The 72,089-nt window shown below is 42.7% G+C and overlaps 3 protein-coding genes across 4 annotated transcripts; 2 read left to right on the forward strand and 1 right to left on the reverse strand.

Moving 5' to 3' along the window:
* Nucleotides 1–8,438: 8,438 nt before the first annotated feature.
* Nucleotides 8,439–21,050, forward strand: cndp1 (carnosine dipeptidase 1). Its single transcript, XM_072692589.1, has 12 exons — nt 8,439–8,528; nt 11,782–11,889; nt 12,166–12,309; nt 13,196–13,358; nt 13,519–13,607; nt 15,426–15,623; nt 15,787–15,871; nt 15,968–16,128; nt 16,330–16,494; nt 17,187–17,328; nt 18,863–19,010; nt 20,801–21,050. The coding sequence occupies exons 2-12, from the start codon at nt 11,782–11,784 to the stop codon at nt 20,871–20,873; spliced, it is 1,476 nt and encodes a 491-aa protein (XP_072548690.1). The 5' UTR covers nt 8,439–8,528; the 3' UTR covers nt 20,874–21,050.
* An 11,091-nt stretch (nt 21,051–32,141) lies between these two features.
* LOC140570225 (uncharacterized) lies at nt 32,142–45,895 on the reverse strand. 2 transcript variants are annotated; one of them, XM_072692600.1, is made up of 5 exons: nt 45,585–45,895; nt 42,970–43,110; nt 40,671–42,515; nt 39,907–39,910; nt 32,142–33,779 (listed from the first exon to the last, which is right to left on the reverse strand). In XM_072692600.1, the coding sequence occupies exons 3-5, from the start codon at nt 42,403–42,405 to the stop codon at nt 32,315–32,317; spliced, it is 3,204 nt and encodes a 1,067-aa protein (XP_072548701.1). In that variant the 5' UTR covers nt 42,406–42,515; nt 42,970–43,110; nt 45,585–45,895; the 3' UTR covers nt 32,142–32,314. The 2 variants fall into 2 exon arrangements, with proteins under 2 accessions (XP_072548701.1, XP_072548700.1); XM_072692599.1 differs by lacking the exons at nt 39,907–39,910; nt 40,671–42,515; nt 42,970–43,110; nt 45,585–45,895 and having other exon boundaries at nt 32,142–32,524; nt 32,687–34,269.
* A 1,867-nt stretch (nt 45,896–47,762) lies between these two features.
* LOC140570209 (uncharacterized) lies at nt 47,763–54,451 on the forward strand. The gene is made up of 2 exons (XM_072692598.1): nt 47,763–48,073; nt 50,058–54,451. The coding sequence occupies exon 2, from the start codon at nt 50,168–50,170 to the stop codon at nt 51,905–51,907; it is 1,740 nt and encodes a 579-aa protein (XP_072548699.1). The 5' UTR covers nt 47,763–48,073; nt 50,058–50,167; the 3' UTR covers nt 51,908–54,451.
* Nucleotides 54,452–72,089: the final 17,638 nt, after the last annotated feature.

Raw genomic sequence — 72,089 nt, forward strand, 5'->3', positions numbered from 1 at the left:
TCGTTTACAGCATTTTAGATTGAAAGTTAAGGGTAAAAATAAGTTAGAGTTAGGGTTAAGGGTAAGGGTAGGTGTAATCTTAAGGTTAGGGTTGTAGGGTGAAGGTTAGGGTTAGGGTTAGGTGTAGAGTCACATTCAATAGACAGTCGTTTACATTCAGCTTAGAGTTCAGTTGTATTTAATACAGATTTATGTGAAGATCAGATGAAGGTAATTGAAGGTTAATTGAAGGTTAGATGAAGGTTAATTGAAGGTTAGATGAAGGTTAGATGAAGGTTAATTGAAGGTCGGATGAGCGTCTACAGCAGACCATCCCAGTACAGTCGAACCTGATGAATAAAAGAGTAAATTAGCCTCTACAGAGACTCACTCCTGCAGATTTCAGCACACCATTACTGTTAGTTCACTCAGTTTAACAGAGGAAACAGTGGATGTGGGCATGCAGAAGGGATTAGCGATGCGATGCTTTATGACTCTTCAGTTCATGGGATGGGACTATGTGACGGGACTAGCTCGTATTAACTGCTGAACTCTCTATTCAGCTGCAGCCTCAGGTGTGAAACCCGGGTTTAGGTGTGAGGACGTTACACGGTTTCCTGAACTGTGGCTTTTCTCCTTTTCCTCTTTTCTGACCACTTCCTCTGCAGACTAAATAAGCTGTGTATTAACGTCTGACAGACCTGCGCTGTTTCACTTCTCCTCTCTGTGCCCCTACCTTACCCTTACAGTGAGATTAAGGTTGCTTTATTCCTGAATGTGTTTAATCACAGAGATCCAGAGCGAAAGCTGTAAGAAGGTTTTTCAGGAGTCAGGATACATGACCAAGCTGGAGCACCTGCATGACTAAGCTGCAGCACCAGCATAACCAACATGGCCAAGCTGGCCCTCCACAATCAGCACCAAGCTGGTCCAGAGATATAACAACCATAACCAAGCTGGTCCACCAGCATAACCAACAACACCAAGCTGGTCCACCTGCACAACCAACAACACCAAGTTGGTCCACCTGCACAACCAACAAGATCAAGCCTTGTCCACCACAATCAACACCAAGCTGGTCCAGAGATATAACGACCATAACCAAGCTGGTCCGCCTGCACAACCAACAACACCAAGCTGGTCCACCTGCACAACCAACAACACCAAGCTGGTCCACCACAATCAGCACCTAGGAGTCAGGATACATGACCAAGCTGGTCCGCCTGCATGACTAAGCTGGTCCACCAGCATGACCAACAACACCAAGCTGGTCCACCTCCACAACCAACAACACCAAGCTGGTCCACCTGCACAACCAACAACACCAAGCTGGTCCACCACAATCAGCACCAAGCTGGTCCACCTGCACAACCAACAAGATCAAGCCTTGTCCACCACAATCAGCACCAAGCTGGTCCAGAGATATAACAACCATAACCAAGCTGGTCCACCTGCACACCCAACATGACCAAGCTGGTCACCTTACCCTTACAGTGAGATTAAGGTTGCTCCATTGCTGAATGTGTGTTTAATCACAGAGATCCAGAGCGACAGCTGTAGGAAGCTTTATCAGGAGTCAGGATACATGACCAAGCTGGTCCGCCTGCATGACCAACAACACCAAGCTGGTCCACCTGCACAACCAACAACACCAAGCTGGTCCACCTGCACAACCAACATGACTAAGCTGATCCACCACAATCAACACCAAGCCTGGTCCACCAGCATAACCAACACCACCAGTGATTTTGGTGATCCTGAGTCTGACTCTAGTTTTCCAGCCTCATAACAGCTTCTCTGACTTTCACTGGCACAGCTCTTCTCCTCATGTTGAACAATAGCCACTACAGGCCCCCAGAGTGATTGAAAGAAAGCAAGCCCAGAAGCAAGCCTAGATGTCGTACACCTGCAGTAAGGAAGCAATGGAGCACACCTGAGTAAAGTATCATGGTGTCCTGCAATGAGGGGGTCTGTGTAGAACAGTGCTGTAACTTTAACATGGTGCTAGCTAACTGCTGGAGAACCTCAGAGCTGAGATGTTTTTGCTAGTCTGTGTGTATCGGTTTACCTAAAAACCCCCTTAATACCAAACAGTGAGGCAGCACCTGACGCAACCCTAATAACAGAGTTATGAAAGCAAGGGGTTATGAAAGAGCTTTAGCACCAACCGCTGACAGGCAGATTCCGTCCTTTTGCAAACTGGATTAGTGTGAGGAGCTGCTGGATTAGGGGTCAGAAATAGAAAGAGGAGAGTGTGTAGAAAGGCTGTATCTGGGGGGAGTCGGGCCGGGGCGGGAATATGACCGCACTGGTCAGAAAATCTAAAACTGGAACAGCCCTAAAATCCTCACACTCTCAGCTCTTACAGCTCTCACAGCTCCCCTTCATACAGCTACAGTCCCCCACAAACCCACACAAACCCCATCCAGTGACCCAGTACATTCAGTGTACAAACAGCGCCGCCTTGTGACCCAGCATTACAGTGCAGGAGTGCTCATCACATTTTCAGCCTTGAGACATGACCCTGCAGGTGAACAGGTATTCTGAAATGTAATAATAATAAATTTGCATAATTAATCAGTAAATCTACCTTTATTTTTACTCTGGAATATAAGTAAATGAGTATGACCCTCATGTTCAATGTAGCTGAGCATTTGCAGTAAACAGGAATGAACAACAACAACAACAACAACAATAATAATCATTATCATCATTACTATCATCATCATATTTAATCAACTTACATTAAAATCAACATAAGTAAATGAACTATTTAAAAACATTTAAAGAAAACAGAATAAGCCTTTGGCTGCTCACTGGGGTCAGTTTTCATGTTTTCTTATGTTGTGGATTTCTTGTCTTTTTTCTAAATACTGATTATGTAAAGCTGTGTTGTTACAACAACAGTTGAAAAAACTATACAAATACATTTGACTTGATTTGATTTGATAATAGAAGAACATTGGCAAATTATATGACAACATGAAAATATTTAATTAGTAAGAGAGGAATAAAATTAAATGACATAAATAAAATCAGAATTAGCAGATATAAGAATATAGACAATAAAAATACAAAAATACAAAATTATGTCAACTTTTAACAAATTCAAAAAGAAACAAATTGCTGAAAGTAAGATTTTAAAACAACCAATACAATTACGTACAACAATTACGTTTAAAACATAAGAAAATATGATAAAATATAGATTAAAAATGAAGATAAAATTAAGCTAAACTAATTAAAATAAGCGAATAAAATAATCAGAATACTACTACTAAAAAAAGAATATAATATATGCATAAGAATTATTTAAATAAGCAAACAAATAAATAATTGAATAAAATAAGTAAAAAAGTAAAATAATAAAAGAAGAAATCTAAGCAGTGGGTAAAGTCAGCTTCAAAAGTAGCAGAAAAACAGCCTGTGGAGATATAGATCATCCCTCTTCACCTTCAGCTGTGTACAAAAGTGAAGACCTGCCATCATCAGCATACTGAACATCCTCATCAGCTTGATTTACTGTAGCAATAAAAACCTCCTCATATAATAATACACTGACCACCAGAGCTTTAAGTATTTGGTCAGTAACACAATTAATGCTGTCTCTGTACACCACCTCATAAGGTTCAGACTTTTATGATAACCACCATCATTCCAGAGAACACAGTTCTTCCACTGCTCAGAATCAGAATCAGAATCAGAATCTCTTTATTTCACCAAGTATGTTACCCATACAAGGAATTTGTCTTGGTGAGAGCAACACGCATGACAAGTAACAAAGAAACACAGAACACAGTCTTAAACTAAAGGAAAATGACACTAAACAATAAATAGGGTAGGGGATAAATTAAAAAAAGTAGAAAGTACTAAAGGTAATAAAGAGCTGAAAAATATATTTACAGAAAAGAAAAGAACATCTGTACAGGTGTGCAAATAGTCATAGTGCAAAATAGGCAGAGTGCAAATAACTGTTCAGTCCGGTTTGGTACAGTTCAGTTGTAAGTTTAGAGGTTTACAGTGGGAGGTGACCACTGTGATTGAGGAGCGCTACAGCTCTGGGGAAGAAGCTGTTAGCATGGCGTGTTGTGCTGGTTTTGATGGACCGCAGTCTTCTACCCGAGGGGAGTGTCTGGAAGAGGAGGTGTCCAGGATGTGAGGGGTCAGATGTAATCTTGCCAGCCCGCTTCCTCATCCTGCTGGAGTAGATCTGCTGAAGTGATGGCAGGTTACATCCTATGATCCTCTCTGCTGTCCTGATGATGCGCTGGAGTTTGGTTCTTTCTTGTGAGGTGGAGGAACCAAACCAGATAGTTATGGAGGCTGTGATAATGGACTCGATGATCGCTGTGTAGAACTGGATCATCAGGGTCTGTGGCAGGTTGAATTTCTTGAGCTGTCTCAAGAAGTACATTCTTTGTTGAGCTTTCTTGATGATGGAGATGGTGTTTTTCTCCCATTTCAAGTCTCTGGAAATGGTGGTGCCCAGGAACTTGAGTGACTCCACCATTGATACTGCAGTGTTGTTGATGTGGAGGGGGGGAAGGGTGGGTGGATTGCGTCGGAAGTCCACCACCATCTCTACAGTCTTTTCTGTGTTTAGCAGCAGGTGGTTGTTGCTGCACCAGGACACCAGCTGCTCAATTTCCTTTCTGTAAGCAGACTCATCACCGTTGGCTATGAGGCCCACCAGAGTGGAGTCATCTGCAAATTTCAGGATCTTTACAGCTGGATCTTTGGAGACACAGTCATTAGTGTAGAGGCTGAAGAGAAGGGGTGAAAGAACACAACCCTGAGGGACTCCAGTACTGAGTGTCCGGAGGTCTGAATTGTGCTTCCCCAGCCGCACCTGCTGTCTCCTGTCTGTCAGAAAATCCACGATCCACCGACACATGGAGTCTGGCACTGACAGCTGGGAGAGCTTGGCCTGAAGAAGCTGCGGCACAACAGTGTTGAAGGCCGAGCTAAAGTCCACAAACAAAACCCTAGCATAGTTTCCATGGCTGTCGAGATGATAAAGTGGAGGATAAGTGCAGGGTCAGGTTGACCACATCATCGACAGACCTGTTTGCTCGGTACGCAAACTGCAGGGGGTCCAGCAGGGGATCTGTGATGGATTTCAGGTGGGCTAGGATCAGGCGTTCAAAGACCTTCATGACTACAGAGGTCAGGGCGACAGGCCTGTAATCATTCAGTCCGGTGATGGTGGATTTCTTGGGAACTGGAATGATGGTGGAGGTTTTGAAGCAGGCTGGAACAGAGCAGAGTTCCAGTGATCTGTTAAAAATGTCTGTAAACACTGGAGCTAGTTGGTCACAGCAGTGTTTTAGGGTGGATGGAGAGACTGAGTCGGGCCCGGGGGCTTTCCTCACCTTCTGTCTGCTGAAGAGCCTGTGAACATCCTGCCGGTTGATGCAGAGATGAGCAGGAGGCAGAGGTGAGAGGGCCAGTGTGGGGGTGGAGGTGGAGGGGGGTGATGGGTGGTAGACGGTCTGATTGTCTTTTGTGAGTTCAAATCTGCAGTAGAACTCATTCAGGTCGTTGGTGAGGTGTCGGTCGTTCAGGAGGAGGGGGGTCTTTCTCACCTTGTGACCAGTGAGAAGCTGTAGGCCTTTCCAGGCTGAAGATGGGTCGTTAGCAGTGATGTGTCTGTTCAGCTGCTCTGAGTACTTGCTCTTCGCAGCTCTAATCCCTTTCTCCAGTCTGTATTTGGCCTCCTTAAAGACAGTTCTATCTCCACTCCTGAACCCTTCCTCCTTTTCCCTCCGAAGCTGTTTGAGTTCAGCAGTAAACCAGGGTTTGTTGTTACTGTATCTCACCTGTGATTTAGTTGAGATACAGCTGTCTTCACAGAAACTGATGTATGACGTCACAGTGTCTGTGTATTCGTCCAGTCCGTCTGTCGCCTCCTCAAACACAGCCCAGTCTGTGGATTCGAAGCAGCCCTGCAGCTTCTCAATGTCTCCACTGGTCCACCTCTTCACTGTTGTGATGACCGGCTTGTTGGTTTTGAGTTTCTGCCGGTAGGTTGGGATGAGGTGAACGAGGCTGTGATCGGAGAGCCCGACAGCTGCGCGCGTGACCGCGCGATAGGCATTCTTGATACAGGTGTAGCACTTGTCCAGTGTGTTGCCTTCTCGTGTTGGACACGCGATGTGTTGTCTGTATTTGGGCATCTCCTTCGTGAGGTTCGCACTGTTAAAATCCCCCAGAATGATGAGGAGTGAGTCCGGGAACTCCCGCTCCACCTTCGTGATCTGTTCCGCCAGCTGTTTCAGCGCGTCGCTCGTGCACGCGCTTGGCGCAATGTAGGTGCCGGCTAGGATGAACACTAGGATGCTCCACAGCTCCTCAATGCTGGGGGGCTTTATACCCCTCTAGCCCACGCCTGGCATTAGGCAGCATGGTGCTGCCTACCAGGAAGTCCTATTCTCCTGGCAGTACAGCTCAGCTGCTGCTGGTTTGTTGGTGCTTCATTTTTGTCTTCATTAAGTGAAAAGCTGCTGGGTTGGGTTGAGGTCAAGCTCTGGGGTTGATGAGCTCCATCTGGGTTGTACACAGCCTAGATGGGTCTCACTAACAACACACATACAAACCAACTCAGAGCCCATGCCCACATGGAACCCACCTTCCCACTTTCCATCATTGTGTGCTTTATGACTGGTTAGAGTTCTATACACATCCGAACTACTAGAACTACCAGAACTACCAGAACCCCAGTGACCCAGTTCCACTGCCAGCCATACAAACCCATACCTTAACAGTGCCTTCACCATGTTTGACAGATGATGTGGAAAGCCTCTGGCTAGTGAAGCATCAGGCTTTTAGATGTTCTCTATCTGTCTTGTCTGACCTCTCTGTTCTTGAGGGGTACCAGTGGTTTGATCATGGAGTAAACCCTCTCGATCCACACTCATGAAGACGTCTCCTGATTGTGGACTTTGACAGTGATACTCCGACCTCCTCCAGAGCATTCTTGACTTGACAGGAGTTTGTGAAGAGGGTTTTCTTCACCATGGACAGAATTCTGTGATCATCTACTGTACTTGTCTTTGTGATCTTTCAGGCGTTTTGGTGTGGCTGATCTCTCCAGTGTACTCCTTCTTTTTAAGAATGAGCAGAGTGATCTTGCCACTGTCGTCGTTTCTGCTGTCTTTGACGGGCGTGTTTTGGGCTTGTCGGTCTGATGCTGGCCTCCTTTACTTGAATCAACTCTTCTTAACTTGTTATGGACTAATGAGGGCCATTAAACTGCTTATCAGTCAACTGTCCAATTACTTCAGTGTCTGTGAAAATGAAAAATGGCAGTAATTCCTAAATGGTTTGCATAACCTCTTAAATTACAGCTGAAAGTGCGGACCTTAGCCAGTTCATTTAAAATCCACTGAGGAAACCTGTGTCACTGTCCAAATACATATGGACATGACTGTGGATGAAAGCATAGTGTGATGAAATCAAAAGATTTAGGATGATAATTTATCTTCATCCTGATAATGACTCAAATTCAATTAATTAAAGTTCAAACAACACCCCCTTTACACACACACACACACACACACACTCGGACAGGACAGGCAGCAGGGGTGATTGCTCAGTGAGTGTGTGTGACAGTAATGGCAGTAGGCAGTAGTGTTCTGCTGGCTGTTAGGGCAGTAATTAGGTTCCCTGCTGAGAGAAGAATGAAAGGGTAGAGTCTGACCTGCTGATCCAGGCCGAGGCCGAGGCCTCAGAGTGAAGCCCCTGCTTTCCTCCACTGTAGAGCCGCTGCTACCAGGTCAGGGATATCACCAGACTACCCTTATTTAAGGTTTTTATTAATGGTTTGAACTAATTAATGATGTCATAAACACCTTATTATTCTTTCCTAATCAGGTCTAACACATTAATTAAAGGTCCTCAGGGATCTGCTGCCCTCCTAACAGTGCTCCATACTGTAGATATGCAGCTAGCTCCATGCTCATGAGCTTCCATTACTTCCCTGACCAGCGCCCCAAGCTTTACAAGTACCATGACCATTAAGGAACCGGCTCCTGAAGCTGGACCTGAGCTGGATGTCTTAGCAGGGCTGTTAGCTTTATTAGCCTCAAAGCTCCAGTGGAGAACTACAGAAGCTAAACTTCAGACCCCGAACACACCAAACACCTCTCAGCTGACTGACTACACTGGGCTGAAGCAGGTGGGAGACTCCTAAACCAAAACCAGTACTTTATTACTGGTCTGCTGTCCCTGCACACACACATACACACACACACACACACACACACACACACACCTGTAGTTAGCTGGTGCAGTGGTTGCTAACAGTCCCTGTGTGTGTATGTTGGAATGTGGCTGACCCTGACCTCTCTCCCCCGCTGCTCTAACACAGTGTGTGTCCTGGGTGTTTGATCAACTCTTGCCTCAGAGTTTGGACTTGTCAGCGAAAACAGAAATCACTCTGGGCCGTAATCTGCCGGACCGCAGGAGGCCCGGAGTATTTAACACTGCAGGACCCGCTTTCAGATTCGCTCACTTCCAGCTCCACTCTAACCCTGCAGCTGCTCGACACGGTAAGATCTGACCACTTTCAGCTCACTGCTTTAAATACTAACGTTATTAAATTCAGCTGTTATTCAGTATTTCAATTATTCAGTATCCACTATGAATTATTCAGTATCCACTATAAATTATTCAGTATCTATTATTAATGATTCAGTATCCACTATGAATTATTCAGTATCCACTATAAATTATTCAGTATCTATTATTAATGATTCAGTATCCACTATGAATTATTCAGTATTCACTATCGATTATTCAGTATCCACTATCGATTATTCAGTATCCACTATGAATTATTCACTATCCACTATAAATTATTCAGTATCTACTGTGAATTATTCAGTATGTATTGTGAATTATTCAGTATCCACTACAAATTATTCAGTATCCACTATGAATTATTCAGTATCCACTATGAATTACTTAGTATCTACTATGACTTATTCAGTATCTACTATGAATTATTCAGTGTGTATTATCAATTATTCAGTATCTACTATGAATTATTCAGTATCCACTAAGAATTATTCAGGATAAACTTTTAATTATTCAGTATTCACTATGAATTATTCAGTATCCACAATGAATTATTCAGTTTCCACTATAAATTATTCAGTATCTACTGTGAATTATTAAGTATCCACTATGAATTATTCAGTATCCACTATGAATTATTCAGGATAAACTTTTAATTATTCAGTATCCACTATGAATTATTCAGTATCCACAATGAATTATTCAGTTTTCACTATAAATTATTCAGTATCTACTGTGAATTATTAAGTATCCGCTATGAATTATTCAGTATCCACTATGAATTATTCAGGATAAACTTTTAATTATTCAGTATCCACTATGAATTATTCAGTATAAACTTTTAGTTATTCAGTATCCACTATGAATTATTCAGGATAAACTTTTAATTATTCAGTATCCACTATGAATTATTCAGTATAAACTTTTAGTTATTCAGTATCCACTATGAATTATTCAGGATAAACTTTTAGTTATTCAGTATCCACTATGAATTATTCAGGATAAACTTTTAGTTATTCAGTATCCACTATGAATTATTCAGTATCCACTATGAATTATTCAGGATAAACTTTAAATTATTCAGTATTCACTATGAATTATTCAGTATCCACAATGAATTATTCAGTTTCCACTATAAATTATTCAGTATCTACTGTGAATTATTAAGTATCCACTATGAATTATTCAGTATCCACTATGAATTATTCAGGATAAACTTTTAATTATTCAGTATCCACTATGAATTATTCAGTATCTACTATGAATTATTCAGGATAAACTTTTAATTATTCAGTATCCACTATGAATTATTCAGTATCCACAATGAATTATTCAGTTTTCAATATAAATTATTCAGTATCTACTGTGAATTATTAAGTATCCGCTATGAATTATTCAGTATCCACTATGAATTATTCAGGATAAACTTTTAATTATTCAGTATCCACTATGAATTATTCAGGATAAACTTTTAATTATTCAGTATCCACTATGAATTATTCAGTATCTACTATGAATTATTCAGTATCCTTTATTAATTATTCAGTTTACACTATAAATTATTCAGTATGTATTGTGAATTATTCAGTAGTCAAGTCAAGTCAAGTCAAATTTATTTGTATAGCGCTTTTTACAACTGTTGTCGTCACAAAGCAGCTTTACATAATTAGTACTTAATAAAGGACAGAGACAGAGAAGAAATAACATGAAGCGTCAAAGACCCCCGTGAGCAAGCCAACGGCGACAGTGGCAAGGAAAAACTCCCTCAGAGCTGGAGGAAGAAACCTTGGGAAGAACCAAGACTCACAAGGGGGACCCATCCTCCTCTGATCAGACTGTTTTAAACATTAATGATAAAAATTACCAAAACAGATACAACAGAAAGTTGATAGTGGTGATATTAATAGTGTCAGAGAGGCACGAGTCCATCTAGGATTAATAGTGTCAGACAGGCACGAGTCCATTTAGGGACTCAGTATTCAGTATCCACTGTGAATTATTCAGTATCTATTATGAATTATACAGTCTACTAAGAATTATTCAGTATCCACTATGAATTATTCAGTATCTACTATTAATTATTCAGTATCCACTATGAATTATTCAGTTTCTACTATGAGTTATTCAGTGTGTATTATAAATTATTCAGTATCTACTATGAATTATTCAGTATCCACTATGAATTATTCAGGATAGACTTTTAATTATTCAGTATCCACTATGAATTATTCAGGATAAACCTTTAATTATTCAGTATCCACTATGAATTATTCAGTATTTACTATGAATTATTCAGTTTCCACTATAAATTATTCAGGATCTACTGTGAATTATTCAGTATCCATTATGAATTATTCAGTATCTACTATTAATTATTCAGTATCCACTATGAATTATTCAGTTTCTACTATGAATTATTCAGTTTCTACTATGAGTTATTCAGTGTGTATTATGAATTATACAGTCTACTATGAGTTATTCAGTATCTACTATGAATTATTCAGTTTCTACTATGAGTTATTCAGTGTGTATTATAAATTATTCAGTATCCACTATGAATTATTCAGTATCCACTATGAATTATTCAGAATAAACTTTTAATTATTCAGTATCCACTATGAATTATTCAGGATAAACTTTTAGTTATTCAGTATCCACTATGAATTATTCAGTATGTATTGTGAATTATTTAGTGTCTACTATGAATTATTCAGTATGCACTATGAATTATTCAGGATAAACTTTTAATTATTCAGTATCCACTATGAATTATTTAGTTTCCACTATAAATTATTCAGTATCTACTGTAAATGATTCAGTATCCACTATGAATTATTCAGTATCCACTATGAAATATTCAGGATAAACTTTTAATTATTCAGTATCTACTGTGAATGATTCAGTATCCACTATGAATTATTCAGTATCCACTATGAATTATTTAGTTTCCACTATAAATTATTCAGTATCTACTGTGAATGATTCAGTATCCACTATGAATTATTCATTATCCACTATAAATTATTCAGGATAAACTTTTAATTATTCAGTATCTACTGTGAATGATTCGGTATCCACTATGAATTATTTATTATCCACTATGAATTATTCAGTTTCCACTGTGAATTATTCAGTATGTATTATGCATTACACAGAGTCTGAATATGAATGAATCAGTATGCTGTGTATGTGAAATGTGGTGATGTTGTGGAATCTCGTCTGCAGATGAACAGTGCTGCTGTGATGCTCCTGCTATTAGGCGCAGCGGTTCATTCGTTCAGACTGGACCAGCTGATAAAGTATGTGGACACTCATGAAGAGGACTATGTTCAGGTACTACAGTTATCACCACACTGTAACAGTCACTCAGACTATGGAAAATGTTTGCTGAGCTGTTAAATCTCGTTAAATTATTTATTGATTAAGCGATCACTGTGGATTTCCATCTGTTTAAAGCAACACTGGCATAAATAGATTACTTCCTAAGGTACTTAAGGTAAAGACTGCTGCACTGGAGCTACAAAGCTAACGTAGCTAACAAGCAAAGGGGATTTATGAGGCTATAGAGTGTGTGTACTTGTGAGGAAAAAAGTGTGTTGTTGGTTTGAGGCTCTGCGGGAGTGGGTCGCTGTAGAGAGTGACTCCAGTGACGTAACCAAGCGGGCGGAGCTTCACAGTATGATGGAGATGGTGGCAGAGAAACTGAGGAAGATGAAAGGAGAGGTGCAGCTGGTGGACATTGGCTCACAGCAGGTAATACACACACACAAGCCTACAGCACTTTAGCCCCTCCCATTCTGCCTACAGCTGTTTAGCCCCACCCATTCAGCATACAGCACTTTAGCCCATTCAATTCTGACTACAGCACTTTAGCGCATCCTGTTCAGCCTACAGCAGTTTAGCCCCTACCATTCAGCCTATACCAGTCTAGTCCCGCCCATTCAGTCTACACCAGTTTAGCCCCACCCATTTAGCCTAAAGCAGTTTAGCCCCTACCATTCAGCCTATACCAGTCTAGCCCCACCCATTCAGTCTACACCAGTTTAGCCCCTACCATTCAGCCTATACCAGTCTAGCCCCACCCATTCAGTCTACACCAGTTTGGCCCCACCCATTCAGCCTACACCACTTTAGTCCCACCCATTTAGCTTACAGCATTTTAGCCCCTCCCATTCAGCCTACAGCTGTTTAGCCCCACCCATTCAGCATACAGCACTTTAACCCCTCCCATTCAGTCTACACCAGTTTAGCCCCACCCATTTAGCCTAAAGCAGTTTAGCCCCTACCATTCAGCCTATACCAGTCTAGCCCCACCCATTCAGTCTACACCAGTTTAGCCCCACCCATTCAGCCTACACCACTTTAGTCCCACCCATTTAGCTTACAGCACTTTAGCCCCTCTCATTCTGCCTACAGCAGTTTAGCCCCACCCATTCAGCCTAAAGCAGTTTAGCCCCACCCATTCAGCCTACACCACTTTAGTCCCACCCATTTAGCTTACAGCACTTTAGCCCCTCTCATTCTGCCTACAGCAGTTTAGCCCCACCCATTCAGCCTACAGCAGTTTAGCCCCACCCATTCAGCCTACAGCAGTTAAGCTCCTCCCATCTTTAGTATTCACACTTTTTTTCTTGTCCAGATGTCGGACGGTAGCTCTCTAGCCTTGCCTAAAGTGGTCACAGCGCAGTTCAGCAGTGATGTGAACAAGCCCACGGTGTGTGTGTACGGACATGTGGACGTTCAGCCGGCGAAGAAAGAGGACGGATGGGCGACTGAACCGTACAACCTTACCGAAATTAACGGTCAGTTTAACGTCCAGTCTTTCTACCGAACATGAACTAAATGCAGTGTCCAGTTTTTCCTCTGTTCTTTCAGAACCACACCATCAACCCACACTAATGAATTCATTCCTCACAGCTGTACTCTAATACTGTCCTGCTCGCTGCTCGCCTCTCCCTGTAGGGAACCTGTACGGCAGGGGGGCGTCGGATAATAAAGCTCCGGTTCTGGCCTGGATCCACGCAGTGGAGGCCTATAAAGCTCTGAACATGGTGAGACCCAGAAGCACAACAGACACCTGCCCAGGCACCTGCACTGCACCTCACTCAGGAACCTCAGCACTTCATCCTGTCAACATTTTTCAGTGTTTTTATTATTAATGTTAAACCGTCAGTATCTGACTCGATTACGGACTGATTCTGAATCTTATTTTGATTCTGAGCCTTTTTCTTCTTCTGACTCAGAACTCTAATTCAAGATATTATTCTGATTTTTATTAGTAATTATTTTGACTCTCATGCTGATTTCTGACTCTGATGCTCTTACTCATTCCACCTCTGATACTGACTAAATCTGACTCTCTCTCTCTCTCTGAAACAGCTTCCTGCCTCTGATACTCTGACTCCAGTCCTAGTTTTGACCCTGATCTTCCTGATTTAGAGTCTAGTTTTCATTCTGGTTTTGACTCTGATTTTGACTCTGAATCTGATTCTTATTCTGGTTCTGACTCTGAATCTGATTCTCATTCTGGTTCTGACTCTGATTTTGACTCTGAATTTGATTCTTATTCTGACTCTGATTTTGACTCTGAATCTGATTCTCATTCTGGTTCTGACTCTGATTCTCATTCTGACTCTGATTTTAACTCTGAATCTGATTCTCATTCTGGTTCTGACTCTGATTTTAACTCTGAATCTGATTCTTATTCTGACTCTGATTTTAACTCTGAATCTGATTCTCATTCTGGTTCTGACTCTGATTTTAACTCTGAATCTGATTCTCATTCTGGTTTTGACTCTGATTTTGACTCTGAATCTGATTCTGATGCACCTTTTTTTCTGACTCTGATACTCTTACTCATTCCACCTCTGATACTGACTAAATCTGACTCTCTCTCTCTCTTTGAAACAGCTTCCTGCCTCTGATACTCTGACTCCAGTCCTAGTTTTGACCCTGATCTTCCTGATTTAGAGTCTAGTTTTCATTCTGGTTTTGACTCTGATTTTGACTCTGAATCTGATTCTTATTCTGGTTCTGACTCTGATTGTGACTCTGAATCTGATTCTCATTCTGGTTCTGACTCTGATTTTGACTCTGAATTTGATTCTTATTCTGACTCTGATTTTGACTCTGAATCTGATTCTCATTCTGATTCTGACTCTGATTCTCATTCTGGTTCTGACTCTGAATCTGATTCTCATTCTGATTCTGACTCTGATTTTAACTCTGAATCTGATTCTCATTCTGGTTCTGACTCTGATTTTAACTCTGAATCTGATTCTCATTCTGGTTCTGACTCTGATTTTGACTCTGAATCTGATTCTCATTCTGATTCTGACTCTGATTTTGACTCTGAATCTGATTCTCATTCTGATTCTGTCTCTGAATCTGATTCTCATTCTGATTCTGACTCTGATTTTAACTCTGAATCTGATTCTCATTCTGATTCTGATTTTAACTCTGAATCTGATTCTCATTCTGGTTCTGACTCTGATTTTGACTCTAAATCTGATTCTCATTCTGATTCTGACTCTGATTTTAACTTTTTATGATTTGGAGATGTTAGAGCGGTTAGAGCGCTGGGCTGTTGATGACAGGGTTGTGGGTTTGATACCCGGGCTCAGCAAGCTGCACCCTTGAGCAAGGCCCTTCACCCTCTCTGCTCCCCGGGTGCTGGAGTTGGCTGCCCACCGCTCTGGATGAGTGTGTGTACTCACTGCCCCTAGTGCACGAGTGTGTGTGTGTGTTCACTACCATAGATGGGTGAAATGTAGGGGACACATTTCGCTGTACAGAGCACAGTGACAGGTCCTTGCACCTTTTTTTCTGACTCGGAGTCAGACTGTGATGCTCTGCTGTGTGGTCCTCAGGATCTTCCGGTGAATGTGAAGTTTATAATAGAGGGGATGGAGGAGACAGGCTCTAATGGACTGGACGCCATGATTGAGTCCCAGAAGGACTCGTTCTTCTCGGATGTGGATTACATCATCATCTCAGACTGCGGCTGGCTCAGTAAACGACCCGCTCTCACCTACGGCACCCGGGGCAACTGCTACTTCTTCGCTGAGGTAGGTTCTGACCCTGTTCAGACCTGCAGCAATGCTTTGCCTCTCGTCGCCCACACTGCTGGTTGCTTGTTACTCCTGGGTGTTTCTGAACTTGAGCTGACTTGTTGTTGCCATGGTTTCAGAAAAGACTCCCATATACTGACTTACATTAAATGATCCACAGGTGGAGGGGCCGAAGCAGGACTTACACTCCGGAGTGTACGGGGGAACAGTGATAGAGCCCATGACGGACATGATCGGGATTTTGGGTGTGTTTAGTGTTACTATCTCACTGATATTCATTTAATTAATGAAAACTGATGGTGTAAACCAGTACCCCCCCCTTCCCCACCTTCTCCTCTCAGACACGCTGATCAGCCCCAGCGGGACCATCCTGATCCCCGGTATCAGAGACGCAGTGGCTCATTTCTCTGATGAAGAGTGGAAGATGTATCAGGACATTGAGTTTGATGTGGAGAGCTACAAGGCCAAGATCGGAGTGGAGCAGCTCATGTACAACAACAAGGTAGAGAGACATTCACAGCTATTATAGTGTGCTAGACCCCATTGACCCCCCCCCCCCCAACTCAGCACATATATCCTTTCAACTCTGCTCCACCCCACTCAAACACGCCCATCTATTCAGCCCTGCCCCCTACAGTGTAAGCAGGCAGACTGGGACAGACAGTACTACTGTAAAAATGCACCATCTGCTTTCTGCCTGCAGGTGGAGCTGTTGGCCCATCGCTGGCGTCACCCCACTGTCTCCATCCATGGCATTGAGGGGGCTTTCTCCGCCCCCGGGTCAAAAACAGTCATACCTGCTAAAGTCACGGCCAAGTTCTCCATCCGCCAGGTACCGGACATGGACCCTGCAGTGGTGGAGAAGCAGGTGAGCACAGACCACTACTGCTACTAAAAATAATACTACACAATAACGTAACTTAATATTAATATACTGTAATAATAATAATAACAATGTAATAATACTACTAAACCTACTAATACTACTATTCAATCATATAACTGAACATTAATATAATGTAATAATAATAATTGGGCTGCTTGTTTTATGTTCTTAAAGGTTATATAAGAACATAAAACAAACAAAATTATAATAATAAAATATATAATATAAATAAAAACACTACTACTAATAATAATACTAATACTATATAATAATATAATTGAACATTAATGTAATTTAGTATTAATAATAATGAAACAATACTACTAATCCTACTAATAATACTATTCAATAATATAGTAGAATATTAACATTAGATGATAATAGTGTAATAGTATTCTACTGCTACTACTATTACTGCTAATAATAATAATCAAAAACAATATCATATTGTGCTTACTTATAATTATAATAATTATTATTATCAATATCAACTGTTAGTTGTAAACTGTTGTAAATTGTAATTAAAATGAATTAAAAAGTAATCTCACTGTCAGGGATTACAAGGATTACAGTCATCTACAGCAGACCATCAACGTAAAGAGTCTCGAATAACTCACTATTACTGACTAAGCCCAGCCATACAGTCAGCTGACCTGTCCATCTTCCTGTCTCAGGTGAGTGACCACCTGCATTCGGTGTTCGCCAAGAGGAAGAGCCCCAATAAACTGAAGGTGACGATGATCATCGGAGCTAAACCATGGCTCGCTGAGGTCAAACACCCACTGTACGAGGCAGGAAAAGCAGCTGTCAAGAGAGGTCATCCTCACCAAACCTTCCCTAAAATATCCTACAGTGTACTTCCACTCACTGGCCGCTTTATTAGAAACACCCTACACTGTACGTCCACTCACTGGCCGCTTTATTAGAAACACCCTACACTGTACTTCCACTCACTGGCCGCTTTATTAGAAACACCCTACACTGTACTTCCACTCACTGGCCGCTTTATTAGAAACACCCTACACTGTACTTCCACTTACTGGCCGCTTTATTAGAAACACCCTACACTGTACGTCCACTCACTGGCCGCTTTATTAGAAACACCCTACACTGTACTTCCACTCACTGGCCGCTTTATTAGAAACACCCTACACTGTACGTCCACTCACTGGCCGCTTTATTAGAAACACCCAAAGCTGTACTTCCACTCACTGGCCTCTTTATTAGAAACACCCTACACTGTACGTCCACTCACTGGCCATTTTATTAGAAACTCCCTACACTGTACGTCCACTCACTGGCCACTTTATTAGAAACACCCTACACTGTACGTCCACTCACTGGCCACTTTATTAGAAACACCCTACACTGTACTTCCACTCACTGGCCGCTTTATTAGAAACACCCAAAGCTGTACTTCCACTCACTGGCCGCTTTATTAGAAACACCCTACACTGTACGTCCACTCACTGGCCGCTTTATTACAAACACCCTACACTGTACGTCCACTCACTGGCCACTTTATTAGAAACACCCTACACTGTACTTCCACTCACTGGCCGCTTTATTAGAAACACCCTACACTGTACGTCCACTCACTGGCCATTTTATTAGAAACTCCCTACACTGTACGTCCACTCACTGGCCACTTTATTAGAAACACCCTACACTGTACGTCCACTCACTGGCCACTTTATTAGAAACACCCTACACTGTACGTCCACTCACTGGCCGCTTTATTAGAAACACCCAAAGCTGTACTTCCACTCACTGGCCACTTTATTAGAAACACCCTACACTGTACGTCCACTCACTGGCCGCTTTATTAGAAACACCCTACACTGTACGTCCACTCACTGGCCACTTTATTAGAAACACCCTACACTGTACGTCCACTCACTCACCACTTTATTAGAAACACCCTACACTGTACGTCCACTCACTGGCCATTTTATTAGAAACTCCCTACACTGTACGTCCACTCACTGGCCGCTTTATTAGAAACACCCTACACTGTACGTCCACTCACTGGCCGCTTTATTAGAAACACCCTACACTGTACGTCCACTCACTGGCCGCTTTATTAGAAACACCCAAAGCTGTACTTCCACTCATTGGCCATTTTATTAGAACCCCCTACACTGTACGTCCACTCATTGGCCACTTTATTAGAAACACCCTACACTGTACGTCCACTCACTGGCCTCTTTATTAGAAACACCCTACACTGTACGTCCACTCACTGGCCGCTTTATTAGAAACACCCAAAGCTGTACTTCCACTCATTGGCCACTTTATTAGAACCCCCTACCTTAGAGGTCCACTTCTCTGAACTTGTCGTCTCCTGCAGTGTTTAACGTGGAACCTGACCTGATTCGGGAGGGCGGGACGATTCCCATTGCCAGGACGTTCCAGGATGTGACGGGGAAGAGTATCATCATGCTGCCCATCGGAGGCTTTGATGACGGCCTTCACTCCCAGAATGAGAAGATGAGCAGGTAACCAGGAACATCCCGGAACACTTAACATGAAAGCACAGTGCACTGATAGCAGCCCCCCAAAGCTATTTAAGTATAATAGCACCCCCCTTGTGGACAATCTTGGTAAACATGAGTTATTGAATTACAAGACTACTGTATACACAGCTCTGGAAAAAATAAAGAGACAGTGGATAGCCGGCCAAGACATGATGGCTGTGATTGGCAGTCAAGGTTATTACAGCACTGGGTTGTTTATTGTATACTGGGTTGTTTACTGTGTACTGGGTTGTTTGCTGTGTACTGGGTTGTTTACTGTGTACTGGGTTGTTTATTGTATACTGGGTTGTTTACTGTGTGCTGGGTTGTTTACTGTGTGCTGGGTTGTTTACTGTGTACTGGGTTGTTTATTGTGTACTGGGTTGTTTATTGTATACTGGGTTGTTTATTGTGTGCTGGGTTGTTTACTGTGTGCTGGGTTGTTTACTGTGTACTGGGTTGTTTATTGTATACTGGGTTGTTTACTGTGTACTGGGTTGTTTACTGTGTGCTGGGTTGTTTATTGTGTACTGGGTTGTTTATTGTATACTGGGTTGTTTACTGTGTACTGGGTTGTTTACTGTGTGCTGGGTTGTTTACTGTGTACTGGGTTGTTTACTGTGTACTGGGTTGTTTGCTGTGTACTGGGTTGTTTACTGTGTGCTGGGTTGTTTACTGTGTACTGGGTTGTTTACTGTGTACTGGGTTGTTTATTGTATACTGGGTTGTTTACTGTGTACTGGGTTGTTTATTGTATACTGGGTTGTTTACTGTGTGCTGGGTTGTTTACTGTGTGCTGGGTTGTTTACTGTGTACTGGGTTGTTTATTGTGTGCTGGGTTGTTTACTGTGTACTGGGTTGTTTATTGTATACTGGGTTGTTTACTGTGTACTGGGTTGTTTACTGTGTGCTGGGTTGTTTACTGTGTACTGGGTTGTTTATTGTATACTGGGTTGTTTACTGTGTACTGGGTTGTTTATTGTATACTGGGTTGTTTACTGTGTACTGGGTTGTTTACTGTGTGCTGGGTTGTTTACTGTGTGCTGGGTTGTTTACTGTGTACTGGGTTGTTTATTGTATACTGGGTTGTTTACTGTGTACTGGGTTGTGTACTGTGTACTGGGTTGTTTACTGTGTACTGGGTTGTTTATTGTATACTGGGTTGTTTACTGTGTGCTGGGTTGTTTACTGTGTACTGGGTTGTTTACTGTGTGCTGGGTTGTTTACTGTGTACTGGGTTGTTTACTGTGTACTGGGTTGTTTACTGTGTGCTGGGTTGTTTACTGTGTACTGGGTTGTTTATTGTGTACTGGGTTGTTTACTGTGTACTGGGTTGTTTATTGTATACTGGGTTGTTTACTGTGTACTGGGTTGTTTACTGTGTGCTGGGTTGTTTACTGTGTACTGGGTTGTTTATTGTGTACTGGGTTGTTTACTGTGTACTGGGTTGTTTACTGTGTACTGGGTTGTTTACTGTGTACTGGGTTGTTTATTGTGTGCTGGGTTGTTTACTGTGTGCTGGGTTGTTTATTGTATACTGGGTTGTTTACTGTGTACTGGGTTGTTTATTGTATACTGGGTTGTTTACTGTGTACTGGGTTGTTTATTGTGTACTGGGTTGTTTATTGTATACTGGGTTGTTTACTGTGTACTGGGTTGTTTACTGTGTACTGGGTTGTTTATTGTGTGCTGGGTTGTTTACTGTGTGCTGGGTTGTTTATTGTGTACTGGGTTGTTTACTGTTTATGGGTTCATGTCTGATCTTTTCTCAGGTACAATTACATAGAGGGAACCAAGCTGTTCATTGCTTACCTGCATGAAGTATCTCAGATAAAGAGGAACTGATCCTCCACACTGCTGAAGCTCCTCAGCTGCCCCACACCTCTTTAATGCTTTTATACAGTTCAAACATTTCATACCATGAGCACTCACTGTCTGTGTGTGAGTAGATTACATTTCTTTAGTCCTGATTTCATTCTGATATTCTCCATGATAATTAAATAAATAATAATTATAACACTGTTTTAAGGTGGTCTTATCTTCATTCTGAGTCTTTAACCAGTGAATCTGACCATTGCTCACCAAGCTGTTTTCAGAGCAGCTTCACTCCTGACTCTCCTGGGTGGTTGTAGGTCAGATCCAGTTCTTTCAGGTGGGAGGGGTTTGAACTCAGAGCTGTAGCCAGAGAAGAACAGCCTTTCTCTGTGACCATACAACCAGACACTCTGCAGAGAGAGAGAGAGAGACAGAGAGAGAGAGAGAGAGAGAGAGAGTGAGAGAGAGAGAGAGAGAGAGAGAGAGAGAGAGAGAGAGAGAGAGAGAGACAGAGAGAGAGGGAGAGAGTGAGAGAGAGAGAGTTTGAAAAAACAGCGAGAACCATTATCCACAAAAGTAATAAGGTTTCACTCCTGTGTGAATAAGCCAGATTGAAGGTGATTACTCTGATGATTAAAACTTTTTCCACAGTCTGAGCAGTGATAATGCTTCTTAAATTGAACCTGCCTGATAAAGTGAAGTAGACCAAAAGTTCCTTAAAAGATAGACATCATCCAAAGAAATTCAGGAACAAATGAGACACAATATAAATCCAAGCTTTGGGATGTGGTATATTCATTAGCTCTGCAGATGTTCATAGACCTGAAGGGATGGTATGGGGTTGAGGAATATTATAGTGAGGCCCATGGGGTAGACTTGGAAAAGGAGAGCGGGACATAAGATGTTGTTTAGATTGGACATACTTTCTGGTGCACGTGACAGGAATGTTAAGGGGATCCAGATGTGTCTGCAGCACGTAGACCACGTAACCAATGGTGGGGGCTGATGAATATTCCTTATGGATGAAATGCAGACATCCTGCATATGGGAACAGTCCAACCACATATGGAGTGTAGTCGAGTATAAAACGTGAGGTGTTCCTCTGTCTAGGGAGAGAGAGCAGAGGGGTACAGAGAATTGGCGGACTCTCTCTTTCCACACTGTACTTTTGATTGGAATAAAATGTTTTATTGTTGCAACTGAAATATGGTGGTCACGAGTCTCCTTTCCAAAAGAAGTCCTTCAAAGAACACCACAAGAAAAACAGTGAGAACCATTATCCACAAAAGGCGAAAACATGGCACAGTGGTGAGCCTTCCCAGGAGTGGCCAGCTGACCAAAATTACCCCAAGAGTGCAGCGATGACCCGAAAAGACCCCATAACAACATCCAAAGAACTGCAGGCCTCACTTGCCTCAGTAAGGGTCAGTATTCATGCCTCTACCATAAGAAAGAGACTGGGCAAAAATGGCCTGCATGGCAGAGCTCTAAGAAACCACTGCTAAGCGACAAGTCAAGTCAAGTCAGATTTATTTGTGTAGCTTTTTACAACTGTTGTCGTCACAAAGCAGCTTTACATAATTAGTACTTAATAAAGGACAAAGACAGAGAAGAAATAACATGAAGGATCAAAGACCCCCGTGAGCAAGCCAACGGCGACAGTGGCAAGGAAAAACTCCCTCAGAGCTGGAGGAAGAAACCTTGGGAGGAACCAAGACTCACAAGGGGGACCCATCCTCCTCTGGTCAGAACTACTTAAACATTAATGATAAAAATGACCAAACCAGGTACAACAGAAAGTTGATAGTGGTGATATTAATAGTGTCAGACAGGCACGAGTCCATCTAGGTTTCAGCACGGCCACCAAACAGGCAGCAGCGGCAGGCGGGAGAGCCATTATATATAAGAAAGGTAAATGAATTTGGCTTGAGCGCCATTAAAGAGCCCATGACCATTAAAAAATTAGTGTGGACAAGATTTCCCAGTCAGATGGACAAGATCCCTATATCTCTTACAATGTCTTACTCCTGGAAAGCTGTTGTGGTATTATACAGACGGTCCCACCTCTGATTTTAGTGCACTTGTGCATCTTCAAATTACAGGAATGCCAGAAAATCTTTGCAGACTCTTTGCAGCTATTCTCCTGTGTGACTGCGCTGGTGTTTAAGGAGATTACTCTGATCATTAAAACTCTTTCCACAGTCTGAGCAGTTATAAGGCTTTCCTTCATATGAATGAGCTGGGGCTGTTGGAGACTACACAAAGTAGTAAAAGTCTTCTCACATTCTAAGCAGTGTGAATAAGCTGGTGTCGAAGGAGATTATTCTGTCAATTAAAACTCTTCTTGCAGTCTTAGCAGTGGTGAGTTTATGTCTTGCCTGTACTTGTGGTTGAATGTTTGAACCTCAAAACCTGACAGTTGCCATTTCTTTAGTAATCTGTGTCTGATGAGGACAGTTTAAGTATCAGAATCACTTTATTTACCAAGTGTGTTACATATACAAGGAGTTTAGTCTTGGTGCACACAGACTAGACTGTAAATATGTGAATATGTGCATATACAAATATCAGAAAATAAAGTATATTATTAACAATATATTTCAGGGTGTATTTTGGTACAGAATAAGGTTTGGGGCACACACCAGGGGTGTTTGTAAAGTTCTGTTTCTGAACTCAGTCACGGGTCGTTGGTCAGCTGGCAGCTGTTCAGAAGAAGGGGAGGTTTCTCACCGTGTGATTGGTGATCTCCTGAAGTTCTTTCCAAACTGAACCTGGATTATTAGCAGCAATGTGGCCTTTCAGCCTGTCTGAGTGTTTTCTATTTTCTGCTTTAATCCCTTTCTCCAGTCTGTACCTGGCCTTTTTGTAAGACTGGTCTGTCTCCTCTCCTAAATGTTGCTTTATTAATACATACAAAGCCGATAATTGGTATTAATGCTGTGCTGGATTTTCTTAATTTTGTGTTCATCACATTAGTTGTTTTCAGATCCTCATTTGAGTAAGATAGCAGCAGAACCAGCAGAATCACAGAACAGGGTAAAACATATTTAACACCCTTACACCAGTGAAAAAATATCTACCTATTGTGGTATCTAGTGTCTGACATTTGCCTGCATGTCCGGAATGTGCACTTATCCGGGAGTCTGTTTTTCATGGTATGGACATAAAATTAAAATAGGAACTTGAGGTTGAAGGTCAGGAGTTTCTTCTCCTTTTATCTTGTCTTACGAGACCAGACTGATGAGAAACACAAGTGTGATCTACAGTATATGTTGCGTCTCACAAGCAGCTGTCTTGTTTAAACAGTGAAACTAGAGAAGTCACCAGTTGTGTAAAAAACAGCAAAGCGGTGTTTTTGTTGCACACTGAAGAAGTTTGAGAGTAAAGTATGGGGAGACATATTTGCTGATATTCTATTCTATATCTACATGTGTTCAATGATTTGGAATTTAACCCACTGTTGTTGTTTTTAATGTGAGCAGAAATATTGGAATATTATATGTCACAGGTGTTTCCTGTTGCCCTGTTGGAGTGTGTAGTAATTAATAGCTTTGGACTTTGAAGATAAACAAGTGCACTAAGATCAGTGAGGGGAATGGTCTGTTAAACACCACAACACCTTTCCAGGGGTAAGACATGTTCCCGCTTGTTTATATGAATATATATTGAATAATGTTTGTGTGTGCATCAAGCCAAATTCACTTTCCTCAGTGCAGTATATTCTGCACCGGTCTGTCATTTAGAGTTTCCTTCACAAGATGCAATCTTGAAAGTCCTCAGTCAGGAATAAGTGGTGGCACCATTGTTCTATCTAGTGTAGTCAAAATAATTAATATTGTCCAATGATTCTGGTCATGTAAATTTCGTAAGACGGTCAGGATATTTGAAATGTCTTCCCTAGGATTCATAACATCCGTGCAGCATTCAGGACCTACTACTGAGCAAGTTCCACCTTGGCTGGATAGTAGATAGTCCAGAGCAATGCGGTTCTGCAGAATCATCATTCTGTGGGAGGCTAAAGCTAAGCTGATGTTGTTCAAGGCAAAAACAGTGTCATTTATCAGCTTTCCAGGGATTGCATGATACCATATGATGGAATTAGAGCGCCTAGAGTGCTAGACCACAGAGTCTGTTGACAGGTTAAACCAGCAATGCAGGAGCCACTCTGGTCAGTGCTGCCAGCTGTGAGTCTTAGCTTTTCTTGATTATGTCGTCTCGGTTCGTCTTCCTCTGGAGATGGACTTGTTATTCAAAAAGGAGAGTCTGTAACCACCGTCTTTAGTTGTAACAATAATATATTTTATTTCAATCGAAAGAACAGTGTGGAGAGAGTCTGCCAATTCCGGGTGCCCCTCGGTCTCTCTCTCCGACTTAGGAATACCTTGAGTTTTTATACCTTATTTCACGCCACATTCTGTTGGAATGTTGCCATATATGGAATGTTTACATTTCATCCATAGGGAACAGCCATTAGCTCCCCCATTACCTAAGTGGTCCATGGCCACATCTGGACAGCGTTTAAATCACTGACACGTCTGCCCAAAGGGATGTCCAAATCTAAACAGCATCTTATGTCTGTTCAATTTGTGTATATTTGGTCAAGAAACGGGGCCCCCTTTCTTTTCTACATCTGCAAAGCCAATGAATATACTACAATTACTCCTCATGGATGGATTCAGATATGCAAGGGTGCATCTACCATTAAATCTGGAGGGAAGTTCAGACCATGCAGTGGTTCCACAGAGCCAGTATGTTCCTACTGGTGCAGGTAGACGGCATAACTGGGTCAAACCCCAAGGTTGACTGGCTTGCTAGTGCGAACTTGTAAGATAGAGCATGTGTCACAATTGGAGATCGGATGTGCAGTCCCTGAGATTCCTCCAGTTACGCTGACAGGTTGCGGGACACATACAGACTGATCTCCAAAGAGGTGAGTTCTAGTCAGTGAAAAGAGATGTGAAAAAACATTTTCTTTTGGGGTTTTCAAGGAAATGCTTGGAATAGGATTTCCCCCTTGGTTTATATTCACAGCAGTATTTACATAAAGCTGGTGATACTGAACATGATCATCACATTTACATCTATACAGGCCTTCGTTGAAATGGGTTGTTTGTTTGTTGTGTTATCATTACAAAGTCTGCTTTTATTCTGAAACTCACTATTAGTGAACTGAGTCCTACTGTTCCAGAATCTTTGTTACTGCAGAAGTTCCAGAAACATAGGATGTTTTCGGGTAATGATTGTCCATGATGGGTGCAGGTCAGGGAGCTTCTGCATGCTGTAATGTCATATCTTCAGTGGGCATACGTGTGCAATCCCATGCATTTACACCATAGATCACTATCATGATCATGTACAGTGTTTGGGTTTGTGATGTATTCATGTTGTCCTTGTGAACTTCGCAGCATGTTCTCCAATTAGCTGTGCAGATTTTCTTGAAGATGTCCTTTTTCTTGGAAAATCTTGGAAATCATCCAGAAGTCGGTGTAATGTTCTGAGTGGATGGGGACTCCGCCTCTGCTGTGTGGTTCTGTGGAATACATAAAAAAAGCATACGCAGTGATCTTGTTCATAATCAGAAGTTGAAGGATATCTTTCTACATTTAGGTCATGCTACTCCTCACTGTCTGTCCCTTAAAAGAGGCTGTTATGGTAATGCACAGTGTTGTGTTGTCTTCACCTCAAGGGTGGCCCCTATGATAATAGAAATCATAGTTCTTCCTTGAGGCTCTGTACATTACCCACCTCCTCTTCTACTGACCCTCAAACTTATATTTGAGGACCAGGCACAACCTTACAATTAGAAACATGAATCCATGTTTTCCTTCCCTCACATTTCACTGCTGAGTCGGTAATTAAAAGAACCTCGTATGGACCTTCCCATCTGGGTTCTAAAGATTGTTTGTCATGTTTCCTCACCAAGATCCATTGACCTTTCAGCAAGTAGCACAGTTTTGGCCAGCTAATTATGTTAGTTCTATGAACTTAGCATTCCTCAAAAATGTGAAGACATTTCTGCTACACTGTGATCAAGTAGTGTGATGCTAGTGTCACATCATCTAGAGAACTTTTCACACCATAATTTAGCCATATCTATTATTCCACAGTGATTCACTTTAGTGTTCACTCTAAATGTACAACAGGGCCATGTTGCCCAGGGTTATCTTTAGGCAGATCGTATAGTGGTTTTAAAAATTTAGCAAAACTTACAAGGCCTAAGAAAGCTTGGCAATTAGTGCACATAGTGACATTGCGATAACTGCTGCTTCTCTATAAGGCACAATTCCTCTAGAACCCTGGATAACAAACTGTCCTGAATATGTACACCAGCACAACACAACTGAACTGCATCAGGACTGAACTTATGTCCCTTGCTTACATAAAAAAACATAAAAAAGAATAAGTGCATTTATGCATGCGACATGCATTTTCTCATTCGCACTACTTGGGTGTCATTAACATGCTACAGTAAGTATGGTGAGTTCAATTCTGTGGACTGTTTAGTTTAAACCACAGCAGGTGGAACTGTTGATGTCCCTATGACTCCCTGTATTGCATTGAATATCAGAAACAACTGCTCTGTGACTCCCTGCAAGGTCCTTAATGTCAAAGACAATTGCTCTTGTGAAATCCCTGCTGGGCTTCCCTGTGAAAAACCTCCAGAAGAATTTCCCACTAGGTTGTCTCTCAACCTTGCACCCATATTGTGGCTATCTGCCTGCTTTTTACGACATACTCTAGAAAAGTGACCAATTTGATGACAGTAATGACACTGTTTCCTCTGATTAGAGAACCTCTTGCTTGCGTCTGAGTTAGAGCTGGTCTCTGTTAGGACATGGATTGATGCTGGAACATGGCATGGTTATAGATAATTAGATTCACTAATTAGTTCTAAGATCTTTCCCTGAGCTTCCTTTAACTCATCTTCCATAGACTCTAACTTGCATTCCCAATATTGCTTAATTACAAAAAGACACTTCTTCACTGAGTCATGCTTGAGGCCATAACCTAACCTAAAGCTGCCTTACACTCAACAAAAGTCCATCCTGCAGAGAAAAGTACTGAGTTATCTTTTGCTCATTAACATGTTTCTTCACTATGCCATTGATTACCTCTTGCTGCTTTTATAGTTAAGAGGCTTCCATGAGTCTTTACCAAGATTTTGGCCTTTTCTGGACATGGTGAGGAAACAGGAGAACAAAACCAAGTTTTCTCTTATTAACTACACTACAGAAGAACAAAGACACAACTCATCAGTAACAAAACAAACTTCTCTCCTTTAGAGAGGATAACAGCCACAAAACACTAGGTTTTATCAGTGACAAACAGATAACTTCTCTTCTTTCAGAGAGGCTAACAATTACTGACTCCTCTGTATTAGGAAACCAGAATTTCTCTCAGATTCGAAATGGCGTTTACTCACCAAGAAGGTTTCAGTAGGCCATCCCGGGTTTCGGCACCAAATTGTTAGAAATCCGGCATACAGGAGACAGATTCAGGAGTCAGGAGACTGGATCTTTAGCGTTGGAGTTTATTCACATGCAGACAGAAAATCATACACGGGCACAGCTTAGTTGATCACGGTCAGTCTAGTCTAGTCCGACCATGTCTAGTCTAAACCAATCCAGTCTGAACTAATCCAGTCTTAAACAAATCCAGTCTGGTTAGGGATATTTTAAGAGAAACGTATATACTTTGGGAACTGTGGGAGGGGAAAGGATCATGAAGAGGAGTTTAAGGAGGGGTAGGAGGGGGATGAATGTGAGGGCACTTGGAGTATCAACAGTAATGGGGGGTGATAGTTATCATTTTAAAGAGGGGTAGGAGGTGGGTGAAGTTGAGGGGGGTTGATGGTCATCACACATCAAAGGTCATCGGTATGACCACTTAATTATTGCAGTTACAGAGAAGATCCATGCATCCTCCTCGACCTCTCTGCAGCTTTCGACACAGTAAACCACAAGATCCTCCTGTCTATCCTTGCAGGCCTTGGAATTACCGGCTCTGCATGGAGATGGTTTGCATCGTACCTGCAGGGACGCTCATACCAGGTAACATGGCAGGTGGACACGTCCGCTCCTTGTAGTCTCTCCACTGGCGTTCCACAAGGCTCGGTTCTTGGTCCTCTTCTTTTCTCACTCTACACTCGCTCTCTTGGTAAAGTGATCTCCTCTCATGGATTCTCTTACCACTGTTACGCCGATGACACTCAGCTCATGCTTCCTTTCCCACCGTCTGACACACAGGTTTCTGGCCGCATCTCACAAACAGACCACAAGCTCCTCACAAACAGACCACAAGCTGTTCGGGTAGGCAAGCATGTCTCACCCACCCTCACCCTCAGTACCGGAGCCCCTCAGGGCTGTGTCCTTAGCCCTCTGCTGTACTCGCTGTATACCTCAGACTGCAAAGCCACTTCCAGCTCCACCAACATCATTAAGTTTGCTGACGACACAGTTGTGGTGGGCCTGATCTCAGGAAATAACGAGAAGGCCTACCTGGAAGAGATTAGAACCCTGGAGAACTGGTGCCAGGATAATAATCTCCAGCTAAATGCCAGCAAAACGAAGGAGCTGATTGTGGACTTTAGCAGGAAACAGCAGAGGAGCTACCAACCTGTCCACATCAGTGGAACGGCGGTGGATAGGGTAGGAAGCTTCAAATTTTTTTTTTTTTTTTTTCACCTTTTAAATACCTTGGAGTGACCATCTCTCAGGACCTGTCATGGAGTTGCCACATCAACACCATAACGAAGAAGGCTCGTCAGCGCCTATACCACCTGAGACGACTGAGGGACTTCAGACTGCCCTCCAAGGTACTACGATCCTTCTACTCCTGCACCATCGAAAGCATCCTCACGGGGAACATCACAGTCTGGTTTGGGAACAGCACCAAGCAGGACAGGCAAGCGCTACGACGAGTGAGACGTTCAGCATAGCGAATCACTAGGATGGAGTTTCCTGACCTGCAGTCCATCTACAAGAAGCGGTGTTGGACCAAGGCCAAGAAGATTGTGAAGGACCCCAGTCATCCCAACAATGGACTGTTTTCTCTGTTGCCCTCGGGGAAACGCTTAAGAACCCTGAAGGCTAACACAGAGAGAATGAGGAGGAGCTTCTTTCCACAAGCCATCCGTGCCTTGAATGGGGACAGGGACTAGGACACTAAATTAAAGTATCTACATACACAAACTGGACCCTCACTCACTACAATACACAACCATGGCTCGCGGAAAACACACTACGGACAATAACGAAAATATTTCTTTTTAACTCACACATACACTCACATACAGATAAATATGTACATATGTATATATATATATATATATATATATATATATATATATATATACACACACACACAGACACGCACTATTTCATCTGTGTATATATATTTGTATTTTTATTTTTTTGCTTATATTTCTATATTTCTATATTTTCATATTTTTATATTTTATTTTTCTTTTGCACTTTACTTCATTAAGTTAAGGTTTAGTTAAGTTTAAATGTAGATTTTTATTGTATAGATTGATGTGGGCAGACTGTCATAAAAGCATTTCACTGCAAGTTATACTGTGTATGACTATGTATGTGACAAATAAAATTTGATTTGATTTTGATTTGCATCTCAGCATGCCTCGCTGATGTCTCTTCTTGGATGGCGGCTCACCACCTCAAACTTAACCCCAGCAAGATGGAGCTGCTGTACATCCCGGGAACTGCTAGGCCTAAAAACGATCTTGCCATCACCTTTGAGAACTCACTGGTCACTCCATCTACAGAAGCTGGAAGACTTGGTGTAGTCATGGATGATCTGGAGTTATCATTCTCAGATCATGTTGCAAACGTAACTCGATCCTGCAGGTTTCTCCTGTACAACATCCGGAGAATTCCACCCTTCATCTCTAGAGAGTCCAGTGCTCGTTCAATCTCTCGTCATTTCACGACTTGACCACTGCAGCTCTCTTGTGGCTGGTCTCCCTTTATGCACCATCAGACCCCTGCTGCTTATCCAGAACACAGCGGCACAGGTCGTCTTCAACGTTCCTAAATTCAGCCATGTTCAGCTCCTCTTCTGCTGCGTTCTCTTTTCACTGGCTTCCTGTAGCTGCTGCCCTCATCAGATTCAGAACCCTGACTCTGGCCTAAAAAGCCAAGACTGGACCAGCCCGACCTGCACTCAGAGCCCTTCGAGCTTCAAGTACACCTCGACCCGCCATCCCTTGGGTGAAGAGTAGAGTATTTTGGTCTTCGTATTGACTTGTGTTTAGTAGGTATATAATAGGTATCTTTTAATTTTTAGTCTATTCAAAGTAGCCGAGGTTATAATTGAGTAAATACCAAAGCACTTTGTAAGTTGCTCTGGATAATAGCATCACCAGCTACCTTTGCTGAAATTTTAACAAGATACTAGAATCATGGTGCCACCACTTATTCCTGACTGAGGACTTTTCTGATTGCATCTTATGAAGGGAACTCTAAATGACAGACCGTTCCAGATTATACCGCACTGAAGAAAGTGTATTTGGCTTTATGCACACACTTCAGAAACATTACTAGGTTTTCTACTCCAAAACTAATTATCTAAAGTGGAAACATGTTTTAAGATTGTGAAAAATGAAAAATGTTTGTCATGGTGTGGAAACAACCAGGCTGAGCCCAAAAGTATTTTGGCTAGTTTACTAGATAATACCACTGGACAAAACAGCTTTATGATAATGAACAAAAATATAAATCAAGACAAAAATAATGCAGAATATAAGAAAGTTCAAAAAACTAAAAGAGAATAACTGAGTGTGGACCCAGCTTGGCCCTTTCTCCCATCAAGGCCAAGACAATGAAAAAAACATCCTCCAGCCCCATCTCAGTTTTCCAACATAAGAATTTATTACACCCTGGCGCATCTGAAGTGGCCCCCTGGTCCAATCAGTATTCGCCACCTACCTACCATACTACCTGAGGCTAAACATGGAAAGTGGCACATGTAAGAATGTGTGCTGTGACGTGGATATGTGTGTATAATGTGCAGACACCTTGGAGTCTAACTGTGGGCAACATGCTTCCGTTCCCTCGGAGGAGCAGCCATGGTCATTTGAATTAGATTATGCTGGCAAGAGACACTGTAAATATAATTCCAAGGCAAATGAAACATCTAATATATGAAGTTATACTAACTGGTACATTGTGTTCCAAGCGTATACATATATATATATATATATATATATATATATATATATATATATATATATATATACATATATATATATATATATATAAAGCTATAATAACACACTTTTTAATGATTATATTTCTGATTTTGTAATACCATTGAACAACAAAAAAGTTGGATGGGCAAGATCCCCAGACTCTTGCAATGTCTTACTCCTGGAAAAGTGTTGTGGTGTTACACAGACTGGTCCCACCTCTGATCTTGGTGAAGATCTTTGCAGACTCTGAGCAATAGTACAGCTAATCTCCTGTGTGAATGCGCTGGTGTGTTTTGAGATTACTCTGATGATTAAAACTCTTCCCACAGTCTGAGCAGTGATATGGCTTCTCTCCTGTGTGAATAATCTTGTGTTGAAGGAGATGATTCCGTTGAGTAAAACTCTTTCCACAGTCTGAGCAGTGATATGGCTTCTCTCCTGTGTGAATAAACTGGTGTTGATGGAGATTACCCTGTCGATTAAAACTCTTCCCACAGTCTGAGCAGTGAAATGGCTTCTCTCCTGTGTGAATAAGCTGGTGTTGATGGAGAGTACTCTGTCGATTAAAACACTTTCCACAGTCTGAGCAGTGATATGGCTTCTCCCCCGTATGAATGAGCTGGTGTCGTTGGACAGCACACAGAGTAGTAAAAGTCTTTTCACACTCTGAGCAATAATATGGTTTCTCTCCTGTGTGAATGCGCTGGTGTTTCTGGAGTCTACCCCTACAATTAAAACTCTTCTCACAGTCTGAGCAGTGATATGGCTTCTCTCCTGTGTGAATGCGCTGGTGTATTTTGAGATTACTCTGATCATTAAAACTCTTCCCACAGTCTGAGCAGTGATATGGCTTCTCTCCTGTGTGAATGAGCTGGTGTTGATGGAGAGTACTCTGTTGATTAAAACTCTTTCCACAGTCTGAGCAGTGATATGGCTTCTCTCCTGTGTGAATGCGCTGGTGTATTTTGAGACTACTCTGATAATTAAAACTCTTCCCACAGTCTGAGCAGTGATATGGCTTCTCCCCTGTGTGAATGCGCTGGTGTGTTTTGAGACTACTCTGTTGTTTAAAACTCTTCCCACAGTGTGAGCAGTGATATGGCATCACTCCTGTGTGAATAAGCTGGTGTATTTTGAGACTACTCTGATGATTAAAACTCTTCTCACAGTCTGAGCAGTGATATGGCTTCTCCCCTGTGTGAATGCGCTGGTGACTTTTGAGACTACTCTGTTGTTTAAAACTCTTCCCACAGTCTGAGCAGTGATACGGCTTCTCTCTTGTGTGAAGAATCTTGTGTTGATGGAGATTACCCTGTTGATTAAAACTCTTCCCACAGTCTGAGCAGTGATATGGCTTCTCTCCTGTGTGAATAAGCTGGTGTTGATGGAGAGTACCCTGTTGATTAAAACTCTTCCCACAGTGTGAACAGTGATATGGCTTTTCACCTGTGTGAATGCGCTGGTGTTGAAGGAGATGATTCTGTTGAGTAAAACTCTTTCCACAGTCTGAGCAGTGATATGGCTTCTCTCCTGTGTGAATAAGCTGGTGTTGATGGAGAGCACCCTGTCGATTAAAACTCTTCCCACAGTCTGAGCAGTGATACGGCTTCTCTCCTGTATGAATGCGCTGGTGTATTTTGAGACTACTCTGATGATTAAAACTCTTCCCACAGTCTGAGCAGTGATACGGTTTCTCTCCTGTGTGAATGCGCTGGTGTATTTTAAGACTACTCTGATGATTAAAACTCTTCTCACAGTCTGAGCAGTGATATGGCTTCTCTCCTGTGTGAATGCGCTGGTGTATTTTGAGAGCACTCTGATCATTAAAACTCTTCCCACAGTCTGAGCAGTGGTGAGTTTTTGTCTTGCCTGTACTTTTCTGCATTTGTCTGCAAGGTGTAGGCAAGGACATTCGCTCAGTATTGAATACTTCTTTGGATGCCATGTTCTTCATCTCATTTAGAAGCTTAACATCTTTGTGAAATCTTCTGATTGTGTGTATTTGCGAAGCTAAATTTCAGCCAGGCAGGAAAGTCGACACTGAGCAGGAGAACAACATTCAATCTGGAAAAAAACAAAGAAAAAAAACTAAGCTCAATACAACATGCAGGAAAATTTAAATTACTGACTTGGCGAACAAAAAACAAGTGTGTGTACATGGGGGGTATGAATTAAACAAACCATTTGAATTAGACTTTCAACATTTTCTTCAACAGATGTTTAAGTTTGTAACGCCACTGAATTCTAAGAGAGAAACAACGTTTCTGTAGACTTCTGAAATCATTCCTACATGCAAAGCTCAAGATTTCCTTGCAAATTCCTATCAGGCCTTCGAGTTCATACTGCTAATGTGTGGTTGGTATCTTGTGGTATAGCCTTTATATTTCAGTCATCTTTAAACACATCTCTGTAGAGACTGTTGGGTATGTGGTTGGTGTGGCGCAACAGATAACACCACTACCTGCCACTGAGCTACCACACCATGTAGGAGACTGGGGTTCGATTCCCAGTCGGGGTGACTATGCTGCGCTACACCAATAAGAGTCCTTGGGCAAAACTCCTAACACTACGTTGGCCCACTTGTGTAATACGAGTAACCTTGTAAGCCGCTCTGGATAAGAGCGTCAGCTAAATGCCACAAATGTAAATGTATGTCACTGAGCATTTTTGGGGGGTTTTACTCCAAAGCTCTCAGTGTTTGTCATCATCTACTGTTGTTTTCATTGAGTGACCGGTTTCATGTCTATTTTTAGTACCTCAGTAGTTTCTATTTCAGAAAAAACTGTTGCACTGGTTATGTCCAGTAGTTGTGCAAACACTCAATGTTCAGTTTCCACAGCTTCGGAATGGCTTGCTTTTCTCCAGGCAAAACCTACAGTTGAAACCAAGAGCAGACATCCAGAGATATCAGTTATTAAACAACCCAACAGAACAAAGTGAAACATCTGTGACTCATGATTTTCCAATATTTCTGCTCACAACAGTGGGTTAAACAATATCTACCATATTCAAGGTTGTTTAACACATCTAGAAATAGAATATTGGCAAATATTGTCTCCCCATCCTTTATTGTCAAACTTCTTCAGTGTGCAACAAAATAAAAAAATGGCTTTGCTTTTTTTTCAGAGGAAACATTGAAGTAAATCTGGTGACATTTATTATTGTGATCTGTTTTATCCCTAAAGTAGATTTTATTATGAAATGCTTTTAAAGTTAAGCCAATAACGTCAACTTGATTACTGAAGGGTTCGGTTTACTGGGCTTCTTAAAAATGTTTTTTTCAAATAATAATTGTCTTCAATGACAATTTGTTTATTATTTTTTATAGGGGCCATATATTTTTTTTTTTACAATTTACAAGCAATAAACGAAAATGCAAAAAAGTGTTTGTTTGAAGTTGAGAAATCTCCCCTTCTTTTGAACAGTTGCCATCTTACCAACAACCTGATTGAGTTCAACTGCAGGTTTGAAAGTGCAAAAGACCATCTCCCTCACCCTGACTCTCTCCTAATCTCACAATCAATGAGCAGGACCCTGCAATGCTCTTCAGGACACAAAAGGTGAGAACAGCCCCGGGCCAAAATTACCCTCACAATCCAGTGTGAAGCATTGTTGTAATTAAGTGGCACTCATCTTCACAGATTTCAACAAATCAGTGCTCACATGCTTCAGGTCCTCAACTACCATCCTAAAACTGACCCCCCCTTTAAACAGAACTTTACGAACACCCTTAGTGTGACCCAAAACTCATTCTGTATCAAAATACATACTTTTCATATAACCCTGAAATATATTAATAACAGACTTTATTTTCTGATATCTGTATATGTACATATTCACATATTCATAGTCTAGTCTGTGTGCACCTAGTACAGTACACTCTCTGTATAGGATTAACCAAATGAACTATCTGCACATTTACATTTAATAAAACTGTACATATTTCAAAAGATCAACAATAAGGATATATTGATTAATGTACTCAACACAGCATGATGACCTCAGGACCTCCTCTGAAGAACAGCTATAACTACCCGCTTATACAGGGTGAGAGACAGGAACAGAGAGAGGCCCATTTCCTGCGGGACCATGACCTTTGGACCAGGGGTCCCTAACTTAAACATACCGAACCCATGAAGTCTGATACCTTATGGATCTCCAGATACTACAGTACAACTCTATTAAACTTGAACAAAGTTGGCAACACTGACCCACAAGCAGGTAGTAAAAAAGAACCCGGTTCCAGAAGCCAGGTACCAGATTTGCTTAATGGAGGAAGAAATAAAGCGGAGTAGAGTAGTGTAGGTAGCAGGTAGTGGTGAAGCACTGTAAGAGTGGAGCACCTCCATACCTTCAACAGTAGAGCTGATGGTGTTCCTCCAGCAGAGCAGTCTGAGCACAGAGGTGTGGACTGCTGATCACAGCTGGATCTGCTGCTTCTCCACTTTACTGGAGACCGGGCTACAGTTAGCCCCACCTTCCATATTCTCCTACAGAGAAGCTCTTCATGGTAAAAGAGCGGCCAGCAGATGTCCAGAGTCCGCTGGATGAAACTATTAGAAGATGTGGATCAATAGATCTCAATGGCTTCGTCTCTGGATCTGAGCAGATACAGTAACCAGCCCTGATCCACCTTAACGCTCAACAGTCTGCAGCTGCAGAGCTCCGGAGCTCCACTGAGGAGCCAATCAGACCGCAGAACTCCGGCAGGAGCCAATAGCGTTACAGCTGGCAGCTAGCTGTCAAAATAAAAGTCCTGTAGCGCCGTGAGGCTTCCCTAGTTTCACTGTTACCTTTCCCTGATCACAAACCCAGAACACTTCCTGTCCATCACAAGAATAGTTCTAGAAAAGAACAGCTGGTAGATTCACATTATGCCAAAAAGTGATATTTAGCGTTTTAGCGTAACAGCAACAATATATGTCTGTCTGTGCTCCTGTTTGATGCTCGATGCCCCATACCTAATATTATGCCAATGTTTTTAATATATTGGCAACTCCATTTGTGTGCTCATTTATTAAATTACCAGGATCACCACAAAATCACTCTTCCAAATTCTTCTGTGTACACAGAGGTAACCACAAGGTAAGTGCTGTCCTCCCCCTCATACTCTTTAATATGAGAAACAACAGGGAACAAGCTGGATTAGGAAGTTCTGGTATGGGTGGTGGTGGGTGGGGTGTCTGATGGTCAGACTGGCAGGTGGCAGCTGGTCTGACGCAGGGGATTTTATGGAGAGCAGAGAATGTTGAGCAGTATCAGAGTGTGTCTGACGACTCCGGCAGGTCTGACTATAACAGTCTAATTAAAAGGAGAGAGCCAGAAGGTAACACAGACACGGGAGCTCCCTCAAACGCTAGCGTCCATCTGCTCCACCGTCCACAAACCTGAATGATCACGTGTAAGCAGCGAGACGACAGCTCCAGCATCTCAATGTACTACAATTCCCTGTGTCCTCGAACCCCTGGACCTGCAACCTTTATCCAAGAAACATTAATTACCAAAAGCTAAACTAAACAGATGAGTTTCAGCCTAGATTTAAAGATTGAGACTGTGTCTGAGTCCCTGCAGAGAATCTTTTATCTTTATGAACTGATAACATTCAGTTAGATATGATTTGAACCACAATAGGGCTGTTCCTGTGATTCCAACCATGTTCTCTAATCTTTCTAGTGGAATAGTGTGATCTATTGTATCAAAGACTGCACTAAGGTCTAGTAGGACTAATAAAGATACATAGCCTTGGTCAGAGGCAAGAAGGAGATCATTTGTAATCTTCACTAGGGCTGTCTCTGTGCTGTGATTGGGTCTGTGTGTATGAGTGTGTATGTGTGTGAGTGAGTGTCTATGTGTTTGAGTGTGTGTAAGTGTGTGTGTGTGTGGGTAAGTGTATATGTGTTTGAGTGTGTGTGTGAGTGAGTACCTAGGGGTACAGAACTGGAAGGCAAAATGTAACGTGACAAATCCAACTGGGCAACACAACACACCTGGGACTGAGAGGAAGCTGAGCGAGACACAGGGGAAAACCAACTAAGACTACTGAGCCTAGTTCAGGAGGGAACAAAGGGAGAACCAAAACACGAAGCAGAGCTCCGGGTGGTCAGAAAGCAAAACACGAAGCAGGACTTTGGACGGGTCAGAAAACAAAACACAAAGCAGAGCTTCGGACGGGTCAGAAAACAAAACACGAAGCAGGACTTCAAAAATGTGGAAGTTGATTAACCAAGCCTTCATCTGGTGTTGTTGATCTTTCAGCTGGGTTTACCCTGTTACACTTATGAATCGTCAATTCAGGTGCTGACAGTATAATGTGATACACAGTCCGTCTAGCATTGGTCAAAACAAATGAACTGGAGATTAGCAAAGAATGCAGGGCATGATTGGTGCATAGGTTTACCTTATGACTGGTGATTGAAGTGGCTAGGTGGCATCCCGATTTTGGGATTTTAATACTGCTGTTATGTGAGCTGTGCTAATGGCTCTTTCCCCTCCCTTTAACTTTCTAGGCTAGGTATTCTACCTCTTAGCAGAATTGCAGTTTGTTTTTGTTTACCTTATGTCCTTTCTCTGCCAAAGCTGTTAATATAGTTATGGAGTCTGCCTCACATTGTTCTTTTGTGGAAGAACAAAGTAAAATATCATCACAAGACAGCTAAAATCGTACTGTTGACATTGAGGTCACTCAAATCCATAGCAAGTATTCTGTTGAACAACGGAAGGCGATTCACTGAATCCCTACTGTAAACGGCTGTACATCATTTGTTTACCTCCATACGGGAAAGCAAATAGGTACCTGTATTGTTCATGCAATGGTACACTAAAGAATGCTGAGCACAGATCTATTACAGTGTAATACCTGGTGTCAGGTGGGATGTTGGAAAGCAGTGTATGTGAATCAGGAATCACTGGTGTTTCAGCCTATATTTATTATTTATTTGCATACAGTAAAGTTGGTTTAGCATCCATACATGCTTATACTCCAACAAATATGGTGTATGTTTTGAATGGGTTTTGGTCTGTAACTGCCGTGGCAGTAATTTCAAAAATGTATTGTTTGATGAAAGTATCTTATTACGGAACAAGGTCCCAGAAAGAGAAAGAGACAACTTTACCCCAAAACCAGGACAGGACCGGTAAATGCAGGACAGTTCACAACCATAGGCTAAAATGTTCAAACTGTTCTAAACTCTTCTATTTAATATTCTGTTTAATAAAAATGATGGACAGGACTGCTGGTTATCAATAATTAGCTTCCTTTTGTGTGTTTTAGGATATGGACTGTGTAATTGCCCAATTTTCTGGAGACAGTAAACAGGCACACTTGGTTCGCAGTTACTACAGTTTATTAACAGCATGTGATAAAAAGGCATAAAAGATATACAGCACCTATCAAAGAGGATAATAAGAAACAGCAATTGTGTTCAGCAAAGCAACGCAAATACCCAAGTCAGATTCACACACAGTTCTAGCCTACACCTACAGAACTATATATAACATTCCTTTGTGGAGAGTGAGAAAAGGCAAAAGGCAGCTGGAGTTGCAGAGTTGTCTGGGGTGATCCATGTCTCAGTCAGAGCCAGGAAGTTTAGAGACCGAGCAGAAACAAAAGCTGAGATGAAATCTGCCTCCTGCACTGCAAACTGGCAATTCCAGAGTCCCCCAGTCACCATCACCTTGGTATTAGAACAAGGTTGGTAAATGAGGTTACTGGAATTGCGGTGTCTGCACCTCCAGCTGCTGTCAGAAGTGCGAGATATAGTAGTGGTTGCTGTGGCGTAACAGATAACACCACTACATGCCAGGGAGCTACAACACCATGTGGGAGACTGGGGTTTAAGTCCTGGTCTGTGTGACTATGCTGCGCTACATCAATAAGAGTCCTTGGGCAAGACTCCCAACACTCTATAATATGAGTAACCTTGTAAGTCGCACTGGATAAGAGCGTCAGCTAAATGCCATGAATGTAAATGTAGTATATGTTGTATATCACCAGTGACTACACAACAAGATACAGTAGTTGTATATCACCAGTGACTACACAACAAGATACAGTAGTTGTGTATCACCAGTGACTACACAACGAGATATAGTGGTTGTATATCACCAGTGACTACACAATGATATATAGTAGTTGTATATCACCAGTGACAACACAATAAGATATAGTGGTTATATATCACCAGTGACTACACAATGAGATAAAGTAGTTGTATATCACCAGTGACTACACAATGAGATAGTTGTATATCACCAGTGACTACATAACGAGATATAGTGGTTGTATTAATTATTTTGTCTACACTAGATATAACAATGGTGCCACCACAAATTCCTGACTGAGGACTTTCCTGATCTTATGAATGGAACTCTAACTTACAGACCGGTGCAGAATATACTGCACTTAGGGAAGTGAATTTGGCTTCATGTACACACTTTAAAAACATTATGAAACAGCACTGGGTTTTCTACTCCAAAACCAATGATCTGAAGTGGGAACATGTCTTACTCCTAGAAAGGTGTTGTGGAGTTTTACAGAACAGTCCCATCACTGATGTTAGTGGGCTTGTGTCTCTTCAATTTATGGTGTTTTATAGTGTGTTGGTGTTTCTGGAGTTTACTCCGTCGACCAAAACTCTTCCCACAGTCTGAACAGTGATATGGCTTCTCTCCTGTGTGAATGCGCTGGTGTCGCTGAAGATGATTCTGTCGACTAAAAGTCTTTCCACAGTCTGAGCAGTAATATGGCTTCACTCCTGTGTGAATGTCCTGGTGTTGCTGGAGTCTACTCCAAGAATTAAAACTCTTCCCACAGTCTGAGCAGTGATATGGCTTCTCTCCTGTGTGAATGCGCTGGTGTGTTTTGAGATTATTCTGATTATTAAAACTCTTCCCACAGTCTGAGCAGTGATATGGCTTCTCTCCTATGTGAATGCGCTGGTGTATTTTGAGAGTACTCTGATGATTAAAACTCTTCCCACAGTCTGAGCAGTGATATGGCTTCTCTCCTGTGTGAATGCGCTGGTGTATAAGGAGAGTACTCTGTCGACCAAAACTCTTTCCACAGTCTGAGCAGTGATATGGCTTCTCTCCTGTGTGAATAAGCTGGTGTATTTTGAGATGACTCTGTCGATTAAAACTCTTTCCACAGTCTGAGCAGTGATATGGCTTCTCTCCTGTGTGAATGCGCTGGTGTATAAGGAGAGTACTCTGTCGACCAAAACTCTTTCCACAGTCTGAGCAGTAATATGGCTTCACTCCTGTGTGAATGCGCTGGTGTTGTTGGAGGTTACTCTGATTATTAAAACTCTTCCCACAGTCTGAGCAGTGATATGGCTTCTCTCCTGTGTGAATGCGCTGGTGTTGCTGGAGTGTATCCCTATTATTAAAATTGTTCCCACAGTCTGAGCAGTAATATGGCCTCACTCCTGTGTGAATAAGCTGGTGTATTTTGAGACTACTCGGATGTTTAAAACTCTTCCCACAGTCTGAGCAGTGATATGGCTTCTCTCCTGTGTGAATGCGCTGGTGTCGTTGGAGACTACTCTGATGATTAAAACTCTTCCCACAGTCTGAGCAGTGATATGGCTTCTCTCCTGTGTGAATGTGCTGGTGTATTTTGAGACTACTCGGATGTTTAAAACTCTTCCCACAGTCTGAGCAGTGATATGGCTTCTCTCCTGTGTGAATAAGCTGGTGTATTTTGAGAGCACTCTGATCATTAAAACTCTTCCCACAGTCTGAGCAGTGATACGGTTTCTCTCCTGTGTGAATAAGCTGGTGTATTTTGAGACTACTCTGTTGATTAAAACTCTTCCCACAGTCTGAGCAGTGATATGGCTTCTCTCCTGTGTGAATGCGCTGGTGTGTTTTGAGATTACTCTGTTGATTAAAACTCTTCCCACAGTCTGAGCAGTGATATGGCTTCTCTCCTGTGTGAATGCGCTGGTGTGTTTTGAGACTACTCTGATTATTAAAACTCTTCCCACAGTCTGAGCAGTGATATGGCTTCTCACCTGTGTGAATGCGCTGGTGTATTTTGAGATTACTCTGATTATTAAAACTCTTCCCACAGTCTGAGCAGTGATACGGCTTCTCTCCTGTGTGAATGCGCTGGTGTGTTTTGAGACTACTCTGATGATTAAAACTCTTCCCACAGTCTGAGCAGTGATACGGCTTCTCTCCTGTGTGAATGCGCTGGTGTATTTTGAGATTACTCGGATGTTTAAAACTCTTCCCACAGTCTGAGCAGTGGTGAGTTTTTGTCTTGCCTGTACTTTTCTGCATTTGTCCGCGAGATGTAAGAGAGGACATTTGCTCAGTATTGAATACTTCTTTGGATGCCATGTTCTTCATCTCATTTAGAAGCTTAACATCTTTGTGAAATCTTCTGATTGTGTGTATTTGCGAAGCTAAATTTCAGCCAGGCAGGAAAGTCGACACTGAGCAGGAGGACAACATTCATTCTGGAAAAAAACAAAGACAAAAAAACTAAGCTCAATACAACATGCAGGAAAATTTAAATTACTGACTTGGCGAACAAAAAACAAGTGTGTGTACATGGGGGGTATGAATAAAACAAACCATTTTAATTAGACATTCCACATTTCCTCAACCAATGCGCTAATTTTAAGCTTGTAACATCACTAAATTCTAAGAGAGAGAAACAATGTCTCTGCAGATGTCTGAATTCATTCTGAAATCTACATGCAAAGTTTAAGATTTCCTTGCAAATTCCAATCAGGCCTTCCAGTTCATACTGCTAATGAGTGGTTGGTATCTTGTAGTATAGCCTTTATATTTCAGCTACAGTCATCTTTAAACACATCCCTGTAGAGACTGTTGGGTATGTCACTTTTTGTTTTTTACTCCAAAGCGCTCAGTGTTTGTCATCACCTACTGTTGTTTTCATTGACTGACCTGTTCCATGTCTGGTTGTTAGTACCTCAGTAGTTTCTATTTCAGGACACCTGTTGCACTGGTTATGTCCAGTAGTTGTGCCAACACTCAATGTTCTGTTTCCACAGCTTCAGAATAGCTTGCTTTTCTCCCAGGTACAACCTACAGTTGAAACCAAGAGCAGACATCCAGAGATATTAATTATTAAACGATCCAACAGGGCAAAGGGAAACATCTGTGACTTCCAATATTTCTGCTCAACAACAACAGTTGGTTAAAAACTACCATATTCCAAGTTGTTTAACACATCTAAATCTAGAATACTATATCAGCAAATATTGTCTCCCCATCTTCTTCATTCATCTTATTCAGTGTGCAATAAAACAAACAGTTTTGCAGTGGAAACATTGAAGAAACATTACAGAGGAAACATTGAAATACATCTGGTGAAATTGTTATCCCTAAATTATCTTTATAATAAAATTCCTCTAAAGGTAAACCAATAAAATCAATTTCATGGTATTGTTTACCATGCTTCCTAAAAATATGTTCTTAAATAATAATCGTCTTCAATGACAGACTTTATTATTTGTTTGTAAAGCACATTGAGTACCTGTATGATGTGAAGCACCATCATGTTTTGTACAATTTACAAGCAATAAAGAAAAATTTTCTATTTCATGACAAGTGTTTAATTGCAGTTGCTGCTCAAGGTGGCATGACCAGTTCTAAAGTTATGGATGGGTAGTTATTTTTCATTATTCATTTGTGTAAGGATGTTAAATATGTTTTACCCTGTGTTTTTCTGGTTCTGCTGGTTCTCATTATCCTTCTCACATGATGATCCGAAAACAACTAATGTGACGAATACAGAATACAGAAACTCTAGCACAACATTAATACTAACATTTCGCTTTGTATGGAGATTCTTTACAAAAAAGCCAGGTACAGACTGGAGAAAAGGATTAAAGCAGAAAATAGAAAACACTCAGACAGGCTGAAAGGCCACATTCCTGATAATGATCCAGGTTCAGTTTGGAAAGAACTTCAGGAGATCACCAATTACACAGCGAGAAACCTCTTTTGAACAATTACCATCTTACCAATGACCTGATTGACTTCATTCTGTACCACAACACACACTTTTCATATAACTCTAAAATATATTGTTAATAATAAACTTTATTTTCTGATATCTGTATATGTACATATTCACATATTCATAGTCTAGCCTGTGTGCACCAAGACAATCTGCTTGTATATGTAACACACTTGGTGAATAAAATGATTATGATACCGAAACTGTCTTCATCAGACACAGATTACTGAAATTTATGTCATTTGCTTTTGGAAAATGAGTTTGTAAACACTGGTGAAAACTGACAGTTTTTGAATTACAAAAGATTTTCTTTTATCTTTTATCCTCTTTTTCCTCAGGATGAACCAAGTCTCCAGCTTCCATACAGATGCAGTTGTGCAGGACGACTCTTAATCTGCAACGCCTGGAGTGAAGACAGTGAAAAAGTGGACCAGAGAAGCAAAGTGATAAAGTGATTTGTAAAGTGATATCCTCTCATGGATTGTTACGCCGACGACACTCAACTCATGCTCTCTTTCCCACCGTCTGACACACAGGTTTCTGCCCGTATCTCAGCATGCCTCGCCGACGTCTCTTCTTGGATGGCGGCTCACCACCTCAAACTCAACCCCAGCAAGACGGAGCTGCTGTACATCCCGGGAACTGCTGGACCAAAAAATGATCTTGCCATCACCTTTGAGAACTCACTGGTCACTCCTTCTACAGAAGCTGGAAGCCTTGGTGCAGTCATGGATGATCAGTTATCGTTCTCAAGTCATGTTGCAAACGTAACTCGGTCCTGCAGATTTCTCCTGTACAACATCCGGAGAATTCCACCCTTCCTCTCTAGAGAGGCCACCCAGGTGCTTGTTCAGTCTCTCGTCACGTCCAGACTTGATTACTGCAGCTCTCTCCTGGCTGGTCTCCCTCTGCACACCATCAGGCCCCTGCAACTCATCCAGAATGCAGCGGCACGGGTCATCTTCAATGTCCCTAAATTCAGCCATGTCACTCCACTGCTGCGTTCTCTCCACTGGCTTCCTGTAGCTGCTGCTCGCATCAGATTCAGAACCCTGACGCTGGCCTACAAAGCCAAGAACGGACCAGCCCCTCCGTACTTGATGGCAATGGTCAAAAGCCGATCCGCACCAAGAGCCCTTCGAGCTTCAAGTACAGCTCGGCTCGACCCGCCATCCCTCAAAATCTGCAGAAGACAAGCGTCCAGGCTTTTTTCTGTCCTGACCAAAAGTGGTGGAACGAGCTTCCCCTGCGTGTCCGAACGGCCGAGTCGCTCGCTGTCTTCAAACGCAGACTGAAGACCCACCTCTTCCGAGAGTACTTGGGCGAATAGAGTACTATGGTCACCTTATTGTCTTGTGTTTAGTAATGTCTAAAGCTTAGAGGTATCTTTTGAATTATTAGTCTATTCTAACTAGCTAAGGTTTTCTTGGGTAAATAGCAAAGCACTTTGTAAGTCGCTCTGGATAAGAGCGTCTGCTAAATGCCGTAAATGTAAATCAACCCCCCCCCCCACCTCTCTCTATAAGCACCTCCATACCTTCAACAGTAGAGCTGATGGTGTTCCTCCAGCAGAGCAGTCTGAGCACAGAGGTGTGGACTGCTGATCACAGCTGGATCTGCTGCTTCTCCACTTTACTGGAGACCGGGCTACAGTTAGCCCCACCTTCCATATTCTCCTACAGAGAAGCTCTTCATGGTAAAAGAGCGGCCAGCAGATGTCCAGAGTCCGCTGGATGAAACTATTAGAAGATGTGGATCAATAGATCTCAATGGCTTCGTCTCTGGATCTGAGCAGATACAGTAACCAGCCCTGATCCACCTTAACGCTCAACAGTCTGCAGCTGCAGAGCTCCGGAGCTCCACTGAGGAGCCAATCAGACCGCAGAACTCCGGCAGGAGCCAATAGCGTTACAGCTGGCAGCTAGCTGTCAAAATAAAAGTCCTGTAGCGCTGTGAGGCTTCCCTAGTTTCACTGTTACCTTTCCCTGATCACAAACCCAGAACACTTCCTGTCCATCACAAGAATAGTTCTAGAAAAGAACAGCTGGTAGATTCACATTATGCCAAAAAGTGAAAAAATGGTAAAGATATTTAGCGTTTTAGCGTAACAGCAACAATATATGTCTGTCTGTGCTCCTGTTTGATGCTCGATGCCCCATACCTAATATTATGCCAATGTTTTTAATATATTGGCAACTCCATTTGTGTGCTCATTTATTTAATTACCAGGATCACCACAAAATCACTCTTCCAAATTCTTCTGTGTATATTGGAAGATAATTTATTTTTTATTTTATTTATTCATTTTTTACACATTTTAAATCATTTAAATGTAGTTTTTGAATTCTGAGAATTCAGAACTACATTGTAATAATATCACAAACAACACAGTGAATGAGTTCCATTAAAGGGTTTTATTCTGGTCGTTCTGGCTAGAATATGTGTACATCAAAAGAGACAATCTTTATAATACTTATTATACTTATTAATAATAATAATAATAATAATAATAATAATAGTTATTATAAATGCATTGGAATGTTTTTTTTTATTAATTACACCTAGGGTCATAGAACCAGTACTGTCCATAATGACCTCTTCCCTCAGCATTGGCTACAGGGTACATATTTCATTTATTTTCTGTGTTTTCATGCAAGAAGGCTTTAAGGGAGCTGTGCAGGCTCTTTTCATATTTAGTTAGTTTGGAGTGTTTAAGAAAGTGGGCCCACACATTCAATTTAAGGTGGTAATTTCCTATTACAAACAATTTTTCTTAAGGGTACAATTTTGTAGCAGAAGCTGAAGTACGTGGTTACAATAAACCAAGGGAGGTTTTAAAAGGTGAAATCCTATTTCCAGTTCTTTAAAAGGCACAGTTATAAAAAAAGGGTAGTTATATAAAAGCTAACTGAGAATTCTATATAAAAGGGTGTATACATATGGTGTAATTCTGCATCCAGTGTAGTTATAAAAAAGATAACAGGGTAATTCTACAAAGTGTGAAATTCCAGAATTAGTGTAAATTTATACATTTACATTTTAGGAAATGTTGTTTCTTAGCTTATTTTGCATATTAAAATTGTACTTAACTGCACTATAGTTAAAGAACTGTTATTGTAGACTGAATCCTGCTAATCTTGTGTATAGCACAACAAAGAAAGCACTCAGTAAATGTCTAATGTCTATTTTTGCATATGTTTGTAGTAGCCTTCTTATTGTCTCTAACACTTCCATTTGTTATATTTAATTGTTCCGAACGGAGAGAAGGGAAGAATAGATTGAATTCAGGCCCTTATTTTTACCAATTCACCTGGGGATAGGGGTTACACTTAAAGCCCATCCTGGCTCAATCTTGGGCCCATTACTATTTACTTAGACAGCCATTTCCGTGTTATTCAAATTTACACCGTAAAAGCATTGACTCGAAACCACTGTAACAAACTAATGGTTCTTGGTTCTCCTTTCTATGATTCACCTGGGAATAGGGGTTTTACTTAATAGTGAATGTGAATCTACCAGCTGTTCTTTTCTAGAACTATTCTTGTGATGGACAGGAAGTGTTCTGGGTTTGTGATCAGGGAAAGGTAACAGTGAAACTAGGGAAGCCTCACAGCGCTACAGGACTTTTATTTTGACAGCTAGCTGCCAGCTGTAACGCTATTGGCTCCTGCCGGAGTTCTGCGGTCTGATTGGCTCCTCAGTGGAGCTCCGGAGCTCTGCAGCTGCAGACTGTTGAGCGTTAAGGTGGATCAGGGCTGGTTACTGTATCTGCTCAGATCCAGAGACGAAGCCATTGAGATCTATTGATCCACATCTTCTAATAGTTTCATCCAGCGGACTCTGGACATCTGCTGGCCGCTCTTTTACCATGAAGAGCTTCTCTGTAGGAGAATATGGAAGGTGGGGCTAACTGTAGCCCGGTCTCCAGTAAAGTGGAGAAGCAGCAGATCCAGCTGTGATCAGCAGTCCACACCTCTGTGCTCAGACTGCTCTGCTGGAGGAACACCATCAGCTCTACTGTTGAAGGTATGGAGGTGCTCCACTCTTACAGTGCTTCACCACTACCTGCTACCTACACTACTCTACTCCGCTTTATTTCTTCCTCCATTAAGCAAATCTGGTACCTGGCTTCTGGAACCGGGTTCTTTTTTACTACCTGCTTGTGGGTCAGTGTTGCCAACTTTGTTCAAGTTTAATAGAGTTGTACTGTAGTATCTGGAGATCCATAAGGTATCAGACTTCATGGGTTCGGTATGTTTAAGTTAGGGACCCCTGGTCCAAAGGTCATGGTCCCGCAGGAAATGGGCCTCTCTCTGTTCCTGTCTCTCACCCTGTATAAGCGGGTAGTTATAGCTGTTCTTCAGAGGAGGTCCTGAGGTCATCATGCTGTGTTGAGTACATTAATCAATATATCCTTATTGTTGATCTTTTGAAATATGTACAGTTTTATTAAATGTAAATGTGCAGATAGTTCATTTGGTTAATCCTATACAGAGAGTGTACTGTACTAGGTGCACACAGACTAGACTATGAATATGTGAATATGTACATATACAGATATCAGAAAATAAAGTCTGTTATTAATATATTTCAGGGTTATATGAAAAGTATGTATTTTGATACAGAATGAGTTTTGGGTCACACTAAGGGTGTTCGTAAAGTTCTGTTTAAAGGGGGGGTCAGTTTTAGGATGGTAGTTGAGGACCTGAAGCATGTGAGCACTGATTTGTTGAAATCTGTGAAGATGAGTGCCACTTAATTACAACAATGCTTCACACTGGATTGTGAGGGTAATTTTGGCCCGGGGCTGTTCTCACCTTTTGTGTCCTGAAGAGCATTGCAGGGTCCTGCTGATTGAGTGTGAGATTAGGAGGGCAGGGGTGAGAGAGCCAGGGTGAGGGAGATGGTCTTTTGCACTTTCAAACCTTTCAAACTCAATTAGGTTGTTGGTAAGATTACAACTGTTCAAAAGAAGGGGAGGTTTCTCACCTTGTGAGATAGTGATCACAAAACAGAGGGTAAGAATGTATTTAACACCCTTATCAAGTGAAAAAAAAATTGCTCATCCATCTTTATAACTGGTTGTGCCACCTTGAGCAGGAACTGCAATCAAACACTTTTTTGCATTTTCTTTTATTGCTTGTAAATTGTAAAAACAAAATGATGGCGCCTATAAAAAATAATAAACAAACTGTCATTGAAGACAATTATTAGTTAAGAAAATATTTTTAGGAAGCGAAGTAAACCGAACTGCTTTAGGGATAAAACAGATCAGAATAAAAAAATGTCACCAGATTTTCTTTCAGTGTTCCCTCTGGGAAAAAAAAAATATATATATATTTTGTTGCACACTGAAGAAGTTTGACAATAAAGGACGGGGAAACAATATTTGCCGATATTCTATATTAAGATGTATTAAACAACTTGGAATATGGTAGATATTGTTTAACCCACTGTTGTTGTTTTTTAAGTGAGCAGAAATATTGGAATATCATGAGTCACAGATGTTTCCCTTTGCCCTGTTGGATTGATTTAATTAATATCTCTGGATGTCTGCTCTTGGTTTCAACTGTAGGTTTTGCCTGAGAGAAAAGCAAGCCATTCTGAAGCTGTGGAAACAGAAAACTGAGTGTTTGCACAACTACTGCACATAACCAGTGCAACAGTCAATGAAAACAACAGTAGTTGATGACAAACACTGAGAGCTTTGGAGTAAACCTCCTAAAAAACACTCAGTGACATACCCAACAGTCTTTACAGGAATTAAGGTGTATTAGGTAATGAAAAAAAGATGAAATAATCTCTCTCTCAGAATGTAGTGATGTTACAAGCTTAAAATTAGCGCATTGTTTGAGGAAATGATGAAAGTCTGAATCAAAAGGTTTGTTTCATACCCAATTCAACCCCATTTCAATTCATACACACACTTGTTTTTTGTTCCCCAAGTCAGTAATTAAAAATGTCCTGTATGTTGTATTGAGCTTAGTTTTTTTTCTTTGTTTTTTTCCAGATTGAATGTTGTTCTCCTGCTCAGTGTCGACTTTCCTGCCTGGCTGAAATGTAGCTTTGCAAATACACACAATCAGAAGATTTCACAAAGATGTTAAGCTTCTAAATGAGATGAAGAACATGGCATCCAAAGAAGTATTCAATACTGAGCAAATGTCCTCGCCTACACCTTGCAGACAAATGCAGAAAAGTACAGGCAAGACAAACACTCACCACTGCTCAGACTGTGGGAAGAGTTTTAAACATCCGAGTAATCTCAAAATACACCAGCGCATTCACACAGGAGAGAAGCCGTATCACTGCTCAGACTGTGGAAAGAGCTTTATTCAGCAGAGTGCTCTCAAAATACACCAGCGCATTCACACAGGAGAGAAGCCATATCACTGCTCAGACTGTGGGAAGAATTTTAAACATCAGGGTAATCTAAAAACACACCAGCGCATTCACACAGGAGAGAAGCCATATCACTGCTCAGACTGTGGGAAGAGTTTTAATAATCAGAGTAATCTCAAAATACACCAGCGCATTCACACAGGAGAGAAGTCATATCACTGCTCAGACTGTGGGAATAGTTTTAATCATAAGAGTTCTCTCCTTCAACACCAGCGCATTCACACAGGAGAGAAGCCATATCACTGCTCAGACTGTGAGAAGAGTTTTAATTGTAGAGATACACTCAGGAAACACCAGCGCATTCACACAGGTGAGAAGCCATATCACTGCTCAGACTGTGATAAAAGTTTTGGTCTACAGAGTTCTCTCCAACGACACCAACGCATTCATACAGGAGTGAAGCCATATTACTGCTCAGACTGTGGAAAGACTTTTAGTCGACAGGGTAGACTCCTTCAACACCAGCGCATTCACACAGGAGTGAAACCATATTACTGCTCAGACTGTGGAAAGAGTTTTGGTCGACAGAGTACTCTCCTTCAACACCAGCGCATTCATTTAGAAGAGAAGCCATATCACTGCTCAGACTGTGGGAAAAGTTTTAATCATCAGAGTAATCTTAAAATACACCAGCGCATTCACACAGGTGAGAAGCCGTATAACTGCTCAGACTGTGGAAAAAGGTTTGGTCAACAGAGAACTCTCCTTCAACACCAGCTTATTCACACAGGAGAGAAGCCATATCACTGCTCAGACTGTGGGAAAAGTTTTAATGATCCGAGTTCTCTCCTTCAACACCAGCGCATTCACACAGGAGTGAAGCCATATCACTGCTCAGACTGTGGAAAGAGTTTTGGTCGACAGAGAACTCTCATTCAACACCAGCGCATTCACACAGGAGAGAAGCCATATCACTGCTTAGACTGTGGGAAAAGTTTTAATGATCAGAGTAATCTCAAAACACACCAGCGCATTCACACAGGTGAGAAGCCATATCACTGCTCAGACTGTGAGAAGAGTTTTAATCATCAGAGTTCTCTCAAAATACACCAGCGCATTCACACAGGAGAGAAACCGTATCACTGCTCAGACTGTGAGAAGAGTTTTGGTCGACAGAGAACTCTCATTCAACACCAGCGCATTCATACAGGAGAGAAGCCATATCACTGCTCAGACTGTGGGAAGAGTTTTGGTCGACAGAGAACTCTCATTCAACACCAGCGCATTCACACAGGAGAGAAGCCATATCACTGCTCAGACTGTGGGAAAAGTTTTAATGATCAGAGTAATCTCAAAATACACCAGCGCATCCACACAGGTGAGAAGCCATATCACTGCTCAGACTGTGAGAAGAGTTTTGGTCGACGGAGTAAACTCCAGAAACACCAAAGCACTAAACAACACCATAAATTGAAGATACACAAGTCCACTAACAACAGTGATGGGACTGGTCTGTAAAACACCACAACACCTTTCTAGGAGTAAGACATGTTCCCACTTCAGATCATTGGTTTTGGAGTAGAAAACCCAGTGTTGTTTCATAATGTTTTTGAAGTGTGTACATGAAGCCAAATTCACTTCCCTAAGTGCAGTATATTCTGCACCGGTCTGTAAGTTAGAGTTCCATTCATAAGATCAGGAAAGTCCTCAGTCAGGAATTTGTGATGGCACCATTGTTATATCTAGTGTAGACAAAATAATTCATATTGTTCAATGATTCTTGTATCTTGTTAAAATCTCAGAAAAATATAGCTGGTGTGACACAATGTAAACAGACACTCGTGGCATTCTCACTACCAGGGACGCACACACATTAATAGTATGGATTCATATAAACTGATAGACTAGCTGTGCAAAGTTACAGTATTACCACTACATGCAGACACTCGCTATTCACTGGCAGGAGGCACCGGTGTGGATGGTGTGGGTCCATCCTTATATGGTCTAACTTAAGGTGGCCTGTAAACCTGACGTGAACTGATCGACCCTGACTTCACTCATATTCAAGGGTTTGCATGTTGTGGGACATTTTTTGTATTGTTTGTAAAGTTTTTGTAGCTCATTTTTTAGTCACTGGCAATGTACACTGTTAGAAGAATTTCTCAAAAGATGCACAGAGTTGTTGGAATCATATGTTTTGTTTATCATTTATTAATTCATATGCATATGTAAAGAGCCAGTCACTCTGGCGCTCCTCAATCCTACACAAATAGGGTGTGGTTATGTGTACGTGCAGGGGATTGTGCATGATAAATGTAAAAAGTGTGTTCAATACATTCGTCTAGTGAGATCTTGGTGCACCCTATGTGTTTTTGCACCCCTTTCTTATACCGGAGCACTCTTGTGCTATACACTTCTTGTTTTCGCAAGTACATTCTGAGAAAATCATCTTTCACAATCTTCTCAGAATAAGTAGCTTGATTAAATAGTTGTGAAATGTAAGCAAACCCTTTGTTTCTGCATAATATTTTCTGACATACAACTACTATATCTTGTGTAGTCACTGGTGATATACAACTACTGTATCTTGTTGTGTAGTCACTGATGATATACAACTACATTTACATGTATGGCTCTTATCCAGAGCAACTTACAAGGTTACTCATATTACAGAGGTGGACCAATGCAATGTAAGGAGTCTTGCCCAAGGACTCTTATTGGTGTAGTGCAGCATAGTCACCCAGACCAGGACTTAAACCCCAGTCTCCCACATGGTGTGGTAGCTCACTGGCAGGTAGTGGTGTTATCTGTTACGCCACATCAACCACTACTATATCTCGCACTTCTGACAGCAGCTGGAGGTGCAGACACCGCAATTCCAGTAACCTCATTTACCAACCTTGTTCTAATACCAAGGTGATGGTGACTGGGGGACTCTGGAATTGCCAGTCTGCAGAAGGCAAATTTAATTTCAGATTTTGCTTCTGTTTGGTCTCTAAACTTCCTGGCTCTGACTGAGACATGGATCACCCTAGACAACTACTTGGCGACTTCAACCTTCCATCAGAGAAGCTCCAGTCATCATGTCTTCTTGTATTGCTATCATCCTTTGATCTCATGTCCAGCCAGTCTGCACCAGCACACAGAGCAGGGAACACTTTGGACCTGATCTTCAGCAGACCTGTCCCTGCTCTGGACGTGGCTGTGACTCCTCTGGACTTCTCTGATCACCACTTTCTCTCCTTCTCACTCCCCCTCTCTGCTCCTTCAACCACTACTTCCTCAAGTTCTTCCACTCTTCACCTCAGTCTTCGCTCTGTTTCCCCCTCAGCTCTCGCCTCAACTGTCCTGACCACCCTTCCTCATCTCGACTCTTTCTCCTCTCTCCCACTGGAAACTGCTACAAACACTCTCCTCTCACCTATCTCCACCTCTGTTGACCTTCTCTGCCCTTTCTCCTCTGGGTCAGTAAATTCGCTCTGCTGACGGATGTTCTCCGCAACAACCGTAGAGAGCTAAGAATGGCTGAAAGGAAGTGGAGGAAGTCACAACACGACTCCGACCTCTACTCCTATCAGTCTCTTCTCTCCAGGTTCAGAATGGAAGTTGCTGCTGCAAAATCATCTTTCTACAGGGGGAAACACACAGCCTTTTCTACAGCTTCAAAACACACACACACACACACACACTTGGTAATTTAGTGAGAAAGCAGCCTGTCTGATGGGGAGGGGGAGAGTCATGGCCAACCATGGTCCCTCCTCTCATGCAAAGACTCAAGTTAGTCGCTGCCCGTATCTCTCTATAAAATAGAATTCTCCTTAGCCTCTGGTTGGAGCTCAGCTTTGGGGATATGTCCACTGCCCGACGTACTGGTCCAACTGGTTTCCTGCTAGAGCTGAATAGTTCTGTAGGTGTAGGCTGGAACTGTGTGTGAATCTGACTTGGGTATTTGCGTTGCTTTGCTGAACACAACTGCTGTTTCTTATTATCCTCTTTGATAGGTGCTGTATATCTTTTATGCCTTTTTATCACATGCTGTTAATAAACTGTAGTAACTGCGAACCGAGTGTGCCTGTTTACTGTCTCCAGAAAATTGGGCAATTACACAGTCCATATCTTAAAACACACAAAAGGAAGCTAATTATTGATAACCAGCAGTCCTGTCCATCATTATCATTAAACAGAATATTAAATAGAAGAGTTTAGAACAGTTTGAACATTTTAGCCTATGGTTGTGAACTGTCCTGCATTTACCGGTCCTGTCCTGGTTTTGGGGTAAAATTGTCTCTTTCTCGATGGGACCTTGTTCCGTATAATAAGACACTTTCATCAAACAATAACTTTTTTAAATTACTGCCACGGCAGTTACAGACCAAAACCCATTCAAAACATACACCATATTTGTTGGAGTATAAGCATGTATGGATGCTAAACCAACTTTACTGTATGCAAATAAATATATATATTTACCGCAGGGATTCAGTGAATCGCCTTCCATTGTTCAACAGAATACTTGCTATGGATTTGAGTGACCTCAATGTCAACAGTACGATTTTGGCCGTCTTGTGATGATATTACACTTATACTGTCAACACCTGAATTGACGATTCATAAGTGTAACAGGGTAAACCCAGCTGAAAGATTAACAACACCAGATGAAGGTACCAACTTCCACATTTTTAAACCTAGGGCGTGCATATTGAACCTTTGCCAGAGGCAGAGTTTTAAAAACTAGACTGGTGGACTCATTCACAACACCTGGGACTATGGCTTCAAGCCCATGCACCAAACATGCACTTCACCATGAGTTAGCTCTGTTACAGCCTCTGTAACACTGCGTTCCATGGTCTGCTTAAGGAAAAGCATTCTGGTCTTGGCGTTTTGTGTCCTGTCTCGTTTGTAAAGGTGCACGTATTTGTCACTGTACAGCGAAATGTGTCCTCCGCATTTAACCCATCTGGTAGTGAACACACACTCACACACACACACACACACGTGTTCGGGGCAGTGAGTACACACACACACCCAGAGCGGTGGGCAGCCAACTCCAGCGCCCGGGGAGCAGAGAGGGTAAAGGGCCTTGCTCAAGGGCCCAACAGTGGCAGCTTGCCGAGCCCGGGAATCGAACCCACAACCCTGTATATCCCGGCGCTCTAACCGCTGAGCCACCACTGCCCCACTTGTAGCAACCTTGATCTCTTGTTTGGCCTTGTATCCCTGGTTTGTTTTTGTTTGTCCTGCCTTAGCCTTTGTCCCCTGTTCAGCCGAAGCCCTGTTTCATGTTTTTGTTCATTGCTCAGCCAAAGTCCTGCTTCGTGTTTTGCTTTCTGACCCGCCGGAGCTCTGCTTCGTGTTTTGGTTCTCCCTTTGTTTCCTCCTGAACTAGGCTCAGTAGTCTTAGTTGGTTTTCCCCTGTGTCTCGCTCAGCTTCCTCTCAGTCCCAGGTGTGTTGTGTTGCCCAGTTGGATTTGTCACATTCCGTTTTGCTTTCCAGTTCTGTCTTAGTTTGCTGTGCCCATAGTTATGTATACATGTGTAACTAGAATTGTTCGTTTTCAAACTCTCTGTACAGGCAGCAGACACTTCCTGTTCCTCTCTTCCTCTTTCACCTCCGGCTGCAAAGATATACTGGCCGAAATCGGTCAAGGCCGGTGTGAGGGGGGTGCACTGGGGACGGAATGTGCCCGAACACTGCTAACAGGTAGCAAAAGAGTAAATATGTTATACAGTGATGATTTTACCTCTAGCCACATAAGGGAATGGACTGATAATTGTAGCATAACCAAGGTGAGGCTGAGGGTATAAAGACTCTGAGAAACTGTTCTGCACTGAGGAAGATTCATTGTCTTACTCCAAAAAAAGTGTTACTCACTTTGATCCTGAGAGACTCAAAGACTCAGCTTTTCATTTCTGTCACGATTTTTCCACCACAACACACACACACACTCACTCTCACACACACTCACACTCACACACACACTCTCACACTCACACTCACACCTGAGGCAGTAAAGGCTCGCACCGCGGTGATCAAACTCCTACCTTAAAACAAACGGTGCGGAAACTAGAGCGGAAACAGCAGACGACCAAACTAGAGGAGTTCCACTGTGTCTGGAAGGACGGCCTTAATCAATATAGAAAGACACTCATTAAAGCTCACTCAGCTAAATATTCAACTACAAATGAATAGCCAGTCCCTATCCACTGCAGTTAATGTTGGTGAATGGTGCACAGCTTTAATGCACACTTAGAGTATTTCCATGCAGTTACTGAAAAGGACTTGGTTAGCATAATTAGCTCATCAAAGTCATTCTCATGTGTACTAGATCCTGTTCTAACACAGTTGTTTAAACCGGTTCTGCCTAGGGTCATAGAACCAGTACTGTCCATAATGACCTCTTCCCTCAGCATTGGCTACAGGGTACATATTTCATTTATTTTCTGTGTTTTCATGCAAGAAGGCTTTAAGGGAGCTGTGCAGGCTCTTTTCATATTTAGTTAGTTTGGAGTGTTTAAGAAAGTGGGCCCACACATTCAATTTAAGGTGGTAATTTCCTATTACAAACAATTTTTCTTAAGGGTACAATTTTGTAGCAGAAGCTGAAGTACGTGGTTACAATAAACCAAGGGAGGTTTTAAAAGGTGAAATCCTATTTCCAGTTCTTTAAAAGGCACAGTTATAAAAAAAAAGGATAGTTATATAAAAGCTAACTGAGAATTCTATATAAAAGGGTGTATACATATGGTGTAATTCTGCATCCAGTGTAGTTATAAAAAAGATAACAGGGTAATTCTACAAAGTGTGAAATTCCAGAATTAGTGTAAATTTATACATTTACATTTTGTTGTTTCTTAGCTTATTTTGCATATTAAAATTGTACTTAACTGCACTATAGTTAAAGAACTGTTATTGTAGACTGAATCCTGCTAATCTTGTGTATAGCACAACAAAGAAAGCACTCAGTAAATGTCTAATGTCTATTTTTGCATATGTTTGTAGTAGCCTTCTTATTGTCTCTAACACTTCCATTTGTTATATTTAATTGTTCCGAACGGAGAGAAGGGAAGAATAGATTGAATTCAGGCCCTTATTTTTACCAATTCACCTGGGGATAGGGGTTACACTTAAATCAGCAGTCATGAAGCCCATCCTGGCTCAGTCCTGGGCCCATTACTATTTACTTAGACTTATTCACTTTTCTGTCCTTCAAATTTACACCATAAAAGCATCGGCTCAAAACCATCGTAACAAACACAGGTTTTTGTTTGCCTCTGTTCTCTCGTTTGATGCACACATCTGTGGGGGTCTTTGATCCATCATGTCTTACGTTATTTTCTTCTTTCTTCTTTGTCTCTGTCTTTTATTAATCACTATTTATGTAAAGCTGCTTTGTGACGACAACAGTTGTAAAAAAGCTATACAAATAAATCTGACTTGACTTGACATCTGCAACATTGTTAAAACTTCCAATTGGTTCTTGGTACTTTCAGGATGACACCCAATCCTTTTCTTACTGTCTCTTTTCTATGCACTGAGATGTCCAGTTCCAACTGTTCCATCCTGGTACCGTCTGACTATTGTTGCCACGAGCTGCTCTAAAGAGGCTTGAACGTGGATGTCTGCAAAGAATTTGGATTGAATTTAACTGAAGGGAAGTGTTCTGGGTTTGTGATCAGGGAAAGGTAACAGTGAAACTAGGGAAGCCTCACAGCGCTACAGGACTTTTATTTTGACAGCTAGCTGCCAGCTGTAACGCTATTGGCTCCTGCCGGAGTTCTGCGGTCTGATTGGCTCCTCAGTGGAGTGCGACACAGAGCTCCAGCCCTACCCCCCCGCCTCCTCCTCCGTAGCTCGCGGGGGATGTCTCCAGAACAAGCACCACGCTTTTAGTGTCCATTGTGCCTAGAGTCAAGTTAGCAACACTAAAACTACCAAAAACTTAACTTAAAACTTTAAAATAGGAAAAAAGTTAGAAAAAGCTGAAAAAGAAGTGAGCAGGAGCTGCTGCAATAGGTTGCCACCTCCGCGGCACCATCTTGCCCAAGGACTCTTATTGGTGTAGCGCAGCATAGTCACCCAGACCAGGACTTAAACCCCAGTCTCCCACATGGTGTGGTAGCTCCCTGGCAGGTAGTGGTGTTATCTGTTACGCCACAGCAACCACTACTATATCTCGCACTTCTGACAGCAGCTGGAGGTGCAGACACCGCAATTCCAGTAACCTCATTTACCAACCTTGTTCTAATACCAAGGTGATGGTGACTGGGGGACTCTGGAATTGCCAGTCTGCAGAAGGCAAATTTAATTTCAGATTTTGCTTCTGTTTGGCCTCTAAACTTCCTGGCTCTGACTGAGACATGGATCACCCCAGACAACTCTGCAACTCCAGCTGCCTTTTGCCTTTTCTCACTCTCCACGAAGGACTGGCAGGGGCTGCCTTAACCAGATCTCTTTTTTTAATCTGGACATTTCCTCTTTTGAATACCATGAGCATCTGCTAAATGCCGTAAATGTAAATATTGTTATATAGTCACTGGTGATATATAACCACTATATCTCAGGATGTTGTCGCTGGTGATATACAACTACCTAGGGTAACAGATTTACATTATTTTGTGTAGCAACTCATGCAAAGCAGCTTCAAAACACACACACACACACACACACTTGGTAATTTAGTGAGAAAGCAGCCTGTCTGATGGGGAGGGGGAGAGTCATGGCCAACCATGGTCCCTCCTCTCATGCAAAGACTCAAGTTAGTCGCTGCCCGTATCTCTATATAAAATAGGATTCTCCTTAGCCTCTGGTTGGAGCTCAGCTTTGGGGATATGTCCACTGCCTGACATAATGGTATAACTGGTTTCCTGCTAGAGCTGAATAGTTCTGTAGGTGTAGGCTAGAACTGTGTGTGAATCTGACTTGGGTATTTGCGTTGCTTTGCTGAACACAACTGCTGTTTCTTATTATCCTCTTTGATAGGTGCTGTATATCTTTTATGCCTTTTTATCACATGCTGTTAATAAACTGTAGTAACTGCGAACCGAGTGTGCCTGTTTACTGTCTCCAGAAAATTGGGCAATTACACAGTCCATATCCTAAAACACACAAAAGGAAGCTAATTATTGATAACCAGCAGTCCTGTCCATCATTATCATTAAACAGAATATTAAATAGAAGAGTTTAGAACAGTTTGAACATTTTAGCCTATGGTTGTGAACTGTCCTGCATTTACCGGTCCTGTCCTGGTTTTGGGGTAAAATTGTCTCTTTCTCGATGGGACCTTGTTCCGTATAATAAGATACTTTCATCAAACAATACATTTTTGAAATTACTGCCACGGCAGTTACAGACCAAAACCCATTCAAAACATACACCATATTTGTTGGAGTATAAGCATGTATGGATGCTAAACCAACTTTACTGTATGCAAATAAATAATAAATATAGGCTGAAACACCAGTGATTCCTGATTCACATACACTGCTTTCCAACATCCTGACACCAGGTATTACACTGTAATAGATCTGTGCTCAGCATTCTTTAGTGTACCATTGCATGAACAATACAGGTACCTATTTGCTTTCCCGTATGGAGGTACACAAATGACGTACAGCCGTTTACCGCAGGGATTCAGTGAATCACCTTCCGTTGTTCAACAGAACAGTCTTTTACTTTGTACTTCCACAAAAGAACAATGTGAGGCAGACTCCATAACTCCATAAGGACATGAGGTAAACAAAAACAAACTGCAATTCTGCTAAGAGGTAAAACACCTAGCCTAGAGAGTTAAAGGGAGGGAAAAGAGCCATTAGCACAGCTCACATAACAGCAGTATTAAAATCCTGTTCAAGATGGCGCCGCTGACGACGGCCGCCGTAACGACTGCTCTGACCACATCTAGCTTTTTTTTAGTTAAATTTAGTGTTTTTAGCTATTTTATTCAACCCTTTTCATCATGGCTCGTATTGTATATGACCGAGAGACTCTTCTTTCTGTTAATTTACAATTCACTCACCTTAAATCGCTGCTAACTCCGGATCCAAGCTGGCCGAGAGAAATCCTGAAGGAGGACAGAGGACGGGACGCCGAACTCCACAAGAAGCGACAACGAGGAAAGCGAGCCGGCATCAGAGACAGACTGAGAGCCAGGGCACACAGGGCACCTCTGCCTAGTATTCTCCTAGCCAACGTCCAGTCTCTAGACAACAAACTTGACGACCTCCGGGCCAGAATCAAGTTCCAGAGAGACATTCGGGACTGCAACCTCCTCTGTTTCACCGAGACATGGCTGAACCCAGCGATACCGGACCATGCCAGCCAGCCGGCCGAGTACTTCACGGTACATCGCATGGACAGAACCGTGGAGTCGGGGAAGTCAAGAGGTGGTGGAGTATGTATCATGGTGAACAACAAGTGGTGCGACAGTGCTAATGTTGTGACCCTCGTACGCTCCTGCACACCAAACCTGGAGCTGCTCGCCCTAAAGTTTCGTCCCTTCTATCTTCCTCGGGAATTCACCTCGGTCATCGTCTGTACAGTGTACATTCCACCCGATGTGCAGAAGGACACCACGCTGTGTGAGCTTCACGACACACTCACACAGATCCAAACCCACCATAAGGACGCTGCACTCACTGTTGTTGGGGATTTTAACAACGCCAACCTCAAAAGTGTGGCAGCGAACTTTCACCAACACATCACCTGCGGAAGGAAACTAGAGTCCCAGTTCCAGCAAAACGACCAGCCTGTGGCAGGGACTGAGAACAATAACGGACTATAGGAGCCCACCCTGTGGACTGGGAAGTGCAGACTTATCTCTGGCGAACGAGCTAAACACCTTTTATGCTCGCTTTGATGCTGCAGCCGGCAACGTTAACTACAGTGACACCGGCACAGCTGATATAGAGGAGCACGTCAGAGAACAAAGAGCCTTCACCATCACAGAGAGAGATGTACGGCGGGTGTTCAGAAGAGTGAATACCAGGAAGGCTGCGGGACCCGATGGCATCTGTGGTCGAGTCCTAAAAGCCTATGCAGATCAGCTAGCCCCGGTATTCACGGACATCTTCAATCTCTCACTGACGCAGGGGATTGTTCCATCGTGCTTCAAACAGTCCATCATCGTTCCTGTCCCGAAGAAACCACAGCCAGCCTGCCTCAACGACTACCGCCCAGTCGCCCTCACATCAGTCGTGATGAAGTGCTTCGAGAAGCTGGTGAGAGACTTCATCACATCCACGCTGCCCGACACCCTGGACCCGTTTCAGTTTGCATACCGTCCAAACCGTTCCACAGATGATGCCATCGCTCACCTTCTCCACACATCGATGACACATCTGGATGCTGGGAGGGGTAATTATGTTAAAATGCTGTTTGTGGACTACAGTTCAGCATTTAACACTATTATTCCCTCAAGACTCACCACAAAGCTGGAAGATCTAGGTCTCCACCCATCCATCTGTGACTGGATCTCCAACTTCCTGACTAACAGACCACAAGCTGTTCGGGTAGGCAAGCATGTCTCACCCACCCTCACCCTCAGTACCGGAGCCCCTCAGGGCTGTGTCCTTAGCCCTCTGCTGTACTCGCTGTACACCTCAGACTGCAAAGCCACTTCCAGCTCCACCAACATCATTAAGTTTGCTGACGACACAGTTGTGGTGGGCCTGATCTCAGGAAATAACGAGAAGGCCTACCTGGAAGAGATTAGAACCCTGGAGAACTGGTGCCAGGATAATAATCTCCAGCTAAATGCCAGCAAAACGAAGGAGCTGATTGTGGACTTTAGCAGGAAACAGCAGAGGAGCTACCAACCTGTCCACATCAGTGGAACGGCGGTGGATAGGGTAGGAAGCTTCAAATACCTTCTCTCAGGACCTGTCATGGAGTTGCCACATCAACACCATAACGAAGAAGGCTCATCAGCGCCTATACCACCTGAGATGACTGAGGGACTTCAGACTGCCCTCCAAGGTACTACGATCCTTCTACTCCTGCACCATCGAAAGCATCCTCACGGGGAACATCACAGTCTGGTTTGGGAACAGCACCAAGCAGGACAGGCAAGCGCTACGACGAGTGAGACGTTCAGCAGAGCGAATCACTAGGATGGAGTTTCCTGACCTGCAGTCCATCTACAAGAAGCGGTGTTGGACCAAGGCCAAGAAGATTGTGAAGGACCCCAGTCATCCCAACAATGGACTGTTCTCTCTGTTGCCCTCGGGGAAACGCTTAAGAACCCTGAAGGCTAACACAGAGAGAATGAGGAGGAGCTTCTTTCCACAAGCCATCCGTGCCCTGAATGGGGACAGGGACTAGGACACTAAATTAAAGTATCTACATACACAAACTGGACCCTCACTCACTACAATACACAACCATGGCTCGCGGAAAACACACTACGGACAACAATGAAAATATTTCTTTTTAACTCACACATACACTCACATACAGATAAATATGTACATATGTGTATATATATATATATATATATATATATATATATATATATATATATATATATATATATATATATTTGTATATTTGTATTCTGTATTTTTTTTGCTTATATTTCTATATTTTCATATTTTTATATTTTATTCTTTAACTTAAATGTAACTTATTCTATTTTTATTTTCTTCATTTTTATTTTATTTTTCTTTTGCACTTTTGCACTTTACTTCATTAAGTTAAGGTTTAGTTAAGTTTAAATGTAGATTTTTATTGTATAGCTTGATGTGGGCAGACTGTCATAAAAGCATTTCACTGCAAGTTATACTGTGTATGACTATGTATGTGACAAATAAAATTTGATTTTGATTTTGATTTGAAATCCCAAAATCGGGATGCCACCTAGCCACTTAAAACACCAGTCATAAGGTAAACCTATGCACCAATCATGCCCTGCATTCTTTGCTAACCTCCAGTTCATTTGTTTTGACCAATGCTAGACGGACTGTGTATGACATTATACTGTCAGCACCTGAATTGACGATTCATAAGTGTAACTGGGTAAACCCAGCTGAAAGATTAACAACACCAGATGAAGATACCAACTTCCACATTTTTTAAACCTAGGGAACACATGTATATCGAACCTTTGCTAAAGGCCAAGTTTTAAAAACTAGACTGGTTAGACTCATTCACAACACCTGGGACTATGGCTTCATAAGCCCATGCACCAAACATGCACTTCACCATGAGTTAGCTCTGTTACAGCCTCTGTAACACTGCGTTCCATGGTCTGCACAAGGAAAAGCATTCTGGACTTGGCGTTTCCTGTCCTGTCTCGTTTGCGGCAACCTTGATCTCTTGTTTGGCCTTGTATCCCTGTTTGTTTTGTTTTTTTGTCCTGCCTTAGCCTTTGTCCCCTGTTTAGCCGAAGCCCTGTTTCGTGTTTTTGTTCATTGCTCAGCCAAAGTCCTGCTTCGTGTTTTGTTTTCTGACCCGCCGGAGCTCTGCTTCGTGTTTTGGTTCTCCCTTTGTTCCCTCCTGAACTAGGCTCAGTAGTCTTAGTTGGTTTTCCCCTGTGTCTCGCTCAGCTTCCTCTCAGTCCCAGGTGTGTTGTGTTGCCCAGTTGGATTTGTGACGTTACATTTTGCTTTCCAGTTCTGTCTTAGTTTGCTGTGTCCCTAGTTATGTTCTGTTTGGTTGTTTCTAGTTACGTTACACTGTTTGGCCAGCAACATCAAGTCGCCCAACTAGTGGGCGGTGTTCAGGAGCTCACAAAGCTGGTACAGGCTTTGTTGGAGCCCCCTAGTTTCCTCAGCCAAGTCACCCAGGTCTCTGGTTCGTATCCGATGTGCAAACCGGATGCATAGTCTGCCTATCCAAAGCTCAGTGAGGGGTTCTTACTGCAGTGCTCGGTGTTTTGAGCTTCAAGATAAGTCCTTCATGGACTTTGTTAAGGAATTCCAAAAGTGTTCCAACACTCCAGGGAAGGGCTCTCTAAGGGCAACCAACCTTCATAGGTTGGAGCAGGGCAATCGCTCCGTCACTCACTACTCGCTGGATTTCCGTGTGGAATCAGGCGGCTCTCATGGCCCTGTTCCGCAACGGGTTGAATCCCCAGGGGCAAAGGAAGTTGGCATGCCGAGATGATAAGCTGAATCTCGACCAGCTCATCTCCCTGGCTATCCGGCTTGACCAACTCCTCAGTCGCCCAGCCATGCTCAGGTCCCAACCCCAGACCAAGACCCCATCTCAGTCCAGACCACTACCACCCACAGTTGGTTCTCTCCACCTCTGAACTCATAGAGGAGGGCTCCAGCCACCTCTCTCCAGAGGAACACCAGCGGAGGGCACGCAAGGATCTGTGTTTTTACTGCGGAGGCTCAAACCACTTTTTACGTGAGTGCAGACCTTGCCCATGGAGAATTCATGTCCAAGCTCCTGGAGAGTGTGCACTCTAGAGTCTACGCATTAATGCAGTGAGTGTCCCCACCAGGGTCTCCAGGTCTATCATGTTGCCAGTTTCTGGGTCTATTCAGAGCAGATTGCATATCAGCCCTAAGTGAATGCAGCTGGGGATCACTGTCAGGCCACTACTACAAGCCTTCCGGATAACCTCCCTGGTTGGCCAGCCCTTGGGACCTGCCCCGATCACGCACGTCACAGCACCTGTTTGGCGGTCAGCCAGCTGGTTACACTCCGAGGAGGCGGTTTTCCTCGTACTCCCTACCTCAGACTATGCCATTATCCTCAGAATCCCTTGGCTCTCTAAACACAACCCCCACATATCCTGGCCTGATAGGAAGATAGTGTCCTGGTCCCCCAATTGGGTATGTACTGTCCCTGATAATGCTGTGGGCTATCCTGATGACCCTGGTCTTGTAGTTGTCCTGCAGTGAAGGGACGGCTGCTCCAGAAATGGTCTGTGCAGTCTTGATCACACGCTGGAGAGCCTTCCTGTCTTGAATGGTGCAGTTTCCGAACCAGACCGTGATGGAGCTGGTGAGAACGCTCTCGATTGTACTCCTGTAGAAGCTGCTGAGAATTTTGGCGGACATGGCAAATTTCCTCAGCCTTCTCAGAAAATACAACCACTGCTGGGACTTCCAGACGATCTGCTAACAGTTCTTGTGCTGGATGTGTGATTTCCGATTCTGACCGACTGGGGTCTTTCCATCAGAAAGTTCAGCAACCAGTTGCAGAGGGTGGGCGTCAGTCCGAGGGTGAGGAGCATTTCTGCCAGTTTGGTGTTGAATGCTGAGCTGTAGTCGATAAACAGCATTCTCACATATGTGTTCTTGCCCTGAAGATGTGCGAGGTCTGTGTGAATGGCAGTGTTGACTGCGTTATCAGTGGATAAATTCTGATGGTATGCAAACTGACGTGGATCTAGAGTGTCTGGGATGGGACAGTTGGGGTGAATGCATCAAGGCGAAAGTCTTTCAGGCAGGTCACGACACTTTTCTTAGGGAGGGGAACGATGGTTGTGGTCTTAAAGCAAGATGGCATGAAAGGTTGTGCAAGGGACAGGTTAAATATGTCCACAAACACACCAGCCAGCTCCAATGAGCAAACCTTGAGTGCACGCCTGGGGATGTTATCTGGGCCAGCTGCCTTCCGTGGGTTTATTCTCTTCAGAGCCTTACACACATCCTGTCTGTCGGGGTTGAGGGCCTTAAATCGAGCATAGTACTCCTGTAGCTCGTCTGGTAGTGTAGTGTGGCTGGTTGTGGCCTCTCTGCTCCTCTGTTGATAGTCTGTGATGTGTCTCAGTCCTTGCCACATGTGGCGGGAGTCTGCAGAGGTGTAGCATCCCTCCAGCTTCAGCCTGTACTGTGTCTTGGCCTGTCTGATAGATCTACGCAGGTTGTATCTGGCCCTTTTGTAGTCTTTAGCGTTGCCTGAGAGAAATGCAGTGGAGCGGGCACGTAGCATGGGCCAAACATCACAGTTGATCCAGGGTTTCTGGTTTGGATCATTTCTGCAGCACTTTGTGGGAACCATGGTTTCAATACAGCACGTCTGCCAGGTCCTGACCACCCTCAGGGCCAACCAGCTGTATGCCAAGTTGGAAAAGTGTGCATTCCATCTATTGTAGTTCAGTTTCCTGGGCTACATCATCAGCGAGCACGGCGTTCAGATGGATCAGGCCAAGGTCCAGGCCACACTCGACTTATTGGTTAGAGGGCGCTGCTAAGCCCTTTTTAGTGGTCTCCGTCCACAAGAACTTCTGCATCAAGCCAAATTCGGAATCCACAAAAGATTAGGTGGTCTCTCTTCTTTTCACTTTTCTGCGTCTCCATCCCTTACCGGCCAGGTTCCTGTAACACTACAGCGTCCACCAAGATGAAGAAAGCGGAGAAACCACCCCTGAACTAATTTTGCCCTGAACCGTGTCCATCCATGCTATCTGGTAGGATATGGACATCGCACACATCTGTACCTGCCACTTGTCTCCCCGACAAGACCTACATCCTTATGCCCTTCCGAGAGCGTCTGGTTACCTGGGCCCATTCCTTCCTGTCATCCAGCCACCCGCAGGAGAGCCGCACCTTCCACCTCCTCTCCCCTAAGTGCTGGTGGGAGAGTATGTGTGCGGACGTCCACTCCGTGGTGGCCTCTTGCAGTACTTGTGCCCAGGGCAAGACCCCCAAAACTCTCCCCTTGGGCAAACTGATGCCTTTGCCTGTGCCCGAGTGTCCATGGTTCCACCTTGCGGTCAATTTTATCACCAACTTGCCCAAATCTGGAGGGCATACGGTGATAATGATGATCATAGATTCTCCAGGGGGGTGCGCTTTATCCCATTCCCTTCCTTGCCCACGGCTATGCAAGCAGCCCAAGCCCAGAAAACAAGTCAAGTCAAGTCAAGTGGGTTTTATTGTCATTTCAACTACATACAGAGTACAGAGTGAAACGAAACAACGTTCCTCCAGGACCTGGTGCAACATAGACAGTGCATACAAGACACAAGTGCAACACAAACAAACAAGTGCGGACAGACAACACAACACAGTACAGACCAGAGAATAATAAATAATTGACGGTAGTGTGCAAATTGTGCAATGTGTAATAAATAGAGTCCAGTGAGGTAGTAAAGTAAAGTTATTAGTGCAATGCTTTGTGCATGAACGTCAATTAATTCAAAAGTTAAAGTATTCCGTTCACAACACTGCTTCAAGCCGTTAAAGCAGCAGGAGAGCGTTTGGTCCGCTTTGCCTTCATCAGAAACCATTATTCATAATGAAAGAAGCAAGTTCAGAATACTTATCTCCAGATCAGACAATTATCTCAGAAAAGAACAAAAATGACTAGATATTGAAGAAAAAAGTTTTGAAGGAACGAACCTCATTTCATTCAAAAGTTAAAGGATTCACTTAACAACACTGTTTCAAGCTGTTTAAAGCAGCAGGAAAGCATTTGGTCCGATTCACTTTTTCTATCGAAACCGTTTTATATATGAGTGGAGCAAATTTAGAAACATTATCTCCAGATCAGACAGTTATCTACAAAAAAGAACAAAAATGACAAGATGTTCATTTTAGTTCAGTTTTATTCAAGGTTCACATAAAAAAGGGCATGGCTAGGAGCTACAGGTTTGGTTGGCCCTTCTCCATCAGCTACTGGCCCCCCAGCACCCCGGGGCCTGGTGGGGGTAGGGCGACTTGAGAGCTGGTCGAGCCAGATGGTGAGTGCCATGAGCTCATCCAGCTCAAGAGACTCGCCTCAGCACGCCAACTCTTGCTGCAAACGGGGGTTCAACCCGTTGTGGAACAGGGCGACCAGTGCAACGTGACTCCACCCACTAAGCGCAGCCAACGAGCGGAACTCCAGCGCATAGTGGGCTGCCGACCTGCTGCCCTGCTCCAGCCACATCAAGTCAAGTCAAGTGAGCTTTATTGTCATTTCAGCTACATACAGAGTACACAGTGAAATGAATCAACGTTCCTCCAGGACCATGGTGCAACACAGACAGTGCATACAAGACACAAGTGCAACACAAACAAGTGCGGACAGACAACACAACACAGTACAGACAGAGAACAATAAATAATTAGGGGTAGTGTGCAAATTATGCAGTGTGTATAAATATTGAGTCCAGTGAGGTAGTAAAGTTATTTGTGCAAAATGCTTGAGAGAGAGAGAGTGTGCATGTAGCTGAAAAGACATCAGTTCAGAAGTTGAGTTGAGGTGAGAAGTCTGATGGCTTGGGGGAAGAAGCTGTTGCAGAGGCTGGTCGTGTTGGACCGGATGCTGCGGTACCTTCTTCCTGATGGCAGGAGGGAGAACAGTCTGTGTGAAGGGTGGGTGGAGTCATCCACAATGCTGGTTGCTTTGCGGATGCAGCGGGTGGTGTAAATGTCCATGCCGGAGGGGAGAGAGACTCCGATGATCCTCTCAGCTGTCCTCACAATGCGTTGGAGGGTCTTGCGGTCAGAGGCTGTGCAGGTCCCAAACCAGGCAGTGATTCAGCTGCTCAGGATGCTCTCTATGGTCCCTCTATAGGACACGCTACTGGGCTTTCTTGGCTGTAGAGCTGGTGTTCAAGGACCAGGTGAGGTTCTCCGCTAAGTGGACACCAAGGAACTTGGTGCTCTTAACGATCTCCACAGAGGAGCCGTTGATGTTAAGCGGAGAGTGGTTGTGTCTTGTTTTCCTGAAGTCAACAACCATTTCCTTGGTCTTCTCTACATTCCAGTGAAGGTTGTTGACTGTACACCAGTCTGTCAGCTGCTGCACCTCCTCTCTGTATGCTGACTCGTCGCCTTTGCTGATGAGACCCAGCAAACTTTATGATGCTGTTAGAACTGTGTTTCGCAACACAGTCATGAGTGGGTTAGTGGGTTAACCCTAACCCAGCAGGGTGAACAGCAGAGGACTCAGTACACTGCCCTGGGGTGCCCCAGTGTTTATTGTGATGGTGCTGGAGATGCTGTCCTCGAACTGGACTAACTGGGGCCTCCCCGTCAGGAAGTCCAGGATCCAGTTACAGAGGGGGGTGTTGAGGCCCAGCAAGCTTAACTTCTTGGTGAGATTCTGTGGGATTATGGTGTAGAATGCTGAACTGAAGTCTATGAACAGCATTCTGACATAGGTGTCCTTCTTCTCCAGGTGGGTAAGGGAGAGATGAAGGGTGGTGGTGATGGCATCATCCATGGAGCGGTTGGGACGATATGCAAATTGCAGGGGGTCCAATGAAGAGGGCAGTTGGGTCTTGATGTTCCTCATGACTAGCCTCTCGAAGCACTTCATGATGATGGGCGTGAGAGCAACGGGACGGTAGTCATTGAGGCAGGACACCGTGGACTTCTTCGGCACGGGGACGATGGTGGTGGTCTTGAGGCACGTTGGGACAGTGGAGCTGCACAGGGAGACGTTGAAGATGTCCGTGAGAACATCTGTCAACTGGTCTGCACACTCTCTGAGCACTCTGCCGGGGATGCTGTCTGGTCCTGCAGCTTTCCGTGGGTTGACTCTGCGCAGAGTTTTCCTCACATCCACTGCAGTCAGGCACAACACCTGCTCATCCGGCTTGGGCGTGGTCTTTCTCACAGACGTGTTGTTTTGTGCCTCAAACCATGCAGGTCGCCCTTTGTGAGCCCCCCTCGGGGATGCTGAAACACCACCTTGAAGTGCTTTAGGTATTCCGAGAAGGGCTTCATGTTAAGCTCCTCCTAGGTGGCGCTGGCCCAAAGCAAAGCTTTACCAGCGAGACGGGATACAAGAAAGGCAATTTTCACCTGGTCAGTGCCGGCTGCGTGGCTACTTAAATAAACCGAGCACTGAAACAAAAACCGCCCACAAAGCCAAGGATCGCCAGAATACGTATCCAGTCTGCCCACCGGATATGGACTCTTAACTACGTTGACTTGGCAGCGTAGCCTAAAACTGCTTTGTGAGCCCCTGAATGTCGCCCACTAGTTGGGCAACTTGCTGCCGTTGGACCACCTGTTGCTGCACCAGGCGACTAACGGTCTCAGACACACACCAGCTGCAGAACCAAAACGACAATGCCGAACAGACCTGGTTTTTTTTGTTTGTTTTAAAAAAAAAAAAAAGTTTTTAATGACTATAAACAGCAATCAAACATCACAAACAAATCAAAAAAGGCTACAGGCTTGGTACATCATAGGAAAAGTGAAATGCTTAATATAATCAAAAAAAAAATTAAAAATACAAAAATAGGGTTACATTCAATTCATTGCATTGTCTACATCCCATTATTGTCCTTTCGCATTGTGCAGGTCTTTAGTCCAGGTCTTTTAGGCCAGGATGTTTTAAGAAGGTGAAACACTCCTATACCTAAAGTCCAATTCCAGTGGTCTTGTAGTGGGGAATAAATCAAAGTTCTTGGGCCAAGCAAAAAAAAACAAACAAAAAAAAACACAAAAGAGTAAATAAATACATTTCCAACTCTGAAACTAAATTCTTTACACCTTTTCGCAGCATGTCTGAGCCAGAAAGTCATTCGTTTCATGATATACATTTTCTGAACTATGTCTAACCTTTCAGAATGTGTTGGGGGTTCTTTGTTCAACCATTTCCTTGTTTTTGCTTTTTCACTACTATAATAATATTTGTAACAAATATCTATCCTGTTTTTTCAATCCAGTTGGTACATTTCCCAAATAAATAACAATTATCCCTTCTCTCGGTTTCTCTCAGTTCCAACTGTTCCATCCTGGTACCTCCAGACCTGGCTCTCCACTACCCTGCTGCCCGCTGTCCTGCTCTGGGGCCTCGCACTGATTCATCCTCACCTCACTGCATGGCTGTGCTTGTGACTGTTTGCTTGCATGGACTTTCACATTTGACACATCTTTTATGGCTTGACAGCACATTTATCATATTCTCTTAATTCAGTATAGGGCAGCGACTAACTTGAGCCTTTGCATGAGAGGAGGGCCATGACTCTCCCCCTCCCCATCAGACAGGCCGCTTTCTCACTAAATTTACCAAATGTGTGTGTGTGTGTGTGTGTGTGTGTAGTGTCTGCTTTGCATGAGTTGCTACACAACATAATGTAAATATGTTACCTTATTTAGTTGTATTCACCAGTGACTACACAACTACTATATCTCAGGATGTAGTCACTGGTGATATTTAACTACTATATCTCAGGATGTAGTCACTGGTGATATTTAACTACTATATCTCAGGATGTAGTCACTGGTGATATTTAACTACTATATCTCAGGATGTAGTCACTGGTGATATTTAACTACTATATCTCAGGATGTAGTCACTGGTGATATTTAACTGCGTTATCTCAGGATGTAGTCACTGGTGATATTTAACTGCTATATCTCAGGATGTAGTCACTGGTGATATTTAACTACTATATCTCAGGATGTAGTCACTGGTGATATTTAACTGCGTTATCTCAGGATGTAGTCACTGGTGATATTTAACTACTATATCTCAGGATGTAGTCACTGGTGATATTTAACTACTATATCTCAGGATGTAGTCACTGGTGATATTTAACTGCGTTATCTCAGGATGTAGTCACTGGTGATATTTAACTGCGTTATCTCAGGATGTAGTCACTGGTGATATTTAACTGCTATATCTAAGGATGTAGTCACTGGTGATATTTAACTGCGTTATCTCAGGATGTAGTCACTGGTGATATTTAACTGCTATATCTAAGGATGTAGTCACTGGTGATATTTAACTGCGTTATCTCAGAATGTAGTCACTGGTGATATATAACTACTATATCTCAGGATGTAGTCACTGGTGATA

The sequence above is a fragment of the Salminus brasiliensis genome, chromosome 1 (genome assembly GCF_030463535.1).
Source record: "Salminus brasiliensis chromosome 1, fSalBra1.hap2, whole genome shotgun sequence".
NCBI classification, from domain to species: Eukaryota; Metazoa; Chordata; class Actinopteri; order Characiformes; family Bryconidae; genus Salminus; species Salminus brasiliensis.

Bases quoted from the DNA above. Each gene is read 5' to 3' on its own strand.
- cndp1 (XM_072692589.1), top strand. From the start codon at position 11,782: ATGAACAGTGCTGCTGTGATGCTCCTGCTATTAGGCGCAGCGGTTCAT. The intron at 12,310-13,195 runs GTAATACACACA...TTTCTTGTCCAG, and splicing joins TGGACATTGGCTCACAGCAG to ATGTCGGACGGTAGCTCTCT. The intron at 17,329-18,862 runs GTCATCCTCACC...CGTCTCCTGCAG, and splicing joins AAAAGCAGCTGTCAAGAGAG to TGTTTAACGTGGAACCTGAC.
- LOC140570225 (XM_072692600.1), bottom strand. From the start codon at position 42,405: ATGAAGAACATGGCATCCAAAGAAGTATTCAATACTGAGCAAATGTCC.
- LOC140570209 (XM_072692598.1), top strand. From the start codon at position 50,168: ATGAAGAACATGGCATCCAAAGAAGTATTCAATACTGAGCAAATGTCC.